The 72,089-nt window shown below is 37.0% G+C and overlaps 5 protein-coding genes across 5 annotated transcripts; 3 read left to right on the top strand and 2 right to left on the bottom strand.

Moving 5' to 3' along the window:
* Window positions 1-11,081: 11,081 nt before the first annotated feature.
* LOC129260676 (gastrin-releasing peptide receptor-like) lies at window positions 11,082-17,163 on the top strand. The gene has a single exon (XM_054898632.2). The coding sequence runs from the start codon at window positions 11,657-11,659 to the stop codon at window positions 12,809-12,811; it is 1,155 nt and encodes a 384-aa protein (XP_054754607.2). The 5' UTR covers window positions 11,082-11,656; the 3' UTR covers window positions 12,812-17,163.
* Window positions 17,164-20,604: 3,441 nt separating this feature from the next.
* On the top strand, window positions 20,605-37,387 carry LOC129260666 (solute carrier organic anion transporter family member 4A1-like). The gene is made up of 12 exons (XM_054898623.2): window positions 20,605-21,053; window positions 24,615-24,796; window positions 25,088-25,396; window positions 26,240-26,444; window positions 26,961-27,060; window positions 29,107-29,228; window positions 29,810-30,064; window positions 30,362-30,557; window positions 31,096-31,267; window positions 31,708-31,889; window positions 32,270-32,334; window positions 32,655-37,387. The coding sequence occupies exons 2-12, from the start codon at window positions 24,656-24,658 to the stop codon at window positions 32,936-32,938; spliced, it is 2,031 nt and encodes a 676-aa protein (XP_054754598.2). The 5' UTR covers window positions 20,605-21,053; window positions 24,615-24,655; the 3' UTR covers window positions 32,939-37,387.
* Window positions 35,342-43,503, bottom strand: LOC129260655 (uncharacterized). The gene is made up of 4 exons (XM_054898612.2): window positions 43,339-43,503; window positions 41,173-41,282; window positions 38,110-40,703; window positions 35,342-37,850 (listed from the first exon to the last, which is right to left on the bottom strand). The coding sequence occupies exons 2-4, from the start codon at window positions 41,249-41,251 to the stop codon at window positions 37,518-37,520; spliced, it is 3,006 nt and encodes a 1,001-aa protein (XP_054754587.2). The 5' UTR covers window positions 41,252-41,282; window positions 43,339-43,503; the 3' UTR covers window positions 35,342-37,517.
* A 4,795-nt stretch (window positions 43,504-48,298) lies between these two features.
* LOC129265494 (cholesterol 24-hydroxylase-like) lies at window positions 48,299-71,807 on the top strand. Its single transcript, XM_064099913.1, has 13 exons — window positions 48,299-48,662; window positions 50,771-50,851; window positions 51,253-51,334; window positions 51,646-51,806; window positions 53,331-53,469; window positions 53,900-54,013; window positions 54,527-54,761; window positions 56,600-56,672; window positions 64,954-65,038; window positions 66,586-66,696; window positions 68,134-68,222; window positions 69,436-69,508; window positions 69,768-71,807. Exons 1-13 carry the CDS (start codon window positions 48,307-48,309, stop codon window positions 69,906-69,908), a joined length of 1,740 nt encoding a protein of 579 aa, XP_063955983.1. The 5' UTR covers window positions 48,299-48,306; the 3' UTR covers window positions 69,909-71,807.
* LOC129265483 (slit homolog 3 protein-like) lies at window positions 58,137-62,796 on the bottom strand. Its single transcript, XM_054903475.2, has one exon. It carries the CDS (start codon window positions 60,810-60,812, stop codon window positions 58,137-58,139), a length of 2,676 nt encoding a protein of 891 aa, XP_054759450.2. The 5' UTR covers window positions 60,813-62,796.
* Window positions 71,808-72,089: the final 282 nt, after the last annotated feature.

Here is a 72,089-nt window from a genome sequence, read left to right as displayed (position 1 = left end):
GCGTGATCCAGGTCGCTCCTTGGCGCCAGAGAGTTGCTCAGCCGTGTCGACTTGCCGAAAGGAATAAATGTTTCAGGAGGTTTAAGTAGCAGACGTTATCATTTAGCCCATTTCAATCGAAATGTTAAGTCAGGAAACAACTGCATTTAGTAAACAGGTCGTGCACAGCATTTAACGGGATTTTTTTTCTTCGTGTCCTTAATTAATAAATTTGCCTTGTTCTTAGTTAAATTAAAGTGAATTGGTCTGTCCACATGGAGCACATCTTCGTGATGGCAATGTAACTTACAGCATGCAAATGGTAATCAAATTTGGGTTATTGTGCGTCAAGACTCCAATGGTTTCTAACGCAGGGGTTTCTTTAATGCAAAGGCTCCATAATTGCTGGTGGTCGGTTGTTTGACATTTGCTCCTGCGAAAGTAAAATTTACTCCTACTGAAAATGCGTATTAACCAAAACCTGAGCTCCAATCTTATTTTAACCTTAATGCTACTCCTCACATGATTTTTAACAGGAGACTATATTATCTAACCCAAACCAACCCCTTATATCTTCAGGGAAATTAGCGTAGGCGCATTTGTCGTGAAAGCAAATGTCGCGTTACCTAAATATGTTAGCAGAGTCGATATCGAAGTATATGAGTTCAACAACGTTTCAGGTTTTAAGGGCTGCTTTTCTTTTTCATATATTTCTCATAGGCCTTTTTTCCTCAAAAATAAAATTATGATGATGATAACAGTAATGAATTACAAATGATGGTCATTTATAGTGATGATGATGATGATGATGATGGTGGTGATGATGATGATGAGATGATAGGCCTAATGATAAAACTGATACCAATAGAGTGCCGATGTGATGATGTCACGATAATATGATTTTTTTTTTACATTTAGTTGGGTTTCTTAAATCATATCTCGGAGGGGTATGATGAAGAACCCAAACATGCCAAATGTGATTTTTTTTTCTTGGATATTGACAATTAAAGTTTCCATTTGACAGCAATAATATAAAGATTGATATTTCTTTTTTCTTCAAAGAGGGAGACCCCATCCCCTGCAATGTAGTCCATTTTATTATATAAAACACAATTGCACAATCATTGGTTCACAAGAGGTTTATTTTCAAATTGTTTACTCTTATTCTTTTTAAGTTATTACTTAACCATCGACATGTCTGATGTTTATTACCAAGATGTATATACCGCATTTATGTGACTTAATGAATAAGGGAGGATTAAAATCTTTTTTTTTCATATGGATTGGATGGAAATCTTTGATTTGTCCTCATTATGAAACCTTGAAAAGATAAGAGGAAGAAATTTTGATGTCCTGCTTTTTATTTTATAGTAAATCTGCCTGATAATGAAGTGGCAATTTATACATCAAGAGGTCAAATATCAAGATCTGTCTATACAGTTGATGATAGTCATTTTAGTGAGATTAAGCTGCTTGACATAACTGGTTCAATTCATTGGTGCAACATACAAATCTTAACGATAATTTCGTAGGTTGTCATTTGAGAGTCAAAAGAGCTCTTTTATTTAAATGGTTGTAAGGTTATTGCTCTTACGGCGCCAATCACGATAGTTAGCAAATGGGTCCAAGCTTCTATTTGGTCAGACATGCTGTTTGGCAATGCTAATCATTTGAAATTTGTTAGATATTGATATGAAATTAAACGGCAAGGGTCCGTTGCAGAAAAAATGTTTTTAAACTCCAATAATAAAACGCAACATCATTTTCAACCAATGAAATTCGCGTATTAAAGACTTGCGATTGATATTTGCAGCTCTTTCTGCAATAGGCTATACTACAAATCATGCTCAGCAGGTATAGTCTCATTTTCAGGGTGGTTCGATTGATGTTGGTAGAAAATACACACACGCACACACGCCCACACACACAAGGGAATGACAGTTTTCAGTTCCTCCCAATTTCTTGAATAATCAAAACAGTGTTCTGTGAAAAGGGGCCGGCCGGCCGGTCTGAATAATGTTGGAATAGCCTGCGCGGACACACACACCCAGCCACCCACACCCTCATAAATCCCCACACACACACACACACACACACACACAATAGAAAGAATGAAGGAAAACCACGGATAAAAGGAGGAACCAGCTGATGACAAGGAACAGGAGGGAACAACGAGAAAACATACATCCATATTGTATCCTTACATCCCTCTTGATATTGGTCTTTGATGCATATAACCTTCTTTTCACGTAGAGTTGAGGACTAGGCATTATTCCTCCTGGGAGCTGGATGCACCATCCATTAGCGGGATCATTTATCCTTCAGAGAAGCTGCAGGGGAGGAGGAGGGTGGAGGGGAGGGGGCGACAAGTGAACATGAAGACACCATAGAAATAGAACAATAGAAACACATTCTGCTGAAGCATCTGCTTCAGTATGGAGTTGGCGTAGGTGGAGGTTGTCTTTGGGGATGATGTCTACGAATGAATTTACCAAGAAAAGTCAATATCATAAGCAGTAAGTTACGGTTAACAAATAACACTTTTTTGTTTTTTTGCCGAGTGAACAAATTGAAACGAAAATAATTACATGGATGAAGCAAACAGTTTTTGTAGTAAGAGGCTGGTGAAGTAGAGAAGGAGGCCCTGGCAGAACCGACAGCAGGAGCAGTGGCAGCATGCAACAACAGAAGTAGAATTTGAAATGTAAAAAGGATAAGAAGAAGAAAAAAAAAATAAAAAAGGTTAATATAGAAGAAAAACAAGGTTTAATATAGTACAATGCAATCAATGTGGTTTGACAAAAAAACACAAAAAACAACCAAGATATTGATTGATAATAAGAAAAAAAAGATAGACTGTATGGGCGAATGTTACGTTTTGCAAGTTTGATAAATAGTGGGAAATACTCTAATTCTGTCTTTATCATGATTTTTTTTCAATGAATAGTGGTCTGATGTTAATATGTAAGAGAAAATAGTGTCAGAGCTATATTATATAGTACACATGAACCAATTCGAAGAGCGCCACCTCTTCCTCAACTAACACCGAACAGTTAACAACATCAACAACTATGTTGAACAGCAGGTATAACACATTGTCAGCTATGACGCAGACGTGGATCTGAGCAAATAGTGTCCGGGCCTTCTCTTTGTTGGAAATTGTATTTTCAATATATTTACTGTGTTCTTGAACCTGTCCCCGCTGCAGCAGCGAAAGTTCCCTAATCAATTCATATCCCCTTCGATTATTTCATGTATCATGATCATCTTCCATTAAACCCATCTCCCCTGAGGGTTTATTGTGCGGTTCAGCGGTTGAAAACGGTCTTTCTTGACAACCATGTATTTATATAGTATGTTCACACGAGGATGCTGGATGAAGAGGACCTGGGGACAGGGAGTCTTCACCTTGTGTTGGATCCTGATGTGGATATCATGAAAGGAAATAAACTCAATTCTACAATTACGTCTAGTATACTGTTGCATTGTGGGTATTTTTTGGCCTCCAATCCTAGTGTGATCGTTGCATCTTTTTCATGTATATACGATATCACAGGAGAGTGTAGGTCTCAGATTAACTATGTCGAATGAAAAATGAGGTGATTACTTTACAAATAGTGGTTTACCAAACAAACACTTAAAAATATCTGTAAAAATTCAGTGATCACACACCACCGTCGTAGGACCTCCAATATAGACAACTATCAATTATTCATTCTATTATAAAACTGGTTTTGTTTCTTTGAAGGTTATGTGTTAAAAACAACAACATCCCAAAACCTTGATTTTAACACGCGATTTCTTAAAGTAAAACATAACCTGGACTTGAAATGAAGGGTGAGGTCTAACCGAGAACAGATACCTGATAAGTCTGCTTTATCGATCCGTCGGCATGGTAATTACGAGTAATTGAATCAGGTTATGACATCGATGTGCTCCATTTATTCCCAGAAAAATTAATGTTCCCGGCATCTGGTAAATGTAGTCAAGGGCGACGTAACGCCTTCGCCACTTATCCACATAAATGTGATAAAAAATGACGAGAAAAACACGCTTTGAACTATGATGATAGAATAACGTATCACAAACTTCATGTTTAAATTATCAACACCTCACATAAAGACGACTTGAAACAGCAAAAGAAACATAAAGTATTACAGGGAGGAGGTATAAATGAAAAATCAAAAGCATGTAACACACAACGAGGAAGAAGGTAAAAGAGGCATAAACTACACAAATATAAACCAAATAGAATAAAACAATCCTAGCAATATAATGAAAGATTGAATGGAAATACCGGTAGATTTCAACAGCACAAAATGTTGTTGATTAAATAAATACGAGTTTTTTATTCACCTCATTTTTTTTCAAGACAACTACAGAGTAAAATACAATACATCATAACAAAGTGAAAAGGTAACATCCCGACACGTGGCGGTTCGTTAGTATACACAATATTCAATGTTCATGGGTGCGATCGTTCCAAAATATTACATGAGTGTGCAAGTTGCGACGCGAAGCGGAGTTGAATAAATGTTTCAACTTGCACCGAATGTAATATTCGGAACGTCGCACGATAACTTACAGTCTTAAGTCGACATGTTCGAGTGAATGGGGGGGGGGGGGGTAAGCCTACTAAATCGATAGAAGCTCCACTTATCAAAAGTAAAATTAGTGGATGACCATGAAGTGATTCCTGTATTTTCATCTCCAATGTCTACTTCCTTCTTGTTTTTCTCTGATGTTTGGTCATAACCTGTCATCCAGTTAAGATTGAGGCCCTCCCAGCATCTCCAAAAAGGTGCAACCTAAACCAAAACTGCCCATTGACTAATAATAACCCACTTCAAATAAAAGTGACGTCAGCACAAAAGTAGGACGCAGCGTAGGAAGTCAGGAGTAAACCATTCCGGAGGTTGTCATGTCTTTTTATTTGGATTTTTAGTGAAACTAACACACGTTAGACGTCGTTAAATGCTTCCTTGTTTGATGAGTTCCATCCCATCCCCGCTTTTTTTCTATGAACTTATTTAGAACTTGCCCTTCAGCTTCACAAGAACAGAACCATCAGTTATAGCTTGCTTTCTTTGTTTACAGGAATTTTATGGATCTTCGGTGGCGAGAAATCACCGCTTGTTGAATTGATCCTATTCAGGAATAAACATAGGGTTATTCTATTTGCATGTCCTACCATCCCCTATCGTTTAACTTAACTTTTTATTTCAAAACAGAAGTAGGCCTAATTGACACAACTAGAGGCGTTAGAATACTACCGTGAGTGAAGATGTACGGGTGGGTTGCGCTTAAATAGGGATATATCTTTGCAGGTAAGTTTAATAACACATTGCAGGGCACGCTGCTTAGGGTACCAAGTATATTACATGACAACACACATTCCATCCAAATACCAATGTTATATTAATTAATGTTTAAGATATAAATGTAGAAAACAGATATGAATAAAGAAAAATAGATGACCCCAAAGAGTTTGGAAAGAAGGAGCATGTGACATTGCGAACGACATGAATATAAATTGTTGTAGCATTTGAGTTCCAAATTTCTAACAGAGTTTTTTATATCTACCCATAGAAAAACACAACTTGACTAAAAGCCCCCTCACACCTGAGCGAATGTAGGCGGACGAAGGGTGACGAATGGGAAAAATGCACGAAATGCACGCGAATTCAACGAAATCAAATAAAATTTCCGTCAAATCATGCAATCAGTAACAATTGTCAAATTTTATCAACGAACGGTAAGCGAATGATAAATATGACATGCAATATCAATTTTTCGGTTCACCTCTTTGAGTAAACTGCAGCCGAAGGCGGGCGAAGGGTTGATATAACCCAATAAGACGAAGGAACAGTGGGCAATGGTTTGATATGTCGTGCGATTAGAAACGAAGACGAGGGAATATATCGGGCATTCTTGTACTTTGTGTAATCGTGTTGCTTCGTTAAGGGTTCTTTCGAGATCGGTCCACTTTGGCAAAAGCGCGATGAGGGACTATGCGCGACAATGAAACACGAACGATAAACTAACGATTACCGCAGACTAAATAAGAGATGCGAATTCAAACAGATGACCAACGATTTCTCAATTCGTCGGGAAATTTTAAACATGTTCAAAATTTCCGCGCGAATTTGAATAATTGCAGCTGTTAGTTCAGAAGGTGTACGAACCCAAACACGAAGGGTAAATATGATTTACTATCAGTTACCATTGAAAGCGATTTCTTAAAAAATGCCTTTCGCCAGCCATCAGAAGGCATATTTCAGGCAATTTGGTTAGGTGTGAGGGGCCTTAAGGTTTGAATTGATCGACTTTTACTCCCCGAATTGGCAACAATTATTTTTTTTCGAAAAAGTTCCGTACGTTGAAGAAAAAAAATCAAACATGAATATAAAAGGATTTCAAAAATGTGAGACATCATTAAATAGTTACCAATTAGAATTTTGAACGGTGTTTTGATCACGTTGTCAATTTAAAGGCGTTCATTGCTCAAGCTCAGTTGAAAAAGCTTTTATCCGGCAACGTCAAAACATACTGCTCTGGAAAAGGCATTTTGTGAAGTACATTGTATACCGTTCTAATAAAGAAACGATGCAAAAAGTATCTTCTAAAGGAGTCTTTCTACCTCTTTGAGTTAACTAACAAATACCTTCATTCATATTTGGACAAAAAGCTATTAATGGAAACAAAGAATTTTATTAAAGATCTGCACATTCATACTATAAATGAAAAAAAAAAGTTAAATACTGCCCTCGACTTTAATCGAAGGGCAAGGTATAATCGAGAACAGGTACTTCAACATTAATTTTGTAGATATTGGTAACGGAAACAAAGAATTTTATTAAAGACCTGCACATTCATATTACAAATCAAACTCGGTGAAATTTTGGGCTGCTAAAATTCGAGTTGTCCGTAAAGTTTTACGTTATGCTACGAAAAACTTTATGAAACATGAACCCTGCTGACGCAGTGTTGAAGTTGCCAGAAGCGACATTTGTGATGCAGGAGGTACTTACAGTCACAGAGTATCAATTTGGAAAAAGAGACACTGGTTTCGTCAACTGGAAGCTTTCTTTGAATCAATCTAAAGAGACACCGAGTTTGAAGAAACTCTAGGATGAATGAAAGAACAGACGGCGACGACTTTTTGTGTTTTGTAAATTATCGTGATTTCTTTGGGGGGAAAACCGAAAAGAAATATGGGCAACTTGACGCCACACTGATAGGTCGGGAAGGCTTCTCGATTTCTTTTGGCTATTGTTTTCTCCTCAGCGAATTTATTTTTGTTCTAAAAATCCCATAATTTCATGATACAGATAGCACTTTCTCGCTGAAGGATGAATTCTTGAGTAATTTGAGTAACCTGTCATTTCTTATGATTTCGTCCAATACAATCTGAAATCCAATCATACATGAGTATGACAGATGAAATAATGTAAAGTCTAGAATTTTATAATTATCACAAGAGATAACAATTCAATTTTGTTAAAATGACTTTCCCAGGCCACATAACGAATATATGTTACTTTGTATAATCATGTATATACATACAAATGGCATACATATGTTCTAGTCATATAAAGACTTTAAAATGTCATAACTCTTTCTTACTTTATAAAAATCCACCATTATTTTTTTTCTCTTCTCTTTTCATTCAAATTAACTTTTTTGGGTAGACTTGCTCTTTCAGATTTGAGGAGACATTATCAATTGCGAGTTTAAGACAAATTGATTTTGTGGTCATAAGGTGAAAATTTTTCATCAATTTACATTTATTTAAATTCATATAAAGGGGTTTGCATTCTGTCATAAATTCAATAATGCATGAATAGAGTCGACGAAGGGCAGATTTCGCTGCTTAGTTGAATATCTTCGGTATACTATGGTATTGAATTTCGTGACGAATCATAACTTTCCGCAATCCAATCAGATAAATTGAAAAAAGGGTCGGCCCATACACAGAGCCCTGTGGTACGGCCATGGGTCAGAGGTAAAGGAACTGATTTACAACTGTTTAATCACACGGTCTGTGAAGGGGAAGAAAGGTGGAATTCAAACAACTTGACTGCTTTACCTCTGACAACAAACGAACTTATACTGAACATGGTCATATTATTTTATTGTTCATTATCTTAGATTACAGGATTCTGTACTCTTAGTCGTACAATTTGCGTTGTTATCATGGTTAAATCATTTTCCGAGAGTGCAGACAATCGAAGATATTCTGAAAAGTAATGGGTGGATTGTGTTTGTGGGTGTGTGTGTGTGTGCGAATGAGGATGTATTGCAGTAAAAAATATTCTATACAACAAAGTTTTACCAAACCATTTTTAATACATCCTTTGGTCAAATAAACACACTGTTCAATTATTCGAGTACAGTTGACATGGTTGACGTATTTTGTTTTTATACTATTATCCTAAATAAGGCAATAAGGGGGGGGGGGGCACCAAATCACACGGTAATCCAGAGCAGTGTGTTGGAGGAAGGATGGCACGTGACAAATTAAATCTCACCTTTCTTTCGATTCGTTAAATATTCCCTACCTCGGAGAATATTACTGCTTCTTTCCCATTCTGAGCCATCCAAATTAAACTTAGTACTGAGAACCTTTTTCTTTGTTTCTTTAAGTGCAAACGTTGGTAACCCCAAGTTCTGTGATATTTTCATGCATGATGAAAGATTATTGAAGATAAATGCCTTGCCTAAGGGCTATCTAAAGTCCCGTGCCCAGGGATCGAACCCGGACTTCCATGTTTCAAATCAAGCGCCTTACATCACTCTTGGCCACAGTGATTACCGATTCTGTTCACGAAAAGTGGTTCGAGTATCGATATAGAGGAATAATTGCATCGGAATAAGAATCCTTACTCACTCTGTCCGTAAGATACAGCTTAAGCCATTTCCATCATGACGTGAACTCGCAAGAGGGTTTACGATACATTACCGAAGTAATAATCGTTAAGGATATCCCCAGTGATACATCGGTACGCTTCGACCAGTTTCTTTTTAATTGTCTGGATGAACCAACTGTTTGTAAGACGATATGTCCTCAGAACACTCGGGTAAAGAGTTACAGTCAAAAGAAATATCATTACTTGTTAATTGTTATTTGTTCGTTAGCTTAGAAATTTTGAATCTATTTTCTTAATTGTCATCTGGTGAATCTAGATGGTTCTGTCATTAACGAATTGCAGTATGTGTTACCACTCCATCCCCACCGGCGTGTGGGTTCAAATTTGGTGACAGTCTTGTCTTATACTTAAAAAAAAAAACCCGGTACTGGCGTTAAAACAATTTTCAAATATAATTTTCACAATGCTGAGACCCTCACGAACTGGAGTAAGGTTCAAGCGCTTAATCTCGTGCACTTTCCTGATACCATAAATACAAAGAGACAAAGTTATACAGGAAGTATGGTTCTGGTGATATCAATTTAGAATGCATTGCCCCTATCGTTTCTAGTGTTATATTGATTCCCTCCGTATCTATTTTGCTGGAATTAGATATTGCGATCAACCATTGGTTATTGATGTTACACCTATCCCATGCCGCCCATTCAGAACATTGTCGGTGAGGGGCTATTACTATTCACCCTTCTCATATAATTCATATTTTCGAAGTATCATACCGAATTGGATTGAGACGTGATGCGGGAAGTAAAATAGGCTTTATAATAATTGGCGCTGCCCGATGGATCCATTTCGATAGATGATTTTTACCCCGCCGTCCGGATATTTCTCGGCGGCATTGACCAGGCCAGATGGGATAGTAAATGCGCCTTTCCTTGTTATGGATATTTTTTAAAAATAGTTTTTCCGAAATATATGTTGGGCTGTTTATCTGCTTGGTTATGGTTGCAGATAGGACATACCCTGGGCTGGACGATAAGAATTAATGATTTTAAAGAATTACAGTGGGCGGGGTGCTTAGATGCCACGTTAAAATCTTAAACATCCTTTCTTAAAACCACTGCATACACTGTAAAAATACTGGGTAAGATTTTAACCAGCACGAGGGTAATTATGTGTCCAACCAATTTGGGGAAGTATTTTACCCAATTTGGGAAGCTGAGTCTCCAGTAAGATTAAAAAATAAGCAGCAATTACTTCAGAATTGGCAAAATTTTCATCACACTGGATAAATAAAAGTGCCCCAAAGAAACGCCCAATGTTGGTTCGACACATATAATTACCGTCCTGGAGCAGTTTTACCCATATTCTTTATAGTCTCCAAATGGTACGGGGCGTACCTAAGATAGTTGTTGTGTTATTAAATGAATTCAATTATTTCAACTTCATCAGAAAGATGGGTAAATGGTAAATTTATTATATGACATACACATTGGTCTTAAAATCAATGTTGATCGCGAGTGTGAGGCCAAAACAATATTATGCGACATTTATTATTAATTTCTTAACAAATCATACGTTCAAAATGTTTATATCAATCAAAACGAATTTGATGATTATCGCGATATCGAAAAATACAGAAAAATAATTAAAAACAAACATTTTTTTATTGAATGCAGCAGCCCTACACCCAAACATTGCAATTACACTATCGCATTCTATGTGATACTTTTTATTTTATTTCAGGTGAAGAGAGAGGCAAACTTATATGTCCGCAGATTTTAATATTAATATTTTGGAGAGTAGGTGTATGGAAGACATTTACGTTTCCTCATGCCAAGTGTGCATCTAGAGTGTACGAGTATACATGTACTATTCATTTCATGAACTGAAGAAATAATAGTATATTCTGGGAGTTCTTTAAAGAAGGACGGGTACACAAGAAGCCAACAAAAAGCCCGAAAATCCAATTTCAATACTATTCGTCAAAAAATGGTGATGTTGGTTCGGGGATAAATGGTATTGGGCGAACACAAAGCCGCGTGCAAAACTCTTTTAAATGAAATTTTCTCTCCAAGGCGGCATCCGATTATTTACCCATATGCTTTGTGATTATTCGACGTCATGTTTACAACATCAAGCGATCATTTTCTAGTTATCTCTCACCGTTCAACTAAACAATTTTGCTTGCTGAACTTTCAACAGTTTTTTTCCCTCCTTTTTTTTCTTGGCAGGTCTGTTGGCAGCATCGCAGACAGAATTACGCTCGGGAATCAGAAGGATGGTGTGCTTGGAGCCGCTTGACGCCGCCAGCCTGCTCGAAGAACCATATTTATACCCCGACTTCCGACTGCAACTGGCAGCTACCTGCACGGAGTTGTTCCCCATCTTCGAAAACTAAGAGATTTAGATTCGATGCATGTTGACATGTTGCTCTTATAAAAACCAGCGTATTGAGCAATGGGGCTTCATGGTAAATAAAGAGTTGTATATAGATGCTATTCTGGACCAGTACAGTCTAATTGATTTCATTCGTATAGTAACAAAACTTAAAAGGAATCAACAAAAACATTCTAGCCTCTCAGCATTGCAACAGTCACCGGACGAAACAGAATTTTTTTCAATTAACTTGATGTGATATTTGACGTTATATATCTCAGTGAATCCTCTATTTTATTTGAAAATAAATAAGTGTTTAAATAATCATTAACACGTTTCAGCTGATTAAATAGTATCGAGCAGGCATTAAGCTGGGAAAACATTCAAGCATTTCGAAGTGGATGAACATCGAGTAAAAACTTGGTTTAGCCATGGATTCGATGAATGACATCAGCAGCTATTCCAGTGACAACAACACTAATATGACCAACAACTGGGACGCGTGGTGTAGCATGGTCGATTACAACTATCTTGCCAGCGTCATCTTCATATGCATCGTCATGTTCATGGGGGCAATCGCCAACATCGGACTCTTAGCAATCACGTGCCTCAACAAATCCCTGAGGACTCCTTCAAACATCTTCCTCATCAATGTAATTGTTGGGGACCTGATATATATCCTGATGCGCGGACCTGTATACGTCAACAAACTCCTACGTCCACTTTGCTGGAACCACGGACTAGTCGCCTGCAAGATGCATACCTACTTCGAGACGGTGGCCCAGTACGTCTGCATTTTGTCACTGACAGCGTTGAGCATCGAGCGTTACATGGCGGTCGTTCGGGGTCTCGAGTCTCGACAGATCAACAGCAGAACTGTCAAGGTTGTGGGTGTTCTGGTCACGTGGATCGTGGCTCTTGTCTTGGCCATTCCTATGGCTCTGATGTCCTATATCCTCGATATGATGCCAATATGCAGCACTGTCCGCATGGGTGAGATAGAAGGACAACTGTTTGACTTGTATAGCTTCTTTACCATGTACTTCGTACCGTTACTCGTGATCAGTACCCTATATGTCTCCATCGCTGTGACACTCTACAAGAGCAGTCACACCATGCTTAATAATACCAGGCAGGATGCAAATAATAGGAGGCAGACGTCTCAAAGACGTCGCCTTGCCATGATATTTGTTCTAATCACCGTATCTTTTGCCATATTTTGGATGCCATATTTCATCCATCGCCTCTACAAACACGTGATGTATAGCCTTGGTAGCGACAAGCCACATAGCATCATCTTTGAACAGATATCTGCCATCTCTGCGCTCTTGAACGCGTGCCTCGACCCGTACATCGTCTTCGCGATGAGCACGGTCTACCGTAAGAACCTTTCCAAATGCTGCCACAAGCAGAGCAGTTACTGCTGCGAAAAGAGTGAGAATTTGAACATGAACAACCACAACCGAGGCAATAACTACCACCGACCAAGTGTTACGTTGTTTACGTCGTTGAGGTCACCTCAAAGTACTTTCGTGGCACTGAAAAGAAATTCACCTTCAACCGTGAACTCGGATACGGCTCTGTAGCAAAAGTACTACTCGAACGGCAACTTGTTAGGGTGTTGATTTAAGATATTAAAAGTGATGGAGATTATGAGCATCATGTTACATGCGATTTACATCCATAGCTTATGATGATTTTTTCAAATATTTCAGAGTGTATGAATTGATTGATAAGGACCAATATGAGTTATACCTGTTAAAAAAAAAATATGGATTTATAATTTTCGCAGCCTTAGCAACTGCAAAAGACGAAGATGACACGGATAAGGACAAGAGTTGATTATCAAGACCTAATGCAAGGAATAAGACTATTGAAATCCGCATGTAACTTTGACTATTTCGAATCTTGTTTAGACTACATAAATCTGTTCGAATTAAGAGAAATTCTGCATAGAACATAATTTAGTTTAATAATTTGCTTCGACTTGGGCGAATATTCCACTTATGTAAGGTTGACTTATGCAAGTTGTTTTGACCATGTTTACATTGTCCATAGGTAATGTCGCATTTAAAAATGTCATTGTAGGATTCATCGCTGCGGGTCAGACAACTTTTGCCATCGATGATTAAAGAAAATAAAAGTTGTTAACGGATATGGTTCTTATAATGTCCTGTATCATTTTATGTTGTGAAATAATTTCTACTACTTGATATGGTGACTTTCATTATTGTCGCTCGAATCATGCTAAGACCGCATTTTGAAAAGCCGTATGACATTTGTATTAGTTGGAGTTAACAAGTTTATATTACTCAATATTGCCGGAAGTTATCATGATTTACAAAAACAGTCAGTCTCAAGACATATCACAATGATATATTGTAAAGGTTAACGATGCGTCATAGTAAGTTTTAAACACGAGGGAAAACACAAACTTGACAAGTTTAAGCTCAGGGGATAATAACGTGGTGTTTAACGTTGCAACCGGCCAATTTCATAATGTGAGACTGTTAGGTTGTTAAAGTTGAATCTATTTATACTAGACATGTTAGAATATAAAGGTGTCAAATCAAGAGCACCTGAACTCGTAACGGTGGATGAAAATATAACGAAAAGTCCCCATTTTTCTATTCATTATCCAAAAGGGTCGCCAAACATTGCACAAGACTCGTAATTACCGCCAATAACTCGATCTTCGTTGGCATGATTTTAGAAACAGTCATTGCATGGATGTATTGCACGTCTGATTCAGGCAATGGGGAGTGTTTGCCCCGGGACTAAGAACGTCTTTAAAAACATAGAAAATGTATTGTAAACATGGCCGTACACATAATTTTGTTTGCTAGAGGACAGGACGTGTAAACTTTTTCGAATAAAAATTCGAAAGTGAGGGAGCGAAGCCACCGAGCTTGTCAATTAGTATGCGAAATTGAACGATTTCATGCATATTTTTGGTGAATCGTATGAAAATTTTCAGTAAAAAAATGTCATCTGTCAAAATTTCGGGGGGGGGGGGGGAACTTCCCCCTGCCTACCCCCACGCCGCTGCGTACGGCCATGATTGAAAATACCCGTCAAATCACAAGAAACAGCTAGGAGGCATGAAAAATTGCAAATATGTGGCTTGTCAAGAGTCCAGGACGAAACTGCTGTTTTGATTCATCAATTTTTGACAAAGTCTTCTTGGTTGCCATTCTTTGTCATAAAGGTCATCTAAGAACACATTTTCTATGTTCTTGAAAGCGTTCTGCGTCCCTTTGCGAAAACTTCCTATTATTTCAAATGAGGAATTTGCCACGGATTTCACTAACCCATGAAGCAAAGACGATGTTTTCGAATTTCTATGTACAAAATTTGAAATTTTTTCGGCGAGCAATATTCGGCAACTTTCATCGCATTGTTTTCGATCGCTTTGAAAGCATGACGCTACAGCATTCGCTACGGAAGTACTTTCACAACATGGATCTTACTCCGAAATATGTGTTTGCATATATTGCTGACTAATCATGCTGTCAATTTATAACCTGTTAGAAAGTAGAGTAGCATTACTATTCTAATTATGGCTATGTATTCACCTGTACTAATTGTGTGATTGATCTTAGTGTGTACTTAAAATGTATAGCTACGTATCTAAATAATTCAGGGTGTTTTAATATCTTTAACGATGTGTACAAATTACTATTGTTACTAGATAATATGTGCAGTACTAGGCATCGGATGTGCATTTGAAAGTAATATAAAGAAAACCTTTTTGAATGTCGATTTGAGCAGTAATACATATTTTATATCATAAAATTTGATTTATTTTGTTGAAAAAGAAAAAAAATGTGTGTACTACACTAGTATTGTTATCGTGATATCAATTACATAAAATCTGATCGTAACTGTAAATAATTGTTTATTGTTAGACTCTTCCAAGAAGTCCCTTACGATACGATTTGTTTTTTCTTCCGTGTGTGTTCAGTTTCATTTATATAAATAGTCAGGGCTCACCAACTGCTCGTCCATGTTCTATTTTTGGGGGGCCGGGGGGGGGGGGGAGGGGGGGGGGGCAAGCGGGCTTTTTCTTTCAAAATTATGTGAAAAACAACAACAACAACAAAAAAAGCATTTTGCGGCTCATTTTTTCGAGAAGCAGAAAAAAGGCACCACTCCAATGATAAACTCCCTTGACGCCAAGGAATAGGGCCCAATCATTTTGTTGCAAAATTGTCTAATGTCTTTTTCACAATGGGGTAAGTGTGGGGGGGGGGGGAGGCTGGCCCCTCTGGATCTGCTACTTGGGCTGATGGTTCTTGCAAAGTTCTCTTCTCTCAATGGAGCCCAGGCCAGGGGAGTGTTTCATGATCATGATGAGTTTCATCAGTGATTTTCAACAACAAATTTGCTCTCAGCCAATCAGATGCAAGGATTTTCAGTAGCTTATAACATTTGTCGGTGAAAATCACTGACTATTGCTTCATGGACCACTCCCCAGTTCTACTTGTTTTATCATTCCTCGAAGGATCATTTGTACACTTTTGTATGTATTCATAACAATAAAGGCCTATATATACTTATACTTGAAAGAAATGGTCTGAAACACTGAGATAATAATTGCCTGATATATCGGATATATGTGATTATCCGTCATATTTTTCATATTTGATTTGCAGACTATTTGTGCAAATTACGTATAATCAGACCAAAAGTTGTGAGGACGTCCCAGATGACACTTCTATTTTATCAATTTTAAAGTCCCCTTTAATCAACAGAGAATTCCAAAGATATTATTATCGCCGACCAGAATTTCTCAGTTTTTTTGGCTTGAATTCATGGGCCCCTAAATGTTATAACAATAACAACAACAACATTTTATTGATAATGATAATAATCATAATCATATGCAACGTTTATATCGCATGTATTACTGCCTTCCTATTTCCCCTGCCCTGGCATAGCTCCCAATGAACATCTTATTGTATTTTTGTTTGTTTTGACATTTATTGGTACGATGTAGCTAGATTGTTATTTCCTGTTGATTGTGAATTCGAATTTTTCACTCGGTAATTGTCGAGTTTGGGATTCTCCATTTCACTGAAATAGACAAAGGCTATGTTTGTCAGACCTGTTTGTCAAAAGTTAAAAATTGAAAATTAAATTGAAAATTTAAAGTGTCTGTATAAAGCTGATTGAAATCGCTAAAGATTTCAAACTCAGATCCTAATTGATTGATAGTCGATGCGCATGATTATAATGATTTTGATTGATCATGCCATTTCGGAATTGGTTTTTATCTTCTGTTATTCGGGGGCACATATCAGTTGTGAATTCTAAAAAAAACACCATTATATAATCGATTTGACAAGGCCTTTTTTAAGATTACGTTGTCATCTAACCTTCTATTCGTCACTTCGATGCTTACAGGGGCGGAGCCAGGAACATGTTTCATGGGGGTGGAGGGGGCAAAGTGACTTAAGGCTTAGATCTTATTTTTCTCAACTGAATTATATGGTTATTTTTATAATACTGGAGTTGCGCGACCCAGACCTCTCTTTGTACACTCCTCCTTTCTTCCCACCTCTCCCTTTTTGTTTTCCCTTTTTTTCATTTCTCACTCCTTTAAAAAAATCATCTGGGGATGGTCGCCCCCACCCTCCCCGGGTGACACCGACCCTGGTTTGATGTCTTCATGATTATCTCCACCATCATTAAAATACAGTGACATTTTTATTCTGACGTCGGAGCTCGATTCTCTCCATAACTAAGTTTCTAAAAATAAGTCAACCGCGTATTTCTCGAAAGATTGTAACCTGTATTTAATTTCCAAATTTATTCATACGATGTTATCTTATCTCTCGCGACTTTTATATGTAACATATCGACAGATCATTATGTTTATTTATCGTTGGATGAAATTAGTGTGATTTGTAAATAAAACCGTGGTTTTATAACAAAATTAATTCAACTACGATTTTTTTTCTCAAGATGGTGGAAATTTATGTAGCCAGCAATGATTGATATATGCATATAAAAGATAACAATGAGAACGAGTGAGGAAGAAAAGAGAGGGGCGGGGAGGGAGAGAGGGATGGAGATAGACAGACACAGTGAGAGAGAGAGACACACATACACACGTACCCTCAAACAAACACAGGGAGGGTGAATTCAGATGGGGACTGGGGCAACAGTCTGTTCTAAGTTAAAAAGAAAATGCCCCGGAAACTGTGTTATTTCGGGTTATTCTTACCAACATGACCAAGACGGGGTGTCATCCATTCTGACTTATTTCCGAATAATTTAGTCCTTTGGATGATTTAATATCGATCATAAAAGTATATAGTAGTTCAGGCCTTGAGCCTGGTTTTCAATAAGGGGGTTCGATCCCTTCTCTTCTCTTTATTCTCCTGAATTTTTTCTTGTTTTTGGGAAATTTAAGGGGCTCGAACCCCGACCACTCCCTCCCGTTACAGGCTAGTAATTGTGCATAATTATGTCGGTGGTACCGTGGTTGAGTGGTCTGCCTGACTAGACACATAAAAGTCAGGGGCTGGGTTCCCGTTTCGGCCACGGCACCTCGGGCAAGGCACCTCCATGGGGGGGGGGGGGGGTTCAAGAAAGACTGCTGAGTAGTCTCCTGTACAATTTGTGTGTGTGTCTGCGTAAGTTTGTGGGTAAGTTTAAAGGGATGGTTTGGGCTGAAAATACTTATATCTAAATAAATAGAGTTAAATTCACAAAGCAAAATGCTGAAAATGTCATCAAAATCGGATAACAAATAAGAATTATAAAGTTTGTCAATATTTTGTGAAAACAGTTATATGCACATCGTCATGAATATTCATAAGGTTGGCTGGTGATGTCATATCCCCACTTTCCCATTTCTTATGTTATTACATGAAATCATATTTGGTTCATTTTTTTCATACATGCGTAAATGATGTGTCTCCATTATGATGAAATGAGTTGCGGCAATAAATAACTAATGCACTTAATCAGTCAATCCAATTGTTTTAGTTCTTGGTAGAAAAATTCTGAATAAACCTAATTTCATATAATAAACTAAAAAAGAACAAGTGGGGATATGACATAATCACCCCACCTAATGATTATTCGTGAAGACATGCCTAGAACTGTTTCACCGGAATAATGCAAATCTTTAAAATTAAATAACTTCGTTATTAGTGATATCCTATTTTGATCAAATTTTCAGCATTTTGCTATGTGAATTTTACTCTTTTCATTGAGATATAAATATCTCCAGTCTGGACCATCACTTTAAGTGGGGTAAGAAGACATGTTAAATTCTCTTAAATAATTGTTTTTTGTTGGTTTAGCTTTGTGGGATTGCTCATACAGAATTGGTATCTTCATTAATTAAAGGAGAATGAAACCTTTGGAAAAAGATAGCTTGTGTAAAAACAGAAAAATCAAAGAAACAGATCAACGAAAGTTTGAGAAAAATCAGACTAATAATGAGAAAGTTATGAGCATTTGAATATTGAGATCACTAATGCTATAGAGATCCTCCTATTGGCAATGCAACGAAGATGTGTGATGTCACCTGTGAACAACTCTCCCATTACTTTAGTATATATTTCACTTAAACTGTCTCTTTTATCACATCTATCAGTAGATCATGTGTTCTTTCTATAGGAGGGCACGTAACACAGATTTTTAAAGAATATGTCATGGATAAAGAGTTTGTATCACCATAAGAAAAAGCAAAAAGAGTCATTTTGGGGGTATTTTATAGTCCATCAAAGGGAAAGTTGTTCACATGTGACGTCACACATCCTTGTTGCATTGCCAATGTGAGGATCTCCATGGCATTAGTGATTGCAATATTCAAATGCTCATAACTTTCTCATTATTTGTCTGATTTTTCTCAAACTTTCTTTGTTCTTATTCTTTGATTTTTCTGTTTCGACACAAGCCTACTTGTTCCAAAGGTTTCATTCTCCTTTAAGCAAATAAAAAAAAATCAATAAAATAATGCAAAGCTTTCCTCCTTTTCTCCTCTTAACCACCGATGTTTCCTTTATAGTGATTTATAGGTCTATGTACTCTGAATGTTCGACGCTACATGATTGTATAAACTGATTTGACATTCTGATATTTTAAAGGTAGAAAAGATAAACATAATACACTAAAGTGACATATGCTCTTTAACCCAAGGCATTACATAATGTTTGAAGGATTTCACAAAATGTGTATTATTATTATTAAAACAAATCTTAGCCCATTTTGAACTCTTGTCAGACAAATCGCATGTACATGTAGTTTTGTAGTCGAAGAAAATAAATGTAAAATGAAATATTAAAGGATAAATAACTTGGTGTTATTGAGTGAAATGGGGGGGGGGGGGGGGAGAAAGAGATTCAAAGAGGGGAAATAGAGAGAGGGAGGGAGGGAAATGGGGAAGAGAGCTTTTCTCAAATATGCTCGTTTTAGACAAAAGCTGGCGCTATTGATATTTACACCATGCACTGATTAATCCTTTTCTGACTTGTTTTCGAAAAAAAAAATATGGATGGTACTTTTTTCATGAGTCTACAATTGTTATAGAACTGGTTGAAATGACCATGCTGACAAAGTGTGTTCTTGAAGGGGGGGGGGGGGGGGATAGTGCGAAGAGCAGGATTCGGAAAACTGGTGAACGGTGATGCAAAGAAATTGGATGGGGTGGAAGGGCAATAGGCCATCTATATTTTTCTGATTACCATTCAGGGGTCGCGATTGCTTTTGAAGGGGGGGGGGACAAAGAAAGACCAGGCAAAATAACACAATCAGTCATATTTACGTTTTTGTACACATTTCTTTTTAAGGAGGGGGGGGGGGGCTTAAACCCCCAGGTTTCGCCGCCCCTGTCATGTATAGTTATTTAATTTACAATTTTGATCAATCTAATGATTTTAAGAAAAATTATGAGACAAAACTCATACATAATCATCTTAATTTGAAACAATTAAATAAAATCAAGAGAAATCCAAAATGAACAAGTTGTTTGAAATCAAATCCACTATGCGGCAACCAACGATTGGAGCGGAAATCATATCGGATTATATAGGGCCTATATATATATGTATAAATTCCCCAATTCGAATAATGATAAGATTTTTTTTCAATATCAATATTTTACTTTGTACAATTATGAGTCTGTGTTTGCAGACTATTTCTTCTTACTACGGTCGACTATTCCCATTCATTAAAAAACCTGGGCACTAGTCTATAACGTCAAACAATTTTCCAAACGATGTTTACATGCCATCGGCACCAGCAATATTATTAACTAATTGAGTTTTCTAGTTAGTTGCACCCTATCCCCTGAATCGCTTGCAATAATATGAATAAATTCACAAACACTGATAAGATATTTTACTCGTGCACGAACATCGGAGAGGGAACATAATGATGATTCAAATAGACTACGAATATAATTAGCATCGATTGATCGAACGACCACGTTCGCCTGTGCGTGTTTTGTATACCTGCTAAATGTACACAATCTGTTCGTCTGTAACATGGTCATACCCGCAACTCGGTATTTAGGAACGTTTACTCAAAGGAGAAATTGACCTACAAATGCTACAATTTCCTGTCGAGCCAAGTACACGTGCCAATTTCAAGTGCAAGTAGAAAACAGGAAGAAACCAGCTCCATTTGTTTATTACGTGATTATTCCTGTATTCAGCTTCGGTCGTACGATTATTTATTATGATCGACTGATGCTATTAACTGCTCTGCCCGAATGATGCTCGTGTAAATGCGAATGTTGAATGTCTGTTGATCGCTCAGCTCAGGTCTGTTGAGGAGGACACGGGATCGAGAGGAACAGAACTTATCGAGGTAAGTGTAGTTTTACATAACAGTATAGTATGATATTGTATTGTTCTAAAGGAGAGCCTAAATAGATAACTAGACAGTATGGATGCATACTAACAATTCCTTGATCTAATGTTATTATTAACTCTGATTTTATTTCAGCTGAGATGATCGATGACGTTCCTATTAGTAATTAAGGAATTACGTAATTTGAGTTGATATTGATCTTCTCAGGACACAAAACAATCCTTAGAAATAGAAGATGAAATAAACTCCTATGCGTTACATCTCAACGAAGGGCTACAAAAAATAAAGTGAATTAAATTTGCCTTGTATGTACGCCTGAGCCGCGCCTATTCATGAAAATCATTGATCAGTGATGAATATAGGTTAGGCTCTCACGTTGTGGCTTACAATGAACCGACAAAGCCTCAATAGCAGAAAATATCTACGAATTTTATGTTGGTTTTAGGTCGTGTTATGTTATCTATTTTCACACTATAAAATAATTGTCACCGCCGTCATCATCATCATCATCCTCATCATGCACCATCACCACTACAACCACTACCACCACCACCACCACCACCACCACCATAATGCATATCAAATGCCTACAAACAGCGACGACAACAATTAATTACCATAGTCAAATGAGAGGAAATCACCCTTCCCCAACATATTATTTACTGGATTAATTGACGCATAATATAGCCATTATCATTTTTCTTGTGATCGAATGGTTTTGCTGTGAGCGAAATGCGACCATAGCTCCAAACAAGGACGTGCACGCGTGTTCCATGGACTTGACACATCTATAATGTAATGGTACGGGATGAATCCAACATCTGTTGCAATTAGTATTCAAGGTGATGTGTGGTCTACAGTAGCCCTACACACGCACATGATATATAAGTTGTGTCTTATTCGTAGCTGGTTTTAGAAAACAAGGAAAAGATTCATTGCATCAAGTATTTGGCTGTGATTCTACCCAACAATTCGGCAGCGTAATGAACCAAATAACATTTTCTTTCTTTTTCTCCTATTTTCTAGGTCGTGATTTTTTTTTTTTTCATTTCATTAATTAATTTATCAATTAATTCATGTATTTGTTATTTATTAATTATTTTATTTATTTATCAATTTATTTAGTTATTTATACATCTATTCATTTATTATTTACTTTATTTCATTATCATTATTATCATTATTATCATTATTTTATTATCGTGTTTTTTTTTTTTTTTTGGAGGGGGGGGGGGCATGCCCCCAAGCATCTGTACGCCAGTGCAATAGGTGTGTGATATTTGTATATAAGAGGTACTCGGTCGGTTTCATGGATTTGGCTACCCATACTACCATGTGCATTACACTAAATAAAAACAAGTTGACAATTGTTCATTTATCGCTGGCCGAGAACAAACTGTGGTCAAATACAAAACCATACAACATATTGGCCCGATTGGATGATGCTTCTACATTTCGACCAGTAATTTAGTTATCAGATCGTCAACTATTATTTACATCGTCAACTATTATTTACATCGTCGAGAAGTTACGCGCTATCATTTTGGGTGTTCATTCTTTATTCTGGATTTCACCTAAGCCTGACTTCAAATGAATTTCCACCAATTGATCTTCCCTATATAGTTGAAGTGAGTGGAGTATCCCGTGGAGAACACTTCTTGAAAGGGATGGTACATTTTGACATCACCAACATTGAAGATAGAACACTTGCAGGAATAATATTGACTCTGATGGATATGAAAGAGATTTGCAACATTTCGTGAAACAGAATAATAACTTTGGGTTCTGTCGATGAATTGATGCCAATCTCTCTAACTCTCTTGGTGGATAGGTCAAGGCCGCATGCTTTGTCTGTGTATTCGTTTGCTACCAATTGATTTACTGACCGAAGTGAATGACTAAAAATGGATCAGAAAAAGTACAATAGCTGTCGTTACGAAATTGTATCATATTCACGTCAATGGCCCGAATTCTCAAAGGGTGGCTAACTTAGCCCCCAGGGGATAGTTAGCCAATGGGCCAAAGTTAGCCCGGGCTAAGTTAGAATTCGGGCCAATGAGGGCACGACAAAGAGAATAAATACCATATTGTCGGTATATGGTTTCTGATGATATTGACTTACAATTATGATGCACCAGGGTATGTGATAACATAATGAAATCAAGCATGTGGGTAAATGAATCAAGACACGCCTGTGCGGGTATCTACATACACAGGTGAGCACATAATCACCTGTTTTAGTATCTCCTACTATGTATCATGTCCAAATGCGGTTAAGAATGACTTTCAATATTTTGTAAGAACTTATTTTGACAGTTGGGGATTAAGGGCCTTTGTTATAATAATAATATAATAATGATAATATAATATTAATAATAATAATAACAATGATAATCATCATCATCATCATCATCATCATCATCATAATAATTAATAATAATAGTAATAATAATAATAATAATAATAATAATGATAATAATAATAATAATAATACAAAGTGGGTATTGAACTTTCACCAACCATTCCTTTTCTACTCCTTTCGGCATTTTCGCTTGACTTTTAAGTAAATCATCTCAACAAGTTCAGCTTGACTTGGTCAATTTATCGATACACTTTATGAATTACATTTGATAACATTGGCATGTTCTCTTTAACAATACGCCTAATATAGTTTGAAGTATCATGTCAGTTAATGTGGTGTGTATGATGAATTTGTGCTGGTATATTATAAACCTAATCACATTAGAATATTAATTTCATAATGATCTACATGTATATGTATCTAGGACCTACGCAGAAATGTTATTCGGGTGGGGGAGGGGGGGGGGCAAGAAGCTTATAAAATTCAGGAAAAAATCGAAAAGGAGCAATGCGGCAAAGCTCGTCATTCGTGTCATTGGGGTGGTTCCGTGCACACTATGGGGGATTTTGTTTTCAACTAAAATGTAAGTTTTCCAACGATTTGGATGGCAACTGCCCCTGCCCCCTTTACATGTATACCAATTATATAGCTCGTAGTTTATTCATAAAATGACTCCTCTTATATGTTATTGAAGTCCAGGCTTTGCATGTCTCCACGCGGGGACGTGACTCGCTATGGACAAACCCTCGACATCATTCCACATATGGCTTCATGTCAAGTTCCTTTGCCTTCAGATTTTCATGCATTTCAAGATCGACACTGATCTTGGCTTCCCGCTTTTGAATATCATGACGTCATACCAAATTCGTGACGTCATATCAATGTCAAGCTCTTCGTAATCATATTATGTCAAGCCTCCTGTCATGTGATGGTCACAAGTCACATTATTACAACTTGCAATTGGCCTCGTTGTATTTGAACGATGATTTCACCCGCTCAGCTGCAAATGGCGGGAATGACCATTCCCAAATACAACCTTTGCTAAATATCTTATATTCATTGTGATTTTCTCTGACAGCCAATGTAACAGTTTGGTTGGGACACCAGGTAAATGAGCCGGTGTGAGGCAAACTGCAAGGGCCACATACTATTCACACAACTCGTCATAATCAACAATTTACTTTGATTTTCATCAGAAATCACGAAACGACAAAGGTGCAGCGACTAAGAAAGATCGATGGCCGACGAGAGGAAAGAAACGTCGGAGAGCGAAGTCATCGAGGGTATGAACGTCGATGAAGGTGTTGTTGGCGAGGTCTACGGTGAGGACAAGCAGACACAATGTGGTATTGGGGCATGGCATCCCCGTCGCTTGCAGGTATGAGAATGAGCAATCCATGGCATTTATTATTATTCTCTTTAATAACTGATCACTTTATACTTGTCACCGTGAAGGAAGCAAAAAAATTGAAATGAAATTAAAAATAATCACTCGATAATTATGTAAGTGAAATTTATAGGTATTAGTCTGCTCATGTTTGTTTCTGTTTCGATCATGAAATTACAAAACTAAACAAAATTCAATATTTCACAACAGTACACGCACCGCCCGGATTAAAAAAATACTCTTCTCTTCTACTTCGCTCTCTCTCTCTGTCACTCTCTCTAGTTCTGTAACAGTCCAATCGGCTTCCTGATATGCCTATGCTTCTTCGGTTTCACGCAAGGTATGACGGTCAATGGCATCGTGTACGTGGTCACGACCACGCTCGAACGCAGGTTCAACCTCCCGAGCGTCCAGAGCGGCTTCATCTCGAGCTCATACGACTTCGGTGTCCTACTGGTCGTCGTCTTCGTCACGTACTTCGGAGATAGGGCTCACAAACCGAGGTGGTTGGGGATAGGAGCTTTGGGGTTCGCGGCAAGCTCGTTTCTGTTTTCCTTGCCGCATTTCACGACTGGACGATACCAGTACCAGGTATGTTTTCAGAATTATGTGGGATTGTAACCCTAATCCTACTTTAAATCGTCGCATGAATTATCTGTATACACATTACATTCAGATTTCAGTATGAGATTAATATGATTTTGTTACGACTTCCAATCATTGGTCTTTGTCGCATTTCTTATTTTCATTACTGTCATAATTTTCTTAGTGACAGACTACATGTTCTTATTTTTTATCGCCATCATCATAATAACCTTTACTGCCTCATCATCATTTGTCATCCCAGTCATCATTAATATCATCACATGTTGATGATGATGATGATGATATGACGGTGATGGTGCTGATGGTAGTGATGATGATAATAATAATGATAATTATGATTTTTTTAAATAGAATATATGATAATATATCATCGTTATCATCATTATCTTGGCAAAAGTCACCACGAGATCTTCATCAGCATCACTGTCGTCATCATTATCACCTTATTCATCATTAACGCCGTCGCCACCATAACCACCACCACCACCACAACAACTACCACCGCCACCACCACCAGCATCACTAACATGATCATAATCATTATCATCATTATTATCATGTTCAAAGTCTTGATGAGATACTCTTCCTATATAATCATCGGTATCTTCATCTGCATCACTATCGTCATCTATGCCTTGGTTCACCCTCTCTATAATTATCATCATTATCATTACCATCATCAACATCATCATTACCACCCCCATCCCCAACACCACCATCACTATATCAGCCCCACCATGACCCTGATGATGATGATCATCATCATCCCGCCTTTACCTTCACTTTCAGCAGGTTGTGCTAATTAAAAAAATGTTTTAACCCATGCAGACGGCAGGCATTGACACTTGTTCACTGGATGGCAACGTGACCCTTGATCGGGAGTGTACGGGGAACTCTGGAGGCCTCAGTCACTACATTGGTGTCTTCATCCTTGCCCAACTCCTGCACGGATTCAGTGCATCTGGTATCTACACATTGGGTGTCACCTACATCGATGAGAATGTTGAGACGAAACGCTCACCTCTGTATGTGGGTACGTACGTAATCTGGTAATGGCAAGTGAAAGAAAATACATTTTTTATGTATTTCGACACAATGATGACATTGTTGAGAACAAAGTGCATTGGCATTGGCGGCACCAAGAGGACAGGGGGCACAAGTGGCATATGCCCTCCCTCAGTCCCAGTTGGCCCTCTTATCTGTGGACATTGTGGATAAATTTTTAAATAGTAAGTTCTTCTCCACCCTTGCCACCAACATTTTGTTTTGCTCTTCACTTCAGATGGAGAGCAAAAATCCTGGTGCCGCCACTTCATTGGTAGAGACTAGAGATACGCCAATATCAAATTTGAAGAAAATGATTGGGCGAGGAAAGTGCGGGGGGGGGGGATAAAGAACTCTGGTTTAGTTGATCTCATGATATAATTTTACACCTATAATGGAAGGTAGGCGATTTATTATTGTGCAATATGGTTTTGTTTTATACAATGCTTACGCCTACTATTCTTCATTTGAAAATTCTCTTTAAAAATTTATTAATTTTGCACAGGTCTCTTTCAGGGTATGTCAACGCTTGGCCCAGCCTTAGGGTATCTCATCGGGGGACTCTTCTTAAACCACTATACGGACATCACCATAGATCAAGAAAGGTATGATTATCAAGGTAGTAATCAAGTATATTTCGGCCTGCTGTGAATTATATAAAAATATCCTGATAGAAACCTACCAACATAAGTGAGTGATGATAAAATAAAGCAAAATTTATCTGCATTTTGCTGCACTCAACCCAGGTGAGGTGGGTACCTTGAAGGATTGATTCCTTGAAAACACCAAGCGACTTTAGTAGCTTGGGCTAAAGCTGGGGTGATAATTTATACAGTGCCCTCTTTCAACGGTAACTAGATAATAGGTGCCTCATGAATGCTCCATATTGTTATTAATAAGGTGATACTCATATCCCTGCCACACTAACGTCTTTTTAGATATGATATTTATAGATTAAGCTATCACATTTACATCAACACTTCGTCACCACACTCTATCATTAGATTGAATTATATTTCGTGCAGTAATGTGTTGGTTTCTGAGGAGGTGTAGAAAGGGGGTGCCTTTGTCCGTTCTCTTCTGCAACCTGTTGATTTTAATGTACCTAATACTGATCGTAATAATGATACTTATAGCTACATGTATATCAGGGGAAAGTCGCATAACCTGTTACCCGATCCTGCATACGCCTATCATAACATATCATCTTTCACACTTCCGTATTATTATGTTGAGAGCCTGACAAGAAGGAAGATGTGGTTTTTATTCAAATATTTATTATTCGGCCAGTATTACAATCCAATATATTAGGTTAATGTTGTCTAATGTTCCCAGTTAGCCATCGTGTCCGATCGGATATTATGTTGACATTTTCATGTAATGGTGCTTTCTAAATGTAAACGAGCTATCTAGTCGGGGTGATTCTATGGGATCACTCCCTTTAGAGCGAACTGAACATCCTTTTAGTTATTCCACGCCAAGAAGAGGCAAAATCCACTCATAAAAGATGCAATTAAAAGATGGACTGAGATCGTCTTGCCTCAGAAGAGTGTGATTATAAAGCTTGTCCAAAATCGTTTGATATAGAGACAATCTTTCAGCGTGATTTGAAAAACTATACCTAGTCGAACGCCATACGAACTGCACACATTTCCTTACGAGGGTAAAGCTAGTCTTTCCATTTCGACAGCTCAAACTTGACTCACTTATCAATGATCTTTAAAATAGGTCATATCACTTCCTCATCTTTTAGTTGTGAATCATGGATCGAGAGCTCCCGTTATAGAAATTAATCCTTCACGACCAGTCGGTTCAAATATGAACCTAGGAAACTGTTGGTTAAACAAAATTGCAAGCAAATTGATTTTGGATTTTCTAACCAACAGCCGGACTGTTAATATTTTTACCATACTATGTTGGGTTAATTAAACATTTCTTAGATTGTGTTCAATTTCCGTTTTGCTTTATGGATAATTAATGCAATAAATATGGGCAAGGGGGCAATGAACTTTCTTGGGCTCTTAAACCACTCTTAGACCACTGAAGTATGATTATCTATATATATCTTTATGACCTTTCCAATATCTACTAGACGACTTCCGTTTGCCTTCAGCCATGATATCATTCAATAATATACTTGATTGGAAGTTCTAATATATCCCAGCAAATGAATGAGATTTTCCGTAGTGTAAACTTAAAAATTACACACAAAGAGCGGTAGATTAAATTTTGAGCGAAACATCGGGATGTATAAAAATCGGGCGTGTGCATGTACTGTTTACCCAATGAAACCGATAATCAATGAATGAAATTTAGTAAGGGGAATTTGTAAAGCGCAGCTGTGTGGTTATGTTTGTAAAATTTTGTCCTAGTGAATGCTATATTACTGATGAAGTGAGAGAAGTGACGAATTTATAAGGGGTCGATGCAAGTGAGTTTTGAACAAAAAAAAACAACAACAAACAAATGCCGCTTATTTCTCTCGAAAACGTTTGCTAATCCCCGCTCATATCCGTTCCCATTAGCACACCTTGCAAGAGAAATTAGCAAAATCATCAGAGTAAGAGATCTTAGATAATTTTAATGATAAATAATGATATAAAGTGCGATTCCGTCTTTCAGAGATCTATATATTTTGTTTGTTTTGATAGCTTAACGATTTCGTCAGACAGTCCTCTGTGGGTTGGTGCATGGTGGCTTGGTTTCATCCTGACAGGATGCATGGCTCTATCGATCGCTCTTCCTTTCCTCATGTTCCCAAGATCTATGCCAGGTAAGCCAATCATGAGACTTGATTTTTTTTTTTTTTGGGGGGGGGGGTGGGTCGTGGGTGGTATGATAGAGAGATAGAAAGAAAGCATGTTGGGTTCATCTTTACCGAAGCAAGAGCTAAGAAGAGTGGTGATTCAATTCAATTCAAGTCAACATGTATTTTTCTTCCAATTGACATTTTCCATATAGTATCAATACAGTAGGCCCCCTACTTAAATTATGCGTACGTAAGAAGGCGTAAAACCAAGAAAGTGATATAGGTTTGATAGATGATAGATGATAATAATTCCGTTCTTGGATTAACATAGAAGAAGGCTGAAAAAATAAAATGTAGGAATAATTGTAGATGGTTATTACTTCATTCCCTTATTTGTCAATATGTCGTTTATATTCAGATTCTAAATTAATTCCCATCAAATCTTTTTGTTTTACTTGATGAAAACAAAAGGTACATCTTTCAGTCTAAATTTTATTATTTCACGAATTGAAGTTTTACACCCTTGCTTTTTCAGTACAATTGCACTATTTGTTTTTAGAATGACCTTCATTTAAGAAATAAACAATAATTTTCCTTATTTTCAGCGGCCAAAGAGTTAGCTTTGAAGAGAGTATCTCAAACACAGCAAGGTTCTGAGTTTGCTGCACGAGCGGGCTACGGGAACGCTTTGAAAGATTTCCCCAAAGCTAGCTTAAACCTGATTAAAAACATCCCTTTCATGTGTGTGAACGGGGCTGCCATCACCGAGTGGTTTATCATATCATCCCTTGCGACATTTGGACCGAAGTTTATGGAAACACAATTCAACATTCCTGCAAGTGATGCAGCATTAAAAACAGGTTAGCTTTTAAACATTTTATAATTTCTTCTTCTTCTCCTCCTCCTCCTTCTTGTCACCGACGATTATAGTGATGCTTCAGTACTTGAACGAAAGGTTGATTGAATAGTCTTTGCAAACATTTTTTTTCTCTGCTTGGATATAAAAAAGAGGTTTTGTTTATAATTTTGCTTAAAATGATCACCATATTTTGCTTGTATAGACATTCTAGAATTGGTTTTGGGAGTTATTTTTTATCAACAGAAACTCTAGTTGGGGCATTTGATGTAGTAGTTTGTATATTTACTTTTTCATACAGGTTTTCTTGTCATCCCTGCCAGCCTCTGCGGTGCCTTAGTCGGGGGCTGGATTGTTACCTTCTTCAACTTTCAATTTCGTGGAATGATTCGTTTCTGTCTGGGTAGTCTTTTATTTGGCTTCTGTATGTTGCCAGCATTCTCCATACAATGTCCCAATGTGCCTTTTGCCGGAGTGTCCATTGCATATTCAAACACGTGAGTACGAGAGGACATAAAAAATATAATAGTGCTCTTGATTGTTGGATACAGTATGAATAGGAGGAGCTCTTACTTCTATCACAAAGGTTTGATCTTCACCCCCTTTCCCCTCTTAATTTTTTCAAATTTATTTATTATTTATTTATTTATTCATCTATTTTTTTTTTTTTTTTTTTTTTTTGGGGGGGGGGGGGGTGCGGGTTGTTAATTTGTCCAGATACAAAATTGTTGCCTTTATCATAGATGATTTGCTGTGTCATCTGCATTCTCTTATTCCTCCCTCTTTAACACACATTTACTATCTCTTATTTCTTACGGTATTTTGCTTTTGAATTTCAAGTATGAATATTCGTTAAATGAAAGCAAACATGATTCAGCTATATCACACAAATGACCTCAATAGCAATCATCCAATATAAAGTTGTTGATAATAATAAAGACCAAAGAAATATAACATACCAGTCGCATTTTGTAGAGAAGGTATTTATACCTCCAAATTTTGTTAATTCTTCTCTTCCATTTTTTAACCGTTTAGAGGAAATATTGAAGGAGATGGAATGTTAGAAAGCAATGTGACCGCATCTTGCAATGCGGGATGCGGCTGCCCCACTAGATACGATCCAGTGTGCGGGACTGATGGTATCTTGTACTACTCAGCATGCTTCGCAGGTTGCTTAGAAACTGGGGAGATAAACGGAGTGGAAAAGGTATTTAATTTTCCCATTTCGAAAGAAGGTTCTCGTGAACAGAAAGTTATTGTACCTCCGACATGTACATATTGTATAGTATGTTCTATCTGCATGAAGGTATTGATTACTTGGTTAACCATGATATTTCCTGTCGGCTTTCTATAAAAGACCTGGCCTTGGATATATTCAACTATTTTTTTTCATGGCAGATGAGCTATTCTATTTCAGGATTTGTCAACATATATTTTATTATGGTTATCTTGTTACTGCTATCTATTTTACAGCGTTATTTATTTCGTATTTATCTAACATCCTTTGTGTAACTGCAGTGGATACTCGAAAATGATATTTTTGACTATTAAAGACTATTATAATGGACATGCTTATAAAATAACCTGTAGCCAATATTACCTTGTTTATTTTTACTTCATGATTTTATTTTTGTGTGTATGAAACAGATGTATACTAACTGCACATGTATTGGTAACTCGACTATTGACCCGGAAGTGCTTGGAGGCTCGGCAGAGCTGGGTCGCTGCCCCCAATCGTGTTCGAAAGAAACTCTGTATATCTTTCTTACATTTCTTCAGCTTTTGGGCACCTTTTTAGCCTTGGTCCCGTCCACCATGGCCTCAATAAGGTATGTTTTTAATAAATTTTGTGTTATCATCAAGTTAGAGCTAACATAAACTGACATCACAGACATATATTTTTTTGTGACTGACACATACATTTGATAATTTTGTATTGTAATAGGATCATCATTTTATTAGTGATAAGTGATCTTAAAATGCCCGTCATTACTGTATCATTATTATTATATTTATTATCATTGTAGTCATTATTGATATCATTATTGATATTATTATCATCACTTTTTTCAAAGATGTCATTTTTATTATAATTGTTATTCTTCTTATTATTATTATTGTTTGTGTTGTTGTCACCATCATCAATAAGAATTTTTTTGCAAAATCTTACACTTTTATATTCATTACAATTGTTATTCTGACCTTTTAGATGTGTTTCGCACGATCAGCGTTCGTTTGCACTTGGTATTCAATCGCTTTGCTTCAGAGCTTTCGGTAAGTTGTGTCATATCATATCATATGAAGTAATACAAATCATGTTTTGATTGGGTACAGATATTTGTTACATCAATTCGTATGTTTCATTATAAATGCGTGAAAGTTGATTCTTTATTGTTTTTATTCCTTATCTCAAAAGAGCAATAATTTTATCCACCCATCTATATTTTATGAATAAACGAAATGAACAAATGAAGCAATGATGAATAAACAAAACCAAAAAAAAAAAAGAAGAAAAACATGCGGGGATTCTAGGTGATCGTACTGGTTTGAAAATAACACTCATTAAAAAATTACTTCCCGCCTTTTTTGTCCAGGAACTATACCCGGTCCGGTTGTGTTTGGCGCCCTCATCGACCGGGTTTGTGTATTGTGGCAAGACTCCTGTGACGGCTCGGCCTGCTTAATTTACGACAACAAACAATTCGGACTGACGGCACTGTTGCTCTGTATGATGCTGAGACTGTTATCCATTTTCTTCTTTATAGGAGCGCTAGCGTTTTATAAACCAAGTGGCAATGAAAGGATAAGTGTGGTAGATGTGGATCAAAATGCAATCGGAAGTTCAAGAGAGTCAGTTCATAAAGATGATACTGCGTGATAAAAGCTTTGAATGAGCATCTTCGAAAAGGGTATTTTGTTACGGATATGTATTTATATTTCTAAATTTGAAACAAATAATATATAATGACCAGCAGGCTTTTCAGTTGAATTTTTCAAACGACTGTGTTTGATCATTTTATTTCTAAGTTTCGTCGAGTCTCATCCGCAGGAAATGAAAAACGTGAAGGGTTAAACACAGGATGAAAACAAAGAAGTGTGCAAACTTAAACGAGTAATGCATTTCTCTTAATTTTCTGTGTCTTTGATTTATGACTTCTTCCACTTTTGAACATTGGGACCAAGTGATGCTTTCGTGACATTATTTTGTCAGAATTTTCTATGCAAATAACTTATTGGTAGGAGTGGAATGAGGCTGAAAGAGAATCGTGTGAAAATCGATTCGACTGTAATCTTTTCAACTTAAGTCGACTATAAACGAAAAGTTGTCTGTCAACATGGCTAGATAATTATCAAGCCAAGTTGAAATATAAAAAAGTTGTATGTCGACTTGGCCAGATACATTATCTCGCCAGGTCGACATATGAAAAGTTATATGTCAACATGGCGTGATCATAATCACGCATTACTGACTTATAAATAGTAAATGACGAGATTTAGTTTTATATCAACACCATGCAGGCACCTTATCCCGTAATTGGAAACGAATCCTGGCCGATGCAGTGTGGCTAGTTATATACCAACATCCATTGGCGCGCGGTGTGCACCTCTGGATATAAAATTAAATCTCGCCAATAATTGCTATATGTCAACATAGCGAGTTCATGTATCTCGCCATGTTGACGTACAACCTTTCATAAGTCGACTCGATGAAATAATGTATCTCGCCATGTTGACAAAAAAACTTTTTTATATCGAACTGGCAAGATAATTATTTCGCCATCACGATGTCGACATACAACTTTTCATATGTCGACTTGGCGAGAAAACGTATCTCCCCATCTTGACAAGTCGATGGCACTTAAAAACCTCCGTAAGTTGTAGCAGAAACGTACTAAATTCTCCCGATAATCCTTACACACTTTTTATTCATATATCAATAGAAACTTTCGGTTGAGAAAAAAACCCTCAAAATACTCTGATTAGATAGCGATATGAATATATTTTTTGTTTCTTTCCGCTTTTAATATTTTCAGCATGCCATATTTTCTTTCTCAGGGAACATGTAAAAATTGACGAAAAAAAAACACATTGTTTTGAAATAATTATAGAGCATTTAATTTTTATATAGCAAATAAGGGTCAACCATACATTGAATTGCCCTGTTGATTTCCCACTTCTGGAATGGATTTTTAACTTTTTAAAATGAAGTAACGAATGTGGGGGGGGGGGGGGGTTATGGTTCAATTATTCATTTTGTGAAACTGCTTATAAAGTGTAATCCAACATTGGTCATAAGATATATGGCGTCGGTTTAGGTAATCTCTGGCACAATTTCAAGGACTGCATAAAACAGTATTCTTTGTGCACGTTTTTTTAATGAAAACTAGATTCACAGTAAAAACGTGTGTAATTTATGAACTTACTATTTCAATAATACTTTCATCTCAATAATGTTATTATTTCAATCAGGTTTTTTAAAATGAATTTTAACGACAATGTAAAATTTTACAAAACATCTAAGCGTTATATATAACTTTCTCACCCCCACTAAACCCCAATATTTTCACACATTCAACTCATAAATTGTTTGCATTGGGCCGTGTTCTGAAGTCAAGTTTAACTTAGACCACGGTCAAACTCTGTGCTAATATTATGGGAAGCCAACTATTAAAAAAATGTTTTTATTGTATATTTCTTATGTTTACTATTTTGTTTCATTATGCTTTCATAATGAAGAAAAATACTTCAGTTATCATTCCCAGACAATTATGAACAATTTGGGTGTCATATGAGTTAATGAATGGAGTGTATACTGTTAGGGACTTGGGCCCCAAATTGGCTCTCCATAGTTAAACCACAACTTTAAACCAGGGTTTAATTTAAACCTGAGTTCAGAATACGGGCCATGTTTAAAATATTATAATACATCATATATAAAATCTATACGGGATCTCTAATTTTATTGTGTTTTTATTGAGTGTAAATGTATTTTTTTCTACGTTCAAACATTGGAGCCCTTCTGATTATGTCAACGAGTAATTAATGATTCACCCTAAAAAGGACTGGGCTATTTGAGATGTACTGAGGACTGGGGGGCATGATGCCCCCCTTCTGATCTCGACCGCCGTTCGCGCCAAAATCTGGGACGCACATAAACTACAAGCCAGTATAAAAATCTGAAAATAATTAATTCTATTTAGTATGAATAAAATATGCAAATTTATTCGTGAAAATCATTATTTGAAAATTTAACACCCAATTTAAATTTTCCTCTTTTTTACCAGATGTCATCTTTGTAATCTAATTTACAGGTTTTCACAAAGAAAAATTTTTCCTCATGTATTTGTTTTAAGATTTTCTTATGTATATCTTTTTTTTTTCCTTGTTATTTTTTTTTTCAATGGAATTTATTGCAGACCATTTAACAACTAAATTAAACCCTAAATTAATTAAGCAGACCAATTAGAACGAAAAATAATCACCCTTATATGAATTTCATCTCCCATAGACTTTGTACACAAAAATGAGCCATTAAGTCACGTGGCGTCGCGATGCTATACCCGTGCGTCGCGATTGAGTTGCCCGAGACTTCAAAGAAAAAAGTCTTTAAAAATTGCGGTGCTTTCATTTTGCATTTGGGAAATATCGCGCGAAGCATCAAGGGGGGGGGGGGATGGGGCATCATGCCCCCCAGTCCTTTTAGGGTCAATCTTATGAAACTTTATACCAAGTGGATTACAGGGTCAAAAGGATACAGGGTATTTTTATCATTCCTTGTGAGATATTCAGTAAATGTGCTAATTCGTTAAGTGCCTGAAAACAAAGACTATGCTGTCGGGGCTTCTATTAAACACAAAGGTTTGCAGTAAATAAGGGGACATAACAATGACCAATCAATATGACTGGGTGCATGAGTTTGAGGATCTCCAAATCCACTTACAACTAATCTATCGTTGTTTCAAAATTTCAATGATCAGTAATCTTTGTGTAACGGTGCCTGAAAAGTATTAGGAGTATACATGTATTGCTTGATTAAAATGTAAATGTTTTCACATCAGTTACGTCCAGTTCAAAGTCATATGCGTTATTTTTAATGTCAGTTTGTTAATTTGTTTTCTTTTAAATGCATATGTATTTGAAATTATCTTGCGATATGATTTATTTCTATGATGTGATAAATTTACTTTCGGTAGATACAGAAGAAATTACATTTTTGAGTGGGATTTACTAAATGAGTCCATTGGGAAAGGTGACGTCAAAAAGGTGCATTTTTCTGATTTTTAAAGGCAACTCAATGTCACCTTGGACTTCTCCTTTCGATGAAAAGAAAAAAAAATCCCAATCTGGAAGTGGTTTGTTTGTTGCCAATATATTTCAGCCAAGAAGATAATACTAACTAAAGAAGTTATCCATTAAAAGGATGGTTGAATAAGCGGGATATCTTTTCCCGAATGCATGTATGTGTAAATATCACTTCGACGCAATAGCACAATAACTGCAAACTAGTATATACATATGCAATTTACATGAAATAGTGCACAGTCACGTTAAACGAAATAAGAATGGAACTGCAGAGTATGACCATAAATATGATAAATGAGATATTTGTAAAGGATAGCTTGCTTATCACGATTCTATACCTAATTATGGAATGGTGAGCCGCAATGTGCAATATCATTACAAAATTAACGGGGGCTTTAGAAATAATAACCCACACATTACCTGTAAAACCATTCTTACACGCCAAAGGTAATAGCCGAATTATACTGACCGAACATATTTGTTTTCTGAATATTAATGGCGTGAATCCTAATTTGGCGAATTTTCCTCATATCGAAACTTTGACCAGGTATTTGTTTATATGACCTGCCATCATCGATTTGCATTTTAGGCAAGATGGATCATGTGTATGCTGTCAGTTAATGGTTTGAATAGGATCCATTCAGACGTTTGAAAGCATCCCAATGTTTCTTATCAATGGACATTATTTTCATCGATGATGAGACCGTTATTACTCGTGTCTGTATTCATGAAGTCTCATCGTCAAGATTTAAAACGAACATGAAAGAGTTCTGAGTATTATTCAGAATTTAAGTTGGTCCAAATGCAATGACATGGACAGAGTTTTTAGTATTATTCAGAATTTGAGTAGGTCCAAATGCAATGACTTTTAATTTCATTATCCTTCTTGATAGCTTTATAATTCTTTTACACAATAAGTACATAATTATTTTGTGATGAAGATTAGGATTGTTGGTGTTTGTTCTTTTTTTATTCTGGTGTCGCTTGATCTCAACCAATAAATACATGTATGCGATATTTTTTATACCTACATGTGTTTGTGTCGAATGTTTTTGCCTGAGCATTAAGAAGATGTATCAACACCCCAAATCTACAGTAATTTCTCGTAAGATCTGCTAAGTAAACGTATAAAATGAGACATTTGAAGCCACATGTCACACCTTTGTCGCACTCGAGTTCCAGGTTGTGAACTGGTTGGCGATACGGTGTTCAGATGTCGTCGATACTGTTCCTGCAACCAGTGTCAATGTCGTTGATTTACCATTGCTGCGATGGCCCTTTCCTTGCTTTGTCAGTTTGTCACCCCGTGTCCTGCAGCACAGTACGCTGGCCCAGAGGTGGTAGACCCTTTTGTTGGCCATGAACGCAAGAAAAATGTAGACGCCCTGGAGAGAATTTAGGATGATGAAGATGTACCATAGGGCTGGCACTCCTGCAAAAGCGGCTACGAACCCGAAAAGCCAGGTGAAACCTAATAGTGTTGATATCTACACGTGAAAAAGATGGGAAGAGAGAGAGGGTGTATGAGAGAGGGAACCATGTAGTAATAATGTAAAAATAAAACAAAGCACGAGTTGATCAATAATATTTCAGCTACATATTTACGTATAAACAAACCTGACCCCATTGCATATTACAACTTTGTCATGATTGGGACTTCTTTTGGCGATGAAGTGCACTCAGTGACTACCATGAGCATTTACCATGGTAAGATACCAGAACAGAAATAAAAGTGCTGATACATACCTTCCAATATATTTGTAGCTCCTTTCCCCTTTCCTTTAAAGTGCTAGAATGCCGGATAGCACGATTTCGAATCTTGGTCACATGCCTTATTCCGTGCACTGTGTGTCCAAATAATATAATGTTGAATAGTAAGAAGATCGCGAGTGGCCCACCAAATGCTATCAGATTCACAGTCCTGTCACCAATCCAACATAGAGTTTCACTGCCGTAATGAAAGTCTATCTCTTCCCCTATTGTGAAATGAATCCCAAGACAACTGGCAACGATGGCACCGGCTAAGGAAAGTGCGAATGTCGTGTATTTCAAAAGCGAGACGAGACTATCTGAGGACACGCTGAAGTTGTTCAAGCTGCCGAAAGTCCTATCCAGTTCGAACGCTAGACCTGTTGTCATGGCAAAAACAAAGAGCCACAGAAAATGACCGATTACTGCTACTATCATGCAGGCGTAAGCGTTTCTTGTTGCAATGCCATTCAGTAATTGCAGGAGTTGAGCTGCAAAAAGAGCTACACAGAGTATCATGATAAGTTTGTTGCTGACACACTGTCGGAGGACAGGGAAGGTACTGTACGTCAGGAAAGTGGCGATTAGTGCAACGAGTGACATACACACACCAACGTAGCTAAGAATAACCTGCGACTGATCGTACCGGAAAAAGTATTTCACGACAGTTTCGTTCACTGTTGCGTTTTGACCCGATCCCTCTGGCACACATACCTGGATGTTACCATCTGCTGCCACCATGTATTCATCTGGACCAAGTATTTCCCCGGTCGCTGCATGTCTTAGAAAATTAGACTTCCCTTCCACTGTGGTGAAATATGATACGTTTCGAGATATGAGTGGACAGGAAAGAAAGTGCCCTCGATCGCAGATGTGAACAACTTCTTTCTTATGGAACTTGCGAATGGTCGAAGGATATTGGCTGTCGTAAGTCGCAATTAGCTCCGTCTCATATGGATGGTAGAGGTTGCCCGTCTCATTATCGTAAACAAAAGATGTGCCATTATGATTTTGAAATTGATAATAGGAAAGTTCCTTACGGCCGCGATCACAATTGGGGAGCCCTTCTATCGCGACACATCTGCGTGAAATGTCTACATCTTTAATATCACAACCCATCGCTGGCTGATAAACGTACAGAAGCGACCTGTCGATGGCGTCTTCAAGCTCTGCATAATCAAGGACTGCTGTGTAAAATGTGTATTCCATGGATGTGTAAGCCCGTCCCTCATGCATAACTTCCTTGCAATTAGTGTTATTATCTACTTGTTTAGTGACATTATCCTGTGGAATTTGATGTTTAATAGTGAATGATTCATTGGGCAAGTTGAGGCTTACAGCAATGCAGTTCGAAAGCTGACCCAATTTATCAATTTCCAGTTTCAGGCACGTGTCATTGCTGTCTGTCGCTATTACCACAGTCATGGATAACTCCAAATTGGCATTATTGTTACCACATGTAAGGTTAACCGACGGTGCATCCCTGACACACCTACCATTAGTGAGTGTATATCCATCAGTACATGTGACTGCCACACATCCATCAGACGTCAGATCGTAGACTTCACCAAAGTTACACGCCACCTGCCTTTCCACAACCATGTTCTCAGAATAGAAGATGGACACACTACTCTTAGCAGAAAAATCAACAATCACGGAGATCGGTGTCAGGGACATGCCGATATCATTGTCGCTGGGTTCTCCAGATTCGTCTAGAAAGCTAAAGCTGCCAATGCTGCTAGACGCGACGACAGGTGTCAAAGACTCCCCCGGAGAGGAGCATAATCTCTCCACGTATTCTTTTTGTTCATCAGTTGTCCAATTCTTACTGATTGCGCCCTCATTGCAAAGTTTGCAGTATGGATTCTTGTATCGACCTGTCGATTCTTCTGTGAAGATACCAGTAAAGGACATACATCCCTCTAGAAGAGTCCGTGGGGAATCAGGCGGACAACCTGCTACATAATTATAGTTCAGACATGGGCGAAGACTACTTTGTGGCACACCTGAAGGAGGCGAAAAACGTGGTTCGCAATTTTCAGAATTGATGAGTTCGTGAATTGTTATGTTTTCGGACTCGACAAATGTTGCATGCCGTTTCAAGCAACTGAATTCAAACTTCCAACCAGTGAGACCGCCGCTATAGAACTCGACACCATTGCAGACAGCGCAAAATATATTTCTGTATGTAACACCACCATGGACCACTGGCAGGAGCCTCAAATCGGTGTTTGTTGAAGACTCATTTGACGTGCACCTATTGCGCAAAACAGCATCATGCCACGTTTCAGGGCATGACTGAATCATCCAGAAAGCATCTGATGAATCTGCGTTCGGAGAGATGCACTCAGTGTTCACCTCTCCTCCTATATCATCCACTGTCTCACGGAAACCCCTTGTGCTCTCTGTAGAGTTCGTCCCAGAGCAGACCATTCTGTAGTCTCCGCAGCAGTCGTTGTAGAACTCACATGCCTGGTCACAATGACAAGGAGTTGGATCACCGGGTACTTCTCCACAGTTTACATTGCCACACGATGACGAGGTGCAGGTCTTAAATGTGTTTTCCCCTATTGTGACATTGACCGTCGTTGCTGTGAAAGAAAGAATTAAAATAAAGATCTACGTGTGAGACATTGACAAAGAAACTTTGCTTGATGCGTGTCACTTCTTCAAATTTTCATTTGGGTGTTTGCCATTCTTATAATATGGTTACTTATGGCAGTTACCAGTGCCTGATCGTCTTTGGCCGTAATTACGAAATACATGAAGGAGAGTTAGCAATAGATAGGGCGATCGAGCTAAAGGAGTGGGGAGAGATGAACATACGGGAGGGGGTACATAACGAAAGATCACATAAAAAACAATGTTCATATATCTACAGTAAAAAAAGAATAAATCTTGCAGGTTTAATTCATATTTTCAAGCACTCAATGGGGTGGGCAGAAGATTTTTTTTCTTTGTCATGCCGTTCGTATACCAAAACATACAAATATCCCATTATCCAAACAGTAGCGAAATCAGGATAATATACATAGTCACCGATAAAGGTGGGAAACGTACCTGAAGCATATATCGACAGCAGCTGAAGAATAACGATATGCAAAAGTAGAGCCATGAAGAGGAAATAAGCGTCGACCATTGATACACCGTCGTTTTGAAATAACAAATAACTGAGTGAAAAGAAAGAAGAGAATGATAATATAATCGAACTAGCACCCTTTTCCTGTCACACGGTAACCATAAATTGGCAACACATGCCTAAATCAATTGGTAACCACTTTTCCGAATGTAAACATCGAAAGTAAAACAAAATGTTCAAACCAAGGTAAATTTATCATGTTCAACTGGATATAAGTGTTCAGAGTTTCGATTTTCAAGAATATACGAAGTGCATTGTTAATAGTATCATTAAGTCATTATTCTTTCAGTTACTGTTTGAGTACTGGGGCATTGTTCACATCATAATAAGATATTTAAGATAAGTACTATTTCATCACGACAGTACAGAACACGTGGGACACGAGTACCACCAAAACATATTTTGATGATGTTGTACATATTTACATATGAGTTCATGTCCCGGGTTCTTGTTCCACAGGCTTTTGGGCTATAGCGGAAACATCATATCTAAATACGATTCAAATGAAGAATACTTAAGCCTTCGTACGAGACGTACGCAGGCTATGGCAAACCGTTTTCTTAATCCCATTTCTTTATATCAATAATTTCCCTTTGTTAACAACACAAATGTTCATTTATACAAATAATTTGAATTCTTTATATCTTGTGTTGTTAACAAAATGCAATCTCGATATTTTAAGAATGAAGTGTTTGATAACAAGACATTGGTTTAAAGGAGGAAACGGCCGTCGACGAGGACAGTACGTCGGCGTCGTGCGCTGGCTAAATTGTCCAGATGTGATCGCTCCATAGGCAACATCACGACGATTTTCATAACATATTTCATATTGTATTGCTTTATTCCAAAATATACATTAGCATTTACTACTCTGCTGCAATGCCAGTGAAAAAGTGTGCTTTATTTGCCTTTCGGTCGAGAATGTCAAAGTCCCCGTTAGATTACACAAAGGCATGTTTACCGTACATTTACTTGATAAATGTGATCAAACAATAATATTCGCAAATGTTACTGGGTAATATAAATGGATTATTTTTATTTCACCAATACAAGCAGAAGTTGTCGCGTATGAGCCACGGTTCTCGATGACAACTGTAGGCAAGTCACGATGCCTTTATAACAAAACATAGAATGAAGAAATGTGGTACCTTGTCCCGAACCCCCCCCCCCCCCTGCTCCCTCAATCTAAAATCCTTATGAAGTTACCTAGTTTCATTAATTGTGTAAAAAAGCAATGATTGTTGTAATGGTGAATACGACAATGATAACGATATTATTATAATGATATTATGGTGACAAAAGTGATAACAATGATATAAGTATTATATAAGTATTACCAGTGATGTTGCACTGTAGATATTACTGTAAGTAACACAGTTTTTGTGTTACTAATTTATCATTGTATACAATCATGAATGTTACCGAGGGTGGGTTGGGCAAAGGAATTTTATTTAAGTTGATCGATTTCCCTGCAGAAATATTTTTGACAAGCCAAAATTCCAACCACCGAATTTTCATCCTCCCTTCGAAAAGAGGGATATCTCATTGAGGGAAGTTTTTGAACAAACTCGAGGAGGAGGGGTTTTGGGTCACATTTTAAAATGATACCTTTACTATAGTTATATTCATTTATTGAATTTCTGATGTTAAACACGTCACATGCGAGTTTTTATTTCATATAAAATGGTTTAATGAAAAGAAAAATGCTAGGCAGGATGTACAACGACACAAGTTGCATATCACAATGAATACATACATAAAGCTATAGGCATATTTCCGTACTCTGTAAATACTTTTAATAATCTGAATTACACCCTTTCCATACTGAATAGTGAAGAGAGTGTCGGAATAATAATGAAGCAAGAAACACAACGAATTAGCACAGTTCTTTGTAGAAAGCTTCAAATGACATGGATGTGTTTTTCGAAAATGTTAACATCACGGTCACTACTGATCACAGATCTATAAAAAAAAAACTGTCATTCCACTCTGCAAAACTATGAAAGCGGAAAGAAATACACGCAATATACGTCCCGTGTTAGATCAACGATTTGGAACAATATTTTGGGAAAAAATTATTTACTCACCCTTCTTTGTTCTCTCATGGATATAACGAAACAGGTTTATGAACAACTAGTTCAAAATTTTGCCAGCAGGAAACAGAATCTGGAACGTGAATTTACCTTAACGTTGGAGCGGATCACTTGTGATCTTTGGTTGAACAATAGTGAGATAAATACCTCCGTTCCAACGTCCGGTATATACAGTATAGTGCCGGATGCACATGCCGATATTCATCAGTTCATCTTGCTCATAGAGAAGCAGCCATTTGCTAAATTACAGCAAACTTTCAGTGGTAATGGCGTACCCACTGGCGTGCAGATGGGGGAGGGGGCTTTGGGGCCTTATGAACCACCCCCAATATTTTCAAGACCAAGATAAACACAAATTAATAAAAGAAAGAAATGGAAAAGAAAAGAAGTGAGATATGATATTATTTTCCGAATGTTATGTCGAGACCTATCACAAAACTCGATTTTTGTATTAATAGGGTCATATATTTTGCTCATGCATGCACTCTCTTCGCTCGTAGCTTTTTTATAGTAATTTTTGCCCTATATATTCCATGTCCGCCCTCTCAAAACTTTTGGCTCATCATGACGCTTCTGGGAGCATGTCAAACCTCGTCAGCAGGTGCAAATAATTGACAAGCCACCCCCCCCCGAAGAAGTCAACAGTCTTGACAAATTCTGCAAGGGACACCTTACCCTCTTTTCCTCTATACCTGATTGTAGGGTGATATAGGATGGCATGTCGGATCTATGGGGTGATGTCAAATTCATTATGAGCTTTGAATCTTTCGTTCAAAATTCAATGTGCCAGGAATCAGGATGAAACTCCGTCAGCGTATCCAGCTTTAGAATGAAATAGACTGCCGATAACGGTATGTTTGGTGTTGGACGGTGACGACGACGATGATAATAATGATACTAATAACGTTTTAATTACCCAGGGTATAGCCAAGGGTATAGCCAGTTAGTGAAACTGCTCTACCAGCGGGCCCTGCATAACATAATATGTTATTATTACCCTTCTCCAATCTAAATGCTGAGCGCCTAGCAAGAAGGCAGAAGGTCCCATTTTCATAAGTCTTTGGTATGACTCGACCGAGGATCGAACCCACGACCTCCCGTTCATGAGGCGGACGCTCTACCACTGAGCCACCATGCCCGGTTAATATCATGATGATGATAATAAAAAATGACGAATAGCTTTATTTCGAATATCGAGGGTTGGATATTTTTTGTGATATTTTTTCCTCCATGATTTCTAAGGAAGCATGAATGCATGTAAGCAAGAGACCAGAGTACCCGATGCTTACGTTCCTCTCCGAGGGCCTGGCACATCTTCATGTAAACCAAATGAAAATGGAATAGAATGAAATGAATAAAAGTTTGTAAATTGAATAGATATATGCATGTGACGATATTTTATTGATTACTCTGGCCATAATCTCATAGCAATGTTATAGCTATCCACATACTTATATTGAAATGCCTGTTTTGAAATAGTACACCAACCAACTAGAACCAAGACCAGGAAAATTGCTCCAAGTTTGTATTCAGATGCCCCTTGGTAGTCGATATTGGCAGAACACGTGAATGTTCTCATTAATATGCACACAATCATGTGACGGTGACAGTCATTACATCAAAGGAAAGGCTCGCGTTCTCTTTGTAGGTCCATGATCAGGGATACGGCATGGGAATACCAACCCTTTCAACATTGCATTGATTAACATATAACCTATACGTACATAAGGACTATTTATTCATTCTCGTATTTCTTTCAAATCATTAGTTTTTGCATATGAATGCTTCCATGAGATAGCTCCATCATATTTAACCGAATTATTAACTTTACATCAGACTACTCGTACTCTAAGATCAAGCACAAATCAGCTGTTTGCTATTCCTCCCATTGTTAGCGCTCATTTGCACATGCCTCTTCCGTCTTATGGAATGCACTTCCCAATTATATGAGAAATATTCATGATTTCGATAAGTTTAAGACTTCCCTAAAAAAGTATCTGTTTAACTTGTAATGAACTCAGTGCCCAACACTCTTTACTTACTTTCTAATTTCTTTCCTTAATTCCATCCAAGTGCATAGGGACATGCATTGCTATGTGTTATGCGCTATAAAAGAACTGAATATTATTATTATTATTATTATTTAGAGTGATCATGTCAAGTGACAAAATAAATCACTCATCTCACATTCATCTCAGGCTAACTTGCCAAAACTTGAAAAATAAAATTTGTACCACGTGATTTTAACCCCGGGATTTTTACATCAGTTAATTGGGTAATGGCAGGTATAAGAGGTACAGTATAAAGGTGAGAATATTTTCTTTCACATGCAAGTAAATTGAAAATGTAATGCTGGGTAACCTCTGAATATTTGCCCCAACAATTCGGATTATCTTTTCCATACTCACGTTAAAGGGATGGTCCGGACTGAAATTATTCATATCTAAATAAATAAAGTAAAATTGACATAGCATAATGCTGAAAATATCATCGAAATCGGATGACAAATAACGAGGTTATTGAATTTTAAATTATATCAATATTTTGTGAAAACAGTTATGCACATCGTCATGAATATTCATTAGGAATGGCTGATGATGTCATATCCCCACTTTCCCTTTTTCTAACATTAAAACGAAATTGTTTCATTTTTACATACATGTGTAAATGATGTGCCTGCATTAAAATGAAATAAGTTGCGGCAATAAATAATTAATGCACTAATCAGTTGTCAATCCAATTGTTATCTGGTTATAGTTCTTGGTAGTAAAACTTTGATATAATAAAATAAAAAAAGAACAAGTGGGAATATGACATCATCTGTCCACCTAATGAATATTCATGAAGACATGCCTAGAAATGTAAACCTTTAAAATTCAATAACTTTGTTATTTGTTATCCGATTTTGATCAAATTTTAAGCATTTTGCCCTGTGAGTTTTACTCTATATATTGAGATATAAATATCTCCAGCCTGGACCATCCCTTTAATTCAGTGACTGTTGGCTTGATTTTGTGGGTGCGCTGAATACGGCACTGCGTGTATTTATTTAGGATTCATTATTTGCCTGACATGTCATTTGTGTATAAGCTGGACTGACAAGCAAGATGGACGGTTTCATATACATAAATTTTATATTTGGTTGTGAAGAAAATCCCTTCTCAAAAATTGCATCTTAAAATGTTTTGACCTGAAAAGGCGGAATAATAAGGCAAATTGCTACCTGTTTATTATATCTTATTATTTCTGTTTACATGATGACAGGAAACATTGTAACTTAAGATAAATCATGAGCTTTCCTAACTTAAGATAAATCATGAGCTTTCCTAATTTAAGATAAATCATGAGCTTTCCTAAGATTGTGTGTGCGCCATATGCACAAAGTTCTTAAGTGCAGTGAGCTTCAACTTAACAATGTGAATGGGGGCAAAATGCAAATGACATGATGCTGTTTGTATGTTTAACTGTGAAAGGGGAAGTTCTCCTTGAGAAAAAGTTTATAGTAAAAAAAAAGGAGGAAATAATTAGAAAACACTGAAGAAGGTTTAGGGAAAATCAATCAAAGATTAAAGAGCTTAGTTATCATAAGTTTATTCTTATTTGTGACGTCAAATGTAGCAGCTTTCCACGTATTGTGAATTAAAAAATATCAATATGTCATTTTTTTTTTAAATTGCCGCAATTGTACATTCTGGAAAAGAAAAAAAAATAGTCATCAGGAGCCATTAAACATTGAAATTCATGCATTTTATATTACATACATGATGTAACATACGAGGCAGCTGCTCGAATATGACGTTACTGATAAAAATCTTAATATTCCTATAATGAAGTGCCACTTTATGGGAAACGTTTTGTACCCGTGAAACCATGAGTAAACAAATCGATCCAGACATGCTTTGACCCATGCACTGGGGGAAAGTCCATCGTGAGCATTGCAAAGCTCGGATATGTACTGATCGGGCAGATCGACAACCGTATTATCTAACCATAAGAAACTCACTCAACCTTTGAGGACAGACAAGCGATTCGAGTTCGTATACCGGCAATACGTGTACGCACAACCCGGGGGGGGGGGGGGCACTCAGTATATAATGCATAGTGGGTATGTGCCGCGGAGGGGACCCCCATTTTTACACTCAAATTTCCGTTCCAAGGCATAGCATTTTTGTCTTATTGAGAAAAAGAACAAAGAAAGCCGCTCCAAGGCATAGCATTTCCTTCTTATCGAGAAAAAAAGAAGAAAGAAATCCGCTCCAAAGCCTCGCATATTTTTCGTTACGCCGTTCCGGTCGCATTGATCTGCTACAATTTTGGTGAAAAGCGGCCGTAGAGCGCTTTTCGACCATCGCCTAAGTGCGAGCGCACCCGGCGGAGGCCGTGCTAGCTGCGTCATGCACGATTGCCCGTTCCATAGGGCCCGGGGGGGGGCACTCGACCAAAAAAGTGGTAGGGGTGTGCCGCGGGCGAGGCAAAAAACGGGGGCCTTGGAGCGGGCTTATTGTAAAAAGGAGGGTCCTCGGAACGGGCTTCGGAACTACAAATGTTTGTGAAAACAGGGGTCCTCGGAACGGATCTCCGTATCTCTGTGAGTGCGTATGCATCCCTATGGAACGGGCAATCGTGCATGACGCAGCTAGCGCGGCCTCCGCCGGGTGCGCTCGCGCTTAGGCGATGGTCGAAAAGCGCTGTACGGCCGCTTTTCACCAAAATTGTAGCAGATCAATGCGACCGGAACGGCGTAACGAAAAATATGCGAAGCTTTGGAGCGGATTTCTTTCTTCTTTTTTCTCGATAAGAAGGAAATGATATGCCTTGGAGCGGCTTTCTTTGTTCTATTTCTCAATAAGACAAAAATGCTATGCCTTGGAACGGAAATTTGAGTGTAAAAATGGGGGTCCCCTCCGCGGCACATACCCACTATGCATTATATACTGAGTGCCCCCCCCCCGGGCCATAGGGATGCATACGCACTCACAGAGATACGGAGATCCGTTCCGAGGACCCCCGTTTTCACAAACATTTGTAGTTCCGAAGCCCGTTCCGAGGACCCTCCTTTTTACAATAAGCCCGCTCCAAGGCCCCCGTTTTTCGCCTCGCCCGCGGCACACCCCTACCACTTTTTTGGTCGAGTGCCCCCCCCGGGACGCACAACGGCCAAGATTATCCAAAATGGAGTTAAATGTCGCGGTCAGCATACTTTTCTATGTATTCTTGGTGGTAACATGTACAGTTGGCATTGCCTTCGTGGTGTTTACGTGGTTTTTGTATCGATTTAACAGGAAATATGGACATTTGCCTTGCCCAAGACCGACAAGGTATGATTGAATTGTTCTATGGTAATACGTGTGAGTGCGTCGTATCAGCATGTGTTAATATAGCTCCATGGTCTGTGTTTTATAGCTCCATGGTATCACGTTAACGGTTGTGTTAAATAGTAGGATGTAGGAAAGTGTTATATGACCCCCTTTATGACCGTTCCATTAGCGTTGCCAAAGTTACAAAATAGAATGGCTAGAATGATTCTGGGTGCACATCCAAGAACTCACATAGTTGATATGTTTAGAGAACTTAAGTAGCAAAAGTTCCCATTCGATGGAATCAACATAGAATGATTTAAGTATATAAATGCCCGAGTGACCTTGCACCCTACTATGAAATGTATCGTCGCCAGGCCAAGTCATGAAATTGACTGATTCCGCATGAATAGTTCTCTCAGTGTTACCATCAAGTTGAATAATTGTGCGGCCAGTAGGACATTGGAATTCATGGGATATGCTGGTGGAACAACCTCGATATAAATCAAAGAACCAGTCGGTCGTTAAATGCTTTTAAATCAGGACTTGATAAAATTAAAGGAAATTATGATTTTCCGTATACCGTATGAAACAATAAAAATATATGAAGGAAAATAGTAATTTCAATGCCTGGTTTAACGAAAATGTGTGATAGTTTGATATTGATTTTATTTTCATTTTTGTATTAGGACAAACTTCATATGATTTTTTTTACTTTTTTCTTATTTTCAAAATCGTTTTTGTTTTTGTTTTGTTTTGGGATTTCGTATATTTTGAAACCAATTGATTCTTTCTTTAGATTTTAATGGATATTTCTTGTGTTTATTACCTTTTTTCGATTCTTTTGGGTACCATGTTTATATAGATATGCATATGTGTGAATATTTAATTGTGCTATTGATTATTTAAATGTCACTGATTCAATTATATTAATTGTAATAAATTGTATGTTGACAGGGCCGGTGTGGAAAGCAGTTCTGAAACTGACAATGCTACCCTGTATAATAAAACTACAAATAAATGAAATAAAATAAATGAGAAATTTATTAACCCTCAGGCTTGAGTTGCAGAACACTTTAACATGTTCAAGTAGCTTATAACATATTGTTGCAAAATCTTTACGGGGTTTGGAAATCAATGAACCGCTCTAATGTAATCTCTCACAGATCTCACTGATTTCACCAACAGTTCGTTTTTCTCCTCTCATTGACTCTGTATAAAAGTTCTCACTTCAGTTCTTAATTTCCCTCTCCCAGAATGTAAATAAACTATCTGTACATGTGTGTATATTCTCTCACAAGTTGGGAACAGCAAATTGAAATAAGCAGAGCTGACTTTTAGGTTAGATTGTCCATAGAATAGACACAATCCAACTATACTTGACTGAAATGGACTCCAAGACATGCCCCGAAAAACTCTTCTCAAATGCGAATTTCCACCCCTTTTACCTTTATAGAGAGCTAAACCGAGCAAAGCATCCTTGAGCTAGTTTCTATCCTTCTCCCAAGAACAACATTCGTCCTCGGCCTAGATGGGCTGCACGGCACTGAGAGTCGGTCCTTGATGTTGCATATAAACACAAGGGCAGACTCTTTTGACGAGCGGAGCGAGACCCTGGACTTATGTAAAACAGATCTGTCCTCAGCGTGAGGTCAGGCGAGGTCGCATGCGACTGAGATCTGTCATCACTGGGCGAGGCCGCACGCGACTGAGAGACTGTCCTTGTTGTCGTTACGTAAGCGAAGCTAGGACAGTCGCTCTTGAGGAGCGAGGCCGAGTCTGACCTCAGCTGGGAATGTTGGAAGGACGCTCAGGCAAAACGAGATGTAAAACTATGCCTAGGACTATAATGCGATTTACAAGCTCGAGAAGGCTTTGCTCTCACACAAGGCTTTGTAGGTCCATGATAGTACAGTACACTACAAATACAAATTCGTGACGAATGAAAAGTTCTACCATGTATCTTTGTAGTATCCTTCTAATATAATTGAGAGAGAGAAAGAGATTAAAAAAATAAGATCTTGACCCCTATCGAATATCCTTGCGCCACCATTTGTAATTTCTACGATTAAACTGGTTTCTCTCAAGGAAGATATGACTGATTCGAATATTATTTTTTCCGTCACTAGCTTCTTCACTGGTCACTTGTCTCATTTCAATGCTGTTGCGAAGAAGCTGGATTTCCCGCCCCTGTTGCTGATGTACCAATGGTAAGCTTAAAGATAACTTCATAAAACAGCATAGAGGCACTATTCCGACTTAAAGATTCGTTAAAATGAATTTGGAAAAAACTTAACATGTTTTATTTAAAACATGTTTCAATCAACACTTAAAATTTTGCATCTCTTAGTGAAAATTTGCATCTCTCTTAAAAACTTAATTCAGAAGGCGTTCCAGTATGAATTAGATTTAAGTTCCATACCCATCCAAGCACTACACTAATATGAATTAAAAGAGAAAGAAAACAGAAAACAAAACACAAAATAAAAAAAATTATAAAAAAGTGACATTACCTCGCTCTTTTTTAAGGCATATCTTAACATGTTCTTTTTTGTTTTGGGGACAAAGTAAAGAATAATTCTTTACTTATATTGTTTCTGTTTTAACCAAGGACGAGGGAACTCGGACCAGTCTTCTATCTGCGATTTGTTTTACAACCGATGGTGGTATGTTGCGACTCTAAAGCGGTGAAGGTAAATTATTGACTGATACAATTTTATCATTCATTATGGCGACCATGGGATAGCTGAGAAAAGGTTTAAGTCCTGTAATGGTATGCCCAAGATAGAAAGATTTAACACTTATTTCCACTTTGTCATTTATCTCGTCATTGCTCACAATTTTAGTGAATCACTTAGTCATTAGTCATACATGTATCACCATCATCATATTCAACTTATATATTCTGTTTGTGTTTGTGTTTAAGTCAAAATATTTTGAGGGGTTTTTGATGAGATTTATCCACAAGCTTTAACTCTGATATCATCGATCTTCTTTAAAACAGGAAGTTTGCCTCGATAGCCGCCATCTTAAACCACAAAGCATGTACGTAGGATTCTATTCCGTGTTTGGCGAGAGATTCATGGGCAACGGACTGATCTCACAAACTGATCACGAGAAATGGCACACACGGCGAGCTCTCCTAAACCCAGCCTTTAATCGAAAGTGAGTAAATCTCAAAATCCACGGCGTAATATAAAAAAGACAGTCCCCCGAAATGAAATGAATAAAGAAATAAATGAAAATGAAAAACAATAATAAATAAACACTTTAAAAAATCATTCGACCCAAGATTTCTAATTTTATATAGCTAATTGACGACATTGTATGCATATGATTCGCCATCTAATACTGATTCTAGGACGGGCGGAAAAATAGGGTAGTTTTCATGTTTCAGGGGATGAATGAGAATTCGTCCTGAGATGTTTCAATTATTGATTCATTTTCGTATTGAGCCAGTCAATATACAGTTTGATGGTCAGATGTGAAATCTCAAACGTATTTTCTGTCTAATGGCAATATGAATTAGTCCAATAATTTAATCCTCATTTTACTGCTAGTTAATTCACGTCTCTAATGGGACATATGTGCAGGTGTGACATCCAAATATCGAAGAGGTACTCCATGCTAAACTTCTAAAACCTATATGATTTGAACAGATAAGAGTCCGAAAATCATCCAAGCAAAACGCCGCGAATTTCATCACAAATCTACCAGGGATAGCACAGTTATTAGTTATGACATTTCAAAGTTTTGCATTGTTTTGGCGAATCATTTATATTAGCGAGCTGATGATGTCATCTCTTTAACCTATTCCTTTGTGTTTTATTATATATACATATATATATGTATATACATATATATGTATATGTATATACATATATATGTATATATATATATATATATATATATATATATATATATATATATGTATATACATAAATATACATATATATACATATATATATATATATGTATATATATATATATATAATGTGATGACAAGTTAACTTGTACCAAACGCTCTTGAGGTGTGAGTATGAAACATATTGTGATGAGGCCAACTATTGTAAACAGTGAATGTGTAATCTACAAATGATATATATATATTGTCCTGCGTCATCTTTCAATTTGGCCTCATCACAATATATATTTATATATATATATATATATATATATATTATTTGTATATTACACATTCACTGTTTACGATAGTCATTGCTGAAATTGATTTTTATTAGAAGGGAGACATGTTTTACACACGTGTATTAAAATATTAAATAATTGTGATTTCATTTAAAAGAAATATAAGTGAGAGTGGGAACATGATATCATTTTCAGCATGAGGGCATGCATATACCAATTTTCTCAAAATATCACCAAATTCCAATACCTAATAACCATAATCCAATACCTTATCATTTCCATCAGGTTTCGATGATTTTTTCTTGAATTTAACTCGTGATTATTTAATATGTATCGCTATTTTCAAGACTGCAGTACGCACTTTAAATATCCGTCAACTCGTGATCATATGCAGCGTGCAAGGTTAATTTTACGATGGGGGTGGTGGCTGCAATAATGTTTTTAAAAAATATATCTCGGTAGGGTAGTTTTCATGTTTGAATTGAAATAAAGGGTCTTGTGCCACACAAAAAGGTGACGACCGCTTTTTGAATCTTATATCAGGTATCTCATGCAAATGATGGATCTCTTCAACGACAGTGCGACCCGCTTGCGGGATCACCTAGCTCCCCTAGCTGATGGCAAAACGCTCGTAAGAATGCTAGACCATTTCAACGATGTCACCTTGGATGTAATTGCAAAGGTAACTCCTCCTCTCTCCCTTCATTTTCTATGCATGATGACTATCTTTAATGAGAACTATGATGGCAACATTGACTGTGTCTGTTGAGTTTAAAGTCCTGCTGGCGTAATTAGATGAAAAATACGTGCCACCTATATTAATGACCCTTTCTAAAGAAATCCAAAACATTGGGCAAAGTTTTCTGGACACACACGGGGAAGCAGTTTTCAAAACTCTTCAGTTTTATATTCGTAACCATTTCGTCGCTAAAGTGCAAATCAGATGGTTGGTCTCAAATTCAGCCAAAATAACCGGAGGATATCCAAATGAACAAATACTGAATAGGCCTACCTCCGTCACGTTAACCACTGTCTTTAATGGTAAATTATGTCGAATTATCAGCAATTCATTATAAAAATTTTACTTTTCTTCTCCATTTTCTGCAACTAAGGTTGGATTTGACATGGATGTAAACGCTGTTGAGAGACCTGACTGCCCGTTCCCGTCGGCGGTGGCGCTTGCTCTTGAAGGAATGGATGTTATATTCAAGCAACCTATGATGATGGTTAGTGTTGCTGAATTTCAACGTTTCTTTACAACTTAAAAATCCACCTTTTTTTATACATCAGATCATGCTGTTTCTCCACACGAAATTGACTCTTTGTGAAGTGATAGATTGGGAAGAGTGCGCAGCAAAATCTGTCGCGTTGATTGATGCACCAGTCATTTTATCCCAGTGTTATTTCTTTTAAATAGTAGTTCAACTCTTGTGGGTGTTATTACAGCACTTTTGATTTGTACTTTTACACTCTTTTGTGTCGGTTGCAATCTCTTGGGTGTAATCCTAATAACCTAGGGTTTCATTTTAACACACACATGGTTTGGTCCTCTCGGGACACGGTGACCCCCCCCCCCCCCCGGCTTGTACAGTGTCTCAGCTCAATCATTTTGACCGATATGAAGAGATATACTCTTGGCCTTTTCCATTCTTGAAACAATATAGTTATCTTTGCTGTAAAATAAGATCTATATCTACGTCTAGCTTTTTTTTTTACAAAAATTATCTTTTTTCTTCCAGATGGATCCTCGCAGTAAGGCTCGTAAATATCGCCGCTCAGTGCGCGACGCCATTAAACTGGTACGAAAATATGGCAAGGATTGCATTGAACAGAGAAGAGCGGCAAAGAAGAGAGGAGATGAGTTGCCTAAGGACATCTTGACATGTATCCTTGAAGTCGAAGACGATCTCTGCAACGGACAAAACATCGACACAGCAGACATGATTGACGAGTTTGGGACATTCTTCGTAGCAGGTTAGCTCTTACAACTTTTATCTCCTTGTAAGATATTTTCTCTCAGAAACATGAAGGAATAATACATTTTCGGTTTTCTCCTCCTTTTCAGTATCCTCATCGTCACGATTATCATCATCGTCTTGGAATACTTTTTTAATCTTTTTTTTTAAATAATCTTAATTAATATTCGTATTGTTTTTTTTATTATTGTTAATATTGTTATCATTACTCAACTTTCAAGTCCTTGTTTAAAATATATCTTTTCATAATTATTTAGTAGTTGTTATATTGTATGAATAATTATTTTATTGGTGACTAACTCATGCGAGAGGTTCTTTCCATGATCAAATAGTGAGTAATACTGTAATATGTAGGCATACATGTCTATTTCTTTGTTATACAGTGCGTATCAAAAAAAAGTTTACACTTTGAAAAAGCCCTGGGAATTAAAAAATATACAACATGTGGGTAATTTTTTCACATATAATCTTGGGTTTGGGTCTCATCTATCCAATGAAAGTAAAAGTTTTGTCAGAAAGTTAAACTTGAGTGAGCACTGTCCATTTTTGTAAAGCTCGCAGAAATCTGTTTGCGCAGAAATGCTCGTTTTCACGCTGTGTTAAGGGGAAACGGCGAAATCAAACTTACCCTGCGAAACATTTCTCATACATTTCCCTTGCACTTTCAGTCAGTTGAAATAAGACGGATACATTCAAGCATTTTGTCACCCAAACAATTTTGCCACCCAAATCGAAATTTCAGCACTTAGTAAGCACAACCTTTACCCTTTTTGTGCCAGCTGGATCTGAGGACATAACTGAATCTGAACAAAAGTTTAAATCAGACATCTCCAGCATTATTTCACTCAGTTTTTATCATTGAAAGTGGGTTTACATTTCATTTTTCATTTAATACTTGTTTCTTCACACTTTTCCCAAGCTTGGCAATGATTAACAAAATGAAAATCAAGCTTAAGCCATTCCATGTAAATCACAGCTCAGTGTAAAGCAAATATCGTCACGATGGCCTCGGTGTGTGGGGGAGAGGGGTGGGGTGAAATGCTCTCTTCGAAGTGTTTTGGGCAAGGAAACAAGTCAAAAAAGGTAAAAGATATCTTTAAATCAATTTTAATAGCTAAATTCTAAGTGTTCTTCATGATTAAGGTCTACTTTTATTCGCATAACTTTTTTAAAGTTCTGCACAAATCATTTTCACTAACTTTTCAAAAGTAAGTGGTGCTCACTCAAGCGGAAATATTCTTCGACAGTTATATCGTCATTTGATTAAATGGACCTGTACCAATGTTGAAATGTGGAAAAGTGTTCAGGATATTACAAATGTATAATTTTACAGGATTTTTTCAAAGTGTAAACTTTTTTTTGATACGCACTGTATAATGAAATGCGCTACTTTATTATAATTTATTATTATTATCATGATTTTTATCAATATTATTATTATTATTATTATTTTTATTACCGGTATAGTTATCATCAACTATGTTGTAGACTTATCATCATCATTATCATCACCATCATCACCATTACATTGTCATCATCATCATCATCACCATCACATCACCACCACCACCACCACCACCACCATCATCATCATCATCTTTATCATCATCATCATCATCATCATCATCATCACCATCATCATCATCACATCATCATCATATCATCAGCAGCAGCATCATCGTCGTCGTTATTACTGTTGATATTATTATAAGTATCATTATTGATATCATTATTATTATTATGATCATGATCATTATCCATCCACGATTACTGTTGTACCTATGCCATAATTCAGCACAGTCATACATAATATTGATCTTTATGTTTACTTTGAAGGTCAAGATACCACGAGCAACCTCCTCGCGTTTACCTTACTCGAATCTGGAAGACATGAAGACGTGGCAAAGAGGTAAGTTTTAGTTCAAGATCGGCAACCTATTTATTTTAAGAATATAATTAAAATGTAATTGTGAAATCAAACGGATACGCGGCGGTGTTGATTCAACATGAAGGATAACACACTAATAAACTACTCAATACATTCATAGCGCAATAACTATGTCACCAAGTAGATAAACGAGTACTCTTCCTCTCAAAACAATTTAGTTTCTCTGTGCAAGTTTAGCTATTTATAACATACGGTGAATCGGAGACCACAGTTCGCTTTCCATTTTAACACACAGCATATTATAGGAAGGTATCAACTTAGCATAGTAGCCAGAACGATTGTTTCGCAATCCGATGACCTTGGTCGAATTGCCACTCGGACAGACCATGGTCCATGGACAGACTCGGTATGTTACCAGGTCCCTCGGAGAGGACCTTAATCCTTCGGTCTCCTAATTGCTTACATACAAGCAATCACGCTTCTAAACAAACCACCAACACCCTTCTCGATTTCATTTTTAAGTTCTGAAGCAAACACCAATCACTCTCGTTCGGAGAAAGAGAAAGTAAGATAGTCATAACATGTAGTTTGAAAGTACATTGAATTTTTTTAATTCGTGATACTCTTCCTTGTTTTATTAAGCCATAAATAGTTTGGCCCTCGGAATAAAAGAAGGAAACCATATTATCAAGTATGACGACTGTTATAGCAAGTTTATCGCTGAACTGTTGTTTCTACTACAGTGCGCAATCCATACAGTACATCACTTTCCTTTTTATTTTTTTAGTATTTTTTTTGCCACATATACCTTACATTGGCACTGAATGCGTGTGTGTGTGTGTGTGTGTGTGTATGTATGTTTGTGTGTGGAGGTGCCGTGGCCGAGTGGACTAAGGCGTCTGACTAGACATTTGAAAGTCCGGGGTTCGATCTCCGGCTACGGCACCTTTGCCGTGAGCAAGGCATTTCTTCGACAGTGCTCATTTATCCTGCATTCAAATAAATGGGAATGCTATATGCATTCTTCAACTAGGTATGTTTTTGTTATTTTTTGTTATTTTTTATTTTTAAGTGAGTGTATGTATGTGTTGTGTTGGTGTGTGTACACGCATTCGGGAGGGTTTATGTGAAATAGAGATGCGTATGATTAAGTTTAATTTAGGGCGTGTTTAGGCATCCTTTAGTCTTGTCTATTCATATACATTACTTGAATAACAACATTTATTTTTTTTTTTCAAAGAAAACTGGCCATGTAATTATGTATTCTCATATAATTTTAAAATACTTAATGATTAATTGGTAACATCAGTGGTACTACCATACCCGTCTGCATACATATATGTTTTTATGTAAAAAAAAAATATTGAAACATAAACTTGGCTTTTAACTTTGTAGGTCATGTGCATTCCAGTTGCCTCTAACGGTAATAGGTGAATTGTGTTTGTATTCTAATATCTGCATAATTAAACTTCCCAACGGACTATGCTACTCGTTTGGGAGCATATCATTTGTCCTTAAATTAATGGTGAGATATTTGGTTAGTTTATTCCAGAAATATCCTTGTCCCCTCACATCCTCGGTCCAGTGAATGTAAGGTCTCCCGTCTCGGAGATACAATCTAACCAAGAAGGGCATTTCATCATCACGGATGTCTTCAAGGAAGACAACCATCACGAATTCTGTAAGAGTATCGCTCACGTGATCCATAGCCGTACGAAACTTGAGAACAAACCAGCGGTCCCTCACAGCAGCTCTACTGAGGACGATGATGGTCTTGTAACTATGGGTCACCACGTAATCGACAGCATCTAAGTAATGCATGCCTAGTACGAGATCCTCGTCACCGAAGACGTTCCTCCGAAACTGTGGAAGGTGTTCTACCAGAGCAGGTCGGAAATGCTCGCGAACCCATACTTCGTCGTCGTCGTAGAATATGATGTTCAGATCAAACTCAAAGTCGTCGTGTTCTCTGGCGTCTTGCATCTCTCTGTATCCAACGGCGGCTAGTCTCAGCAGAAATATTTTGTATTTCATGTACCATCGGTTGTGATAAGTGATTATAGAAATAGCGATAAAGCAAACAATAGTCAGTGAAATCAAGGAAATAAGCCCAATATTGCTTGTACAAAATTTATTCGGATCAAAATCAAGCAGATGTTTCAGACGCAAAGGTTCAACGGATGCTATCGTGCAGATGGTGTTGTCTTTGTTGTCCAAGTCAATGTTCTCATTTAACAAATCTATAAGCCATTTAAGGTCACAATTACAAGCTATTGGGTTATTTGATAGATCCAGTAGTGAAATAGAGGATGCAATTGGCTTGAAAGTGCTTTGATTCAGACTTGTTAACTTGTTGTCAGCCAATGAAAGGTTGGTGAGTTTGGCGTTATTCAAGAATATCAATCTTTCCAAGTAGGAAATCTGGTTTCCCCCCAGGTTTATTGATCCTAATTGAGGCAAAATCGATAAGAGTCTTCCATCAAGACTTTTGATGTTGTTTCCTTTCAAACTTAATGTCTGGAGAGATTTCAAACCCATGAAGAAGTGATGGTGTACATTTTCAATTTTGCAGTCATCTATGATAAGCTCCTGTAAAGCAAAGAGTTGACGAAATATTCCTGGTGGTAAAGTATTATCGAAGAACTTAGTTCCGCGGAAATAATTTCCGCTAAGGTCAAGACAATGGAGATTCAACAATCCATCGAAAAGAGAGGCACTCGTCGCGTTGTTCAACAGGTGAGCAAGAATAATGCTAGACTTCTTTAAGCTGAAATCAACAAGAGATTTTAGATGCCGAAAAGGTGATATTGATGGTGTCCAATTTGGTGGCTCTAGAAGATTATTCAGGGATAGTATTCTTAGCGTTGGGATGTTGAGTTGTAAATCATAAACGTTGGTTCCTGACAGATCAATATATTGAATACTGCTGAGACCTGAAAATGCATTCAACTCTAAGAAAGAGAGTTCTTTGTTTGAATTCATGTCTAAGGAGATCAAGCTTTCTAAACCACGAAAAGTAGATGATAGTATTTTTGTTAAACTGTTTTCTCGTAAGTTCAGTTGTGTCAATTTAACTAATGTCCAGGTCTGGTTGTCAGGATTTATTTCTGTTATATCGTTGTTGCTGATATTCAATACGTCCAGTGATTCCATGCCATTAAAAATGTCTGGAGGAATTGTATCAATTGGTAGGCTGTTATAACTGAAAGTAAACTGTTTGAGTTTTGTCAAATTCGCAAAGACTAAAGGAGGGAGGTACGTAAGTTCATTCCCGTAGAAGTTCAAGACAGAGAGAGTTGAATTACACAATGGGTCAAACAGACCTTCAGAAAACGCACCAGAGTACCCTCTCACGATCGTGAGCTCCTGGAGGTTTGATTTTGAGATGCCGAGTGTGATGTTTATTAATACCTCATCACTCAAGGGATAGAAACCCAGCTTTAGTGAGAGAATGTTCAACGATGCAAAGTCGTCAGGATCTACAAATTGGATTGGGTTGTCTGTAAGATCTAGAAAGTCACTGTGGCATACAAACGTGAAGCATTCCTTTGCAATACGCTGTATTTGATTTCCATCCATGTATACTTTGTGGACCTTACCACAAGAACTTATATTAATAAAGGAAAGTTTGTTATTTGATAGAAGTAAGCGGTGGAAATTTTGACTCGACTGTAGGGTGTCATTAGGGAGTGTCATTAAGTTTGCTTCCTCCAAATACAGAGTGAAAAGTTGCGGAGACATATTGAAGACATCTTTTACTGGAAGCACAAGACGAGGGTTGCAGGACAGGTTCAGGATCTTTAAGCCATGGAGGGGATGAAAAGAGGTAGATTCTATGACTCCTAGATCATTGTTAGAAATATACAAACTGGTGATTAGAGGGTATACTTCGAACGAAGCGTTCAAAAGCATTTTGATTCGGTTATTTGACAAATCCAGCAACACGATGTCCTTAGAAAGATCCTGAGGAACTTCCTTCAAGTCTCTATGTGAGCAATCAACCATCCTGAACTCCATATCCTGATTGCACCCATGGGTGGATTTGCTTGTGAGCAGTGTTGAAGATGTCGTTGCTTCAAATCCAGCATGTGCATCGACATGTCTAACGAATAAAGAGGAAAAGCCTAAAAGCAGGAAGTGTAGGATATGACTGACTTCCATAATGTGTCAAGATACCATGTAACTCTTGAATCTTGATGAAGAAGTACCCTTTTTTCGGATCGCACGTAAAAATACAAAGTAGCAGCAGACGATTTAAGTAAAGTTTCGTAACCTTTAATAATAATAGCTGTAATAGCAATAGCAACACATCGATTTGCGAAACAGCTATTGGTGGAACTGTGCGTGACTATTCTCACTCTTTCCTTTTGATAAATAACCCCAATTAGAGCCAACTTAGTTTCAGTTTACTACGTACTACAGATTTATAGTAATTTATTTTACAAATATTGTAAAAATGACAGCGGTGATGAGAGATAATGTCGCAGCCACTGCCCGGAGCTAGTGTATGGAGAGGGAGTGGAGCAATCGACTGGGAAATGGGGAGGCGTTTTCTGTAAAATATCCGTGCTTGCGAATGCGATATTCTGCAAACCAAATGCAAAGGTAGGATTAGGCAGACAGGTATAAGGCATCATGATAGATGACAGCATCCTAAAATTATATGCCAGTGAGCGTAGTGACACCCTACACCGTGGTGTATGATAAGAAATTCTCATGAATGGACGATTGTATGTGTGGGAGAGGATTAAGCTACTGGTCAAGGAAATGTGTTTTCTTTTTCGCTATTACAATGGAACTTAGAATTTTGAACCAACAAAACGGTATGAAATCTGACCCTGAAATGTGATGATGTTCAGTGGTGTAACGGGCGGGGAGGTGGCCAGGCTCCCCCCCCCCCTGGCGGATTTCACCGGGAAAAAAAAAAAACGGCATAAAGAGAAAAGAGAGGGAGACAGAAAGGAAAGGGGAAAATGAGGAAAAAGGAAAGGGAAGTGGAAAAAGTGAAAAGAACTAAGAAAAAAACATAAAAAAATGGAAAACGGAAAAAAGCGGGAAAAGGAACGAAAGAAGAACATGTGACAAATAACAAATCATTCCGAAATAGCCCTACTAATACATTAGCATGATTACGAAAGTGAAATGAATCAAAATATGACAAATGAAGGTAGAATGGAATGAGCCAAAGCTTAATTGGAAAACAAAGAAAAGGGACAAGAAAAAAGAAAGAAAGAAGAACTTAACACGACCGGGCTGCTGAGGATTGAAAATAAAGAATGGGAAGAAAGATGGACTGCATACAAAACTGTGTTATAAGCTTGTTAAATTTTATGCAATAACTGCTGCAATCATTACATTGGCTAAATCTCCAAACCTACCAGGGGCTTTGCCCCAGACCCCACTCAGTACGAGTACGTAGGGGGTTCATCTGTAACCTTCAAAGGGCTCTATAACGCCCCCCTGTATGGACCGTTCCTACATTAAGCTTAACGTTCAATCACTGGCGTCCGGGGGGGGGGGGGTCTTGGTTCCACACCCAAGGGTAGATAAAAGAAAATATAGGAGGCAACGTAATGAAATGAATAGAAAACAATGAAATGTGTTATTTGCTGAATATAATGGAAAACTCTGTCACACAATTTGAATGTCATTTCAAAGGGCCAAACTTTTTCGGGCTCGCTTCTCTCGCTGGCGACTTTTTACAAATTGTCCCACATTGCTATGTGTCCCCTCAAAATGTTTGGTTCATTACGCGACTGCGTTGAATTAATGTTGTGTAAAAGCTATATAGGCCTACTGCATATACCCGCGAATTGATTAAAATAGCGGCAATCTGTAAGGTCTAAAATGGCTTTGATATCAAGAGGACTCCCACCCCGGACCCATCCCGCATAGCACTGGCGTACAGATGGAATGGTTTGACCATGGCCCCAAAAGTTCTACAACCAAGTAAAAAAAGAGAAAAGGTGTAAGATATGACGTATATTTTCTGAATAAAGTGTAAAGAAAATATCTCAAAGTGAGATTCTCATGAAAAGGTGTTTTTTTTTCTCGCTCGCTCGGGAGATATGTTAAGCAGCTTTTTGGCACCTGCGCCATACTGTGCCCCTCTATTTCGCGCACAATCCTGTTCACAGTGGCGTACAGACCCACCCCCCCCCAAAAAAAAAAAGGAAAGAGAGAAGGGTCAAATATGATATTATTTTCTGAATAATATGTCAAAATCTATCACAATATTGGATCTTTGTAAAAAAATTGTCAAAAATTTTGCTCGTTTGCTTCGCTCGCTCGCAACTTTTCTAAAAGATAAATTATGTCCGATACGCCATATCTGGCCCCCCTCAAAGATTTTGCCTCATTGCACCATTGCCTGTTCATACCATGATATGACCGGGAAATTTTTGGCTCTTGCCCCCTTGGACACCGACCCCTGATATGCCCCTAATGATGTTTGTGTACTTTTCATCGGTGAAAATATGCCCGATTAACATACAATACGGTATAAAATGAGACATTGCACATTGGAGGGGCGAGGGAACGTAGCGACGGATCAAGAAATGCATATGCTTTTCTGAAGTGGCGCGTCAGATTTTGAAATGGGGAACTGAAGTCAAAAGCTGATGTATGTTCCCACCAAACAAAAGTAGCAATTTGAACCCACAACAAAATGTTGGTCTATAACAAAAAAAAAATAATGAGTGTTTGTGAGCGTGACGAAGAGCAGAAGAACTTGCTATTTCATCGGTAAAACTTAAGCATGTTGAACGCACATTAATTAGGGTATAGAATACAAATGACGTTTTTACGTTTTCACCAGAAAAAAAAATTAACGTTGTGAACCCACGACGCACACTGTTAAAAAAAAAACCTGTTTTACAGAAAAAAAGAAGATTTTGCAGAAAGCAATAACAGAATCATTCTGTAAATTCATAAAACAGGAATTTTTATGCAATTTAACAGAACAGGTCTGTTTAAAATGGGAAAAAGGGTGTTTTCTTTAAGGAAATTTGTAAGGTTCCATACACCAAATACCAATTACGCAATCTGGTAAGATTACAGGTGTTCTCGAGACTCTGCTGCAGGAACTTCTTTTATTTTAAAGGAGAATGAAACCCTTGAAACCAGCTGAATCCATATCAAAGAGAAAAATCAAAGAAACATATTGTTGAAAGTTTGAGGAAGATTGAATGAATAATAAGAAAGTTATGAGCATTTGAATATTGAGATCACTAATGCCATGTAGATCCTCCCATTGGCAATGCGACCAAGATCTGTGATGTCACACACGTACAACTCCCTCATTGCTTTAGTACTTATTTCACTTATATTCTCACTTTTATAGAATCTATCACAAGGTGAGGTGTTCTCTTTATGAGAGGACAAGTACAGAGGTTTCACAACATTATATCATTGATGAATCGTTTGTCATATGATTAGAAAGAGCAAAAAGATATGTTTTGGGGTATATTTTCAGTGTCCAAAAGGGGAGAGTTGTTCATCTGTGATATCATAGATCTTGGTTGCGTTGCCAATGGGAGGATCTTCATAGCATTAGTGATCTCGACATTCAAATGCTCATAACTCTTCTATTGCTAGTCCTATTTTACTCAAACTTTTGTTGATCTTATTCTTTGATTTTTCTGCTTTCACAAAAGCTAACTTGCTCCAGGAGTTTCATTCTCCTTTAAGGATAAACTTTCTAACAGTGCAGTATGTTATTTAATTCTGACTTTCGTTTTTCACTCTCTTTCTGTCTTTGCTGGCCGATCTAGAAAGGGGAGGGGTAAATGTATCATGTGTCCCGTGTATCCCTGGCTACGCCAGTGATTACAACAGCTACTTTCGCTAATGTCATTAACATCAATTACTGAAAATCATGCCAAAATTAATCAACATCGATTTGAAGTTCAAGATGATACATTATAATCAATCTATCAATATGACTCTAAATGTAAAAAAATATGATTCATTATGGACCCTTGACTGTAAAAGTAAAATATATGATTTATTTTTATCTTTATTTGTAATTTTAATTTCAACGGTGAAAATATTCACATTCTGGTCTATATTATATACAAAGGAAGGGTGTTAAATTCGGGATTTTATCCCAATGACTTCGTAAACATCTTTAGTGGTATTAAATTAATGCAATGAATTTAACAACAATATGTTGAAGTATTCGATAACATCGTCAACGTTTGCCTTGCATTGCGAATTGATACCAATATAAATCTAATAAGATGCGCTGAAAATCCGTAAATGATTAAGAATGACATGTTTCTACCATTTTCTTTTTGGACAGGCTAAAAGCTGAAGTTGATGAAGTCCTGGGGAATAAACCGGTTATTGAGTACTCAGACCTCCCCAAGCTGGAGTATATGTCTCGGGTAGGTTTGTATTAACTTGTCTAAAATAAGACATGTATCTAAAACTTGTCAAATATTGGTGAATAGTCATTAGACCCGAGCATCAACTTACATACCAAGATTAAAACACTGTAGCAGTCACTGAATGCGTTTTAGCCTTTAGAATTTAAATTTGGCATCTTTTCAGCCGATTAAGTGTTTTTCTATTAATTTTGGATCTCTACTTAAAACGGTCCCTTTTCCCTTTTCCCAGATTTAGTGATAGGATATTACATTGCTACTGACAAAGATCCTGACATTTTCAGCCCATTTTAAATAGGGGAAGGCGGGGTAAGTTGTGACACTTTTTGCATTTTGCATGTTGGAATTGATATGACTAATAATATTGTACAAATAAGTACCTTGCCTTTAAATTTGATTCTTGGGAAATATTTTTCACCTATATATAACTTTCTACCCCAAACTGAAATTCATTGTGACCTTTGAAAAAACCGATGTCAAATGGCTCAACTTGCCCCATCTGTGGGGTAAGTTGTGCCACCTTGAGGGGTAAGTTGAGCCATAAAAACTATGTACAAAATGTATGCGGAAAGAACCAGCATGTCAATTTCTTATTTCAAGTCTTTTCACTTGCTAATTCTCTATATTTACTAACATCATCTAAAAGTAAAAGAACTGTCATGTAAATTTGCACCTTTCTGCCTGCATATCAGTGGCTTTTCAAGGTTTGTTTCTTTTTTTATTATACATTAACATAAGAATTACCATGGCTCAACTTGCCCCATGTTGGCTGGCTCAAAGTACCCCAGTCCGAACTTAATGCAATATTTTCTCATCCACACATTTCTCATGCATCCATCATGTAAAAGACTAAGACAAGAATGAAGATCCATACCTGGACTAACAATATTGTTATTATTTCTTTATTACATTTAAAGACGTGTATGGGTAAAAAGCACTGATCTATTTTACACTCTTTTTTTACTTTTTTGGCTGAAATTTGTATTTTTCCCTCTAAAAAAGTACTTTTTTCAAAGTTTTTCAGTCGAAAACAATGTGGTGGGGTAAAGGGTTATGTAATGGGTCACCAATACATGACACCACCACAATGTCTGACTCATTCATTATTGGCCTGGGGTGGTGGCTCAACTTGCCCCTATGCTCAACTTACCCCGCCTTCCCCTATTTAAATATACTTCAGAACGGCTTTATTTAAACAATGCATAAATATATATGTAGATATTCTGATCGGCACCCCTATCGAAGGATGTAAAATCGGGTTAATTTATCCAATAAAATATCCTTCAGTGTTCAAATCATACCTTTTTTGGGCACAGACGATTTCAGTACAAGCACACTATGAATAGTAAAATCCAAGCTGGCAGAATATATGACTTTCATTTACCAATTTGTTTTGGGTGATTTTTAAATAATTGCTTTAGTATTTTATGTGAAATTATAATGAGTTTTTGTCTGAATTTTAATAAAATTGTATGAAAAAAATTAATATATGTATATATATATATATATAGCTTATATATAGCCTATATTTTTTAAATTACTTTTAGGTGTTTAAAGAAACAATGCGACTTAACCCTCCTGTGAGTGGGGTAATACGTGATCTAGCTTGTGATGTCCATTCTTCGGGTTACATCATACCAAAAGGATCAAATATATTTGTAAGTAAGGGCGTTTTGTTTTTATTTTTCTTCGCCCGTCGGTTACGCACCGTAAGCACGGTAAGATACAGTATTGTCGATATCGGATTTGGATCTACGGAAGGGCGTTTCCAGAATTAACAACAAGAGCGGGGAGAGGGAAGGGGGGCAGAAAGTTCCTCGAGTTTATATGGAAATGTTTTCCAAAAAAATGTGATAAAAAAAATGTATTTCTTTTAATTGTTCAATGAAGGAGTATTATATCATTCGCACTACTTAGAGAGGGGTCTTATTATAAGGTATTGGGATAATTCAATTTTTACCATGCGGGAAAGTGGGTTCAGGAAGCACCTATTGTTTCGCGCCTGTGTGTATAAAATCAAGTGTAGGAAATAAGGCCTTAATACTAAGGTTATTCCCTTTTTATGGCATTCTTAATTAATTGATTGGCCTATGGAATACGTGGCCTATATCAGTTTTTATTTGTCCCCCAGTATCGTGATTTGGCCATTTGTATATTCAGCTAAATTTAAAATATATAGGCGAAGACAGAATAAAAGTAAAAATTAATAAACACTGTATACTTAGATAAAATAGAAGAGTTTAGTGCATGCTCTTTTTAATGTAGTTATTATCTTTATTATTATTATTGTTATTATTATTATTGTCCTTATTGTTATTATTATTATTATACAATTAATTATTACCAGCCTCCGGAAATATTTCAAACACTTCATCATCAATCTTTACCTCATTGTTATTTTCTTTGTTCCGAAGGTTTGAATGCAGCATTTATTGATTGGTTTGGAAATGTTTGATATTTTCCTTTGTTTAAATGGATGATGTTTTCAGCCTGGTGTACCACTATTATTCTTCGCTCGGATGAACGTATGTCAGGCTGAAAACAACATCCATTATACAGAGGAAAAATAACAAACATTTCCAAACTGCCGCGAATTTGGTATTTAAAGTCGCGCAAGACTTGAAAAAGAAGAAGAAAAAACTCATGAAACGTCGCGTTGCGATCTTGTCGCGTTACAGATTTATTATAAATGATGTCGAGGGGGGGGGGGGGGCAAAAACAGACCCCGGACTGGATGAGGTTTACTTGTATGTTTGAATACCGTTTTTATAAGTCCTAATACTAATTTGTATTATTTATCAATTTCATAAAAAAACATAATACCCATGCACTATATTTCATAACAGTTTATATTTTTTAACCCGACCATGTCTTACAGTATACCCCCTGTCTTTTGTGATACAGTTTGCACATATATTCAGCTGTTTTATTTTTTAATATATATATTTTTAATTTGTTTCTTTTTATAAATTGAAATTAATGAGGTAAACAAAGGTGAAATGAATGAATGAATTCACTTGCTTCTTCACCATTCACACAGCGCCCTCTCATTCGTTATCTCGTCATTTATTTATTTTACACTTTCACTGATGCAGTTTGGAACATATCTAACGTCACGACAGGAAGAATACTTCGAAGACCCACTTCTATTCAACCCGGATCGATTTATTCCCACTGATGAACTGTGAGTATTACGAACGACTTCACTGTAACTATTTTGACCACATTACTTTGTTCTGTTGAAAATGAAATAAAATAAATTGAAATTGAATTGAATTGAATTGAATTGAACGACACAGAAGCAATTAAGCAGCATTTTATAGTGCTCCTAGGTGATCGTCTGATGTCTCATTGTCCAATTGTCTGTCTGGCTTTGGACAGTTCTGAAGTTGTCAAGTGTGCTTATTTGACCCAATGTACCTACAAGATTCGATGTTATTCGTAAAAATAGATATGTTATGGGTAATTGTCGTTTGCTAAATCAATTTATGTATGGAACTAAACGTTAGTCTAGACACTCGCCAAGAAAGACCTACGATATAAATTTGGTGGTCTACTCACCAGCAGCATTGATTAAACATTTTTAATGCCAAATCAAATAGATATTGTTATGAAGTACTGAAAAAAGGGAACCATGGCAAGGCAACAATAATAAAAGCTGACTAGTTTTTACGTATTTTTTAAAAACAATAGCAACAAACACTTGTGCAATCTAATTTTTCTAATCGCACACTTGCTTAGAAAAAATGGCTGACTAAGCACAGAAATTATGAATGTCACCTGATCGGCTCTCAGCCAATCATTTGATGAGGATCCATATATCAATTATATATATATATACAAAAGCAGGTGTAGGAAGCGATTGGGACGAACATTGTATTCACCATCATCACCGTGCACATAATCATCATCACGACTATCATCATCATTTATTCATTCACATCGTCATCATTATTACCATCATCATCCCCATCGTCATCATCATCGCCATCATCATCCTCATCCTCTCACCATAATCATCGTCATCACCATCATCATCGTTATCATCATCATCATCATCGTTATCATCTTCATCACCATCACTATTATTATCACCATCATCATCGTCATCTTCATCATCAACATCATCATCATCACCATCACCCATCATCATCATCATCTTCATCACCACCATCATCATCATCACCATTATTATCACCATCATCATCGTCATCATCATCATCATCAACATCATCGTCACCATAATCTTCAACATCATCATCATCATCACCATCACCATCGCCATCATCATCATTATCATCATCATCATCATCATCATCATTATCATCATCATCATCTATTACGTTACCGGTATCAACGTCATGACTCATTAAAAAATATTTCTCCTTTTTTTGCAGCCCACGGCACCTTTATGCATACTTCCCCTTCGCCATTGGTCAACGGAATTGTATTGGACAACAGTTAGCTCTGGTATGTGATTTCCACTCAACAGTCTGCACAGTGTCTCTTAAAAAATCTGAATGCTTATAATGATACATTATACATTCTTACTTATATATATATATATATATATATATATCTGTATATAAAATTACACTTGAAAACAGTGTTTCTTTGCATGCATTGTATATTTTCCCGCGGTATTGTCACCAATATTGAGGATCGATATAAAATGTAGCTAAAATAATAATAATGATAATATATTTTTTTAAAATCTTTTATCGTTTAGATCGAATCCAAGGTGATCTTGGCGAAACTGCTGCAGAGCTTCGATTTCAGATTGGAGCAGTCCCAACGTCACGTCCTTCTTTCGAATGTCACCAACAAACCGTTTGACAGATGTAAAAACTACATTAGCCTCCGAGACTGACAAGCTGCGTTTATCAACGTTTATAGCACCAAGTGACGCATAAATGTTCTGATCAGAATCTTTTTTCTGTATTCTATTTTTGTATTTGTTTTTATTTTTATTATGTTTTTTTATTCATGTCATTTTTTATTTTTATGTTTATCTATTTGTATTTATTTCTTTTAATTTAACCCTTTTATATATGTATTATTCATATTATTATATATATTTGTATTTAAAATCCAGGCTTATTATTTATATTTGCACCGCCCTCACGCGACGAACCACGAATACCCCAATAACCAGTAAACATACAAACAACTTCTTAAAAGCAAATCAAATCATATTCTGAAATAACATCTAAAAGGTTACTACGGATATAGATACGCGTATTGTGATTTCTAGTACAACACAAATGGCAAATTCTTTACTGTAAGTCACATAATCGTACACAAAGATAGCGATAATGGGAGGTATTGTGTGTGTGTGGGGGGGGGGGGTGGCTTGAAATTACCAAGTAACATGTTTGACCATTGTATTTTACCGATTCTAAATATTTTCATTTTATTTATACCCTTAATTTTATGACCTAGATGGAGTTGGGGAGGAAGTGAGTTATGGTTATTAAGTAAGCCTTTTCCATACCCAGGCAGCCTCTCCAACTCTTATCCAGGTCTTTTTTTTTCTATCACGTAAAATTGTGATTGATCTTCTCTCTGATTTGTTTGTATTCTCTATGTTTTTGAAATGTCAAATAAAATAATAATAATGATTATAATGATTTTAATATGACATGTTTATACTGTCAATGATGTGATGATGATCATAATGACGTCGTTGATTATTTTTGTTATGACATATAATTATGATGGTTACACTTTTGATATTTTCCTTGTAACGTTGCTTATATTATGACGTTCGATCTATTTTGTTATCTACCGTCATGAGCCCCGTCTTACAAAGAGTTACGATTGATCCAATCAACATCAACTATATGGAAATCCATCTATGTCATAATATTTCTTCAGAAAATTTGCACAATGTACTTTGAGAACAAAGAGAAGCACACTGAATTTTCAAGAAATCGATGAATGTATGAATATACATCATATCTAGAAAATATTTTGAACAAACATGCGTTTTAGATGTTGACGTTGCTGGCTTTCCATAGTTGTCGTTGATCGGATCAATCGCAACTCTTTGTAAGACGAAGCCCCGGTGAAGGCCGATATGGCCAAAAGCTTGCTTGTTAAAAGCAACATCAATGGTGAGCTATGTCTCGCTCATTATTTATTCCATGTAAGTAAATTATATATTGTATTTACATTCATTGTTATATCACTGTAATTATTATTGATTTGTTTATTTTATACGAAATTGGATCTAACCTTTTTAATGTCAATCGGAAGAAAATAAATGTTCGATTGAATTGAATCGAATGTATGATTTATGAATGAATATTGTTTATATTTAATTATATTACATTTTTGGAGGGGGTCAAACTGTTATCAACGGGCAACAACTTTGCCTCCGTAAGCTTGATATTACCAGAATTCCTCTGATATATGAGTAACGGAGAGTCATTTTCTAATCCAAGCCAGGGTTAGAAATACTTTAGAGGAGGCGTTTTGTAGGTTATTAGTGTCAGAATAATCCAAACACCACAGAAACAACATGTGTAATTTATACTAAGAGCATCGTTGATTGGACCAATCATAAAGCTCCATCTATCAAAACTGGATAACAACCATATCTCTTTTTCCTAGAATAATTTGAAAAATAGTGAAACCAAACTGGTGATGCAATCAGGGGATGAACGTTTTCGAAATGTGTTCCTGATATTAGTCATAAATCATTGAAGAATAATTTATAATTGCTTTTTAATAAAGTGTTTGGCATGCAATCATGTCAGTTATACTAGGTGGTACTTCAATCGATGTTTCATTGCAGAGTATATATTTCCTCGAAAAAATAAATAATTTGAAGTTATGACGTCGGTGAAGTTAGAAAGTGCACTTTACACTGAAATGAACCTTTTTATTTCCAAAGAACAATCAACAACCTTAATTAGACTTGTCATTAATTCAATAAGCATACGTTTGTGTCTATGCATGCTCAGCCTATTTAACGAGCGGCGGGAGGGGTAGGGTTAAAAAAAGAACGAAAATTGATAACATTGCTTTCATGACTGTCATCGACTTG

This window comes from Lytechinus pictus, chromosome 1 (assembly GCF_037042905.1).
Source record: "Lytechinus pictus isolate F3 Inbred chromosome 1, Lp3.0, whole genome shotgun sequence".
Lineage (NCBI taxonomy): Eukaryota > Metazoa > Echinodermata > Echinoidea > Temnopleuroida > Toxopneustidae > Lytechinus > Lytechinus pictus.
This window is presented reverse-complemented; position numbering and strand designations above follow the sequence as displayed.

What these genes read in the sequence shown, in the direction of transcription:
- LOC129260676 (XM_054898632.2), top strand. Translation starts at nt 11,657, where the DNA reads ATGGATTCGATGAATGACATCAGCAGCTATTCCAGTGACAACAACACT.
- LOC129260666 (XM_054898623.2), top strand. Translation starts at nt 24,656, where the DNA reads ATGGCCGACGAGAGGAAAGAAACGTCGGAGAGCGAAGTCATCGAGGGT. An exon ending in TCCATTGCATATTCAAACAC is followed by an intron (nt 30,558 to 31,095) that starts GTGAGTACGAGA and finishes TTAACCGTTTAG; the next exon opens with AGGAAATATTGAAGGAGATG. An exon ending in AGATAAACGGAGTGGAAAAG is followed by an intron (nt 31,268 to 31,707) that starts GTATTTAATTTT and finishes TGTATGAAACAG; the next exon opens with ATGTATACTAACTGCACATG.
- LOC129260655 (XM_054898612.2), bottom strand. Translation starts at nt 41,251, where the DNA reads ATGGTCGACGCTTATTTCCTCTTCATGGCTCTACTTTTGCATATCGTT. An exon ending in GCTGTCGATATATGCTTCAG is followed by an intron (nt 40,704 to 41,172) that starts GTACGTTTCCCA and finishes TTTCTTTCACAG; the next exon opens with CAACGACGGTCAATGTCACA. An exon ending in AGCTACAAATATATTGGAAG is followed by an intron (nt 37,851 to 38,109) that starts GTATGTATCAGC and finishes TTTCACGTGTAG; the next exon opens with ATATCAACACTATTAGGTTT.
- LOC129265494 (XM_064099913.1), top strand. Translation starts at nt 48,307, where the DNA reads ATGCATACGCACTCACAGAGATACGGAGATCCGTTCCGAGGACCCCCG. An exon ending in CTGTTGCTGATGTACCAATG is followed by an intron (nt 50,852 to 51,252) that starts GTAAGCTTAAAG and finishes GTTTTAACCAAG; the next exon opens with GACGAGGGAACTCGGACCAG. An exon ending in TCAAGCAACCTATGATGATG is followed by an intron (nt 54,014 to 54,526) that starts GTTAGTGTTGCT and finishes TTTTTCTTCCAG; the next exon opens with ATGGATCCTCGCAGTAAGGC.
- LOC129265483 (XM_054903475.2), bottom strand. Translation starts at nt 60,812, where the DNA reads ATGGAAGTCAGTCATATCCTACACTTCCTGCTTTTAGGCTTTTCCTCT.